The sequence below is a fragment of the Ictalurus punctatus genome, chromosome 19, assembly GCF_001660625.3.
Source record: "Ictalurus punctatus breed USDA103 chromosome 19, Coco_2.0, whole genome shotgun sequence".
NCBI lineage: Eukaryota > Metazoa > Chordata > Actinopteri > Siluriformes > Ictaluridae > Ictalurus > Ictalurus punctatus.
This window is the reverse complement of record NC_030434.2, coordinates 14,054,053-14,109,108: the sequence shown is the minus strand read 5'-3', so window position 1 is coordinate 14,109,108 and position 55,056 is coordinate 14,054,053. Positions and strand designations below refer to the sequence as shown.

The 55,056-nt window shown below is 39.4% G+C and overlaps 3 protein-coding genes across 12 annotated transcripts in view; all 3 read left to right on the top strand.

The window, feature by feature from the left end:
* The first annotated feature begins 9,179 nt into the window (after window positions 1-9,179).
* On the top strand, window positions 9,180-34,552 carry kdm5a (lysine (K)-specific demethylase 5A). Of its 4 annotated transcripts, none has more exons than XM_017494213.3 (27): window positions 9,180-9,750; window positions 13,197-13,274; window positions 15,678-15,800; window positions 17,010-17,180; window positions 18,204-18,404; window positions 20,134-20,212; window positions 20,364-20,455; window positions 20,582-20,740; window positions 20,952-21,071; window positions 21,197-21,355; window positions 21,557-21,738; window positions 22,133-22,295; window positions 22,410-22,529; window positions 22,893-23,087; window positions 24,306-24,487; window positions 24,696-24,820; window positions 24,897-25,047; window positions 25,868-25,982; window positions 27,018-27,373; window positions 27,739-27,877; window positions 28,023-28,202; window positions 28,287-29,009; window positions 29,308-29,436; window positions 29,675-29,819; window positions 30,488-30,705; window positions 31,059-31,496; window positions 33,490-34,552. In XM_017494213.3, the coding sequence occupies exons 1-27, from the start codon at window positions 9,604-9,606 to the stop codon at window positions 33,721-33,723; spliced, it is 5,124 nt and encodes a 1,707-aa protein (XP_017349702.1). In that variant the 5' UTR covers window positions 9,180-9,603; the 3' UTR covers window positions 33,724-34,552. The 4 variants fall into 4 exon arrangements, with proteins under 4 accessions (XP_017349702.1, XP_017349701.1, XP_053544496.1 ...); XM_017494212.3 differs by having other exon boundaries at window positions 25,865-25,982; XM_053688521.1 differs by lacking the exons at window positions 9,180-9,750; window positions 13,197-13,274 and adding an exon at window positions 15,175-15,269 and having other exon boundaries at window positions 25,865-25,982.
* Window positions 34,553-37,166: 2,614 nt separating this feature from the next.
* LOC108279763 (sodium- and chloride-dependent GABA transporter 2) lies at window positions 37,167-49,067 on the top strand. Its single transcript, XM_017494209.3, has 15 exons — window positions 37,167-37,242; window positions 37,551-37,757; window positions 38,390-38,524; window positions 38,681-38,821; window positions 38,936-39,023; window positions 42,145-42,277; window positions 43,153-43,287; window positions 44,534-44,637; window positions 44,782-44,906; window positions 45,334-45,446; window positions 47,029-47,166; window positions 47,735-47,837; window positions 48,113-48,213; window positions 48,499-48,669; window positions 48,813-49,067. The coding sequence occupies exons 1-15, from the start codon at window positions 37,236-37,238 to the stop codon at window positions 48,960-48,962; spliced, it is 1,851 nt and encodes a 616-aa protein (XP_017349698.1). The 5' UTR covers window positions 37,167-37,235; the 3' UTR covers window positions 48,963-49,067.
* Window positions 49,068-50,711: 1,644 nt separating this feature from the next.
* Window positions 50,712-55,056, top strand: part of LOC108279762 (ubiquitin carboxyl-terminal hydrolase 15) — a 27,302-nt gene continuing 22,957 nt past the window's right edge. For 3 of the 7 annotated variants that reach the window (XM_017494207.3, XM_017494206.3, XM_017494205.3), the window contains exons 1-5: window positions 50,714-50,847; window positions 52,146-52,273; window positions 52,523-52,653; window positions 53,986-54,112; window positions 54,666-54,811. In XM_017494207.3, the coding sequence (XP_017349696.1) occupies window positions 50,759-50,847; window positions 52,146-52,273; window positions 52,523-52,653; window positions 53,986-54,112; window positions 54,666-54,811 (621 nt within the window). In that variant the 5' untranslated portion in view covers window positions 50,714-50,758. Of the gene's footprint in view, window positions 50,848-52,145; window positions 52,274-52,522; window positions 52,654-53,288; window positions 53,388-53,985; window positions 54,113-54,665; window positions 54,812-55,056 lie in introns of those variants that run through there. The other 4 variants (XM_053688520.1, XM_053688519.1, XM_017494208.3 and 1 more) reach the window with 3 other exon arrangements.

The window sequence follows — 55,056 nt, the reverse complement described above, 5'->3', positions numbered from 1 at the left end:
AGGACAGAAGAAATAACTGGATTCAAAGCAAATCAACAGAGGCCTTCAACCTTGTAAGCAAATAAGAACTCTTATTCTCACAAAGTACTTTTGTAAGAACAAATTGACTGAGCATCAGGTCAATTCACGGTTGTTCATCCCTTTTTCAGAACGGGAAGAAGGTTCCATTCAGACTATGTTCACGTCTGCTAGGACTGATGGCCTCAACTGTCTCGGTTATTCCGCTGGGAATGTTGCAAATGAGAGTTTCAGCACTGGACAGCAATGCAATTTTTGTGTCCAAAACGCCACCGCAACCACAAATTGATAGTATCATCACTCTGTATGTGCGCTCTCGGTCACTGGAGGGATTGTGTGTTTCTTGAGTCAGGAACTCTGCTTGTGGCAGTTTCTCTAAGAAAGGTCACTCACAGGTTGAGGTGCAGTGTGCAAGGGCAGAATAGCGAAAGGGAGATGGCCCGTCTCGCTTCCAAATGCATACATAAACTTCCTAGAATTGTTAACAGTGTTTCTGCAGTTCATTAGGAACCACCACATTTTGATCAGCTCAGACAACATAACGGCAGAAGCACACATTCTCCTCAGCTTCACAGGCTGGCACGGAAGCTGATTGTGTGGGACATGAAGCATTTTCATTCATTACGGTGGATCTCCTGTCCAGGGGGAGAGTGGACCCTCCACCCTCAGGTAGTGAGCCAGTTGTGGGAGCGGTTCGGCTGAGCTGCCGTAGATCACTTCACCTCGAATAAAAACACTCATTGCCCTCTATCGTTCTCTCTGGCAAGAGAGGGTGCACCTGTGGGTGTAGATGCTCTCATGCAGCCATGGCCAAATGCACTTCTATACACGTTTCCTCCACTGAGTCTGATTGTACCAACACTAAAAAGAGTAAGGGAATGCGGTCACCCAGTCATACTAATCGCCCCGAACTGGCCAGGGAAATAGTGGCTGATGGAGATAATTAAAATCCTGTGCAACCAGCCCTGGCCTCTCCCACTGTGCAGGGTCCTCCTCTCTCAAGCACGCGAGATTCTTCACCCAGCCCCGAACAAAGTGGCTCTTTGGGCCTGGCCCGTGAGAGGTTAAACTTGAGTGTTACGGGTTTGCCCGTGAGGGTAATTGAGACTGTTCAAAACGCGAGAGCGGCTTCAATGCACTCCGCATATGATTGGAAATGGAATGTGTTTGAGCGATGGTGCGCACACAGACACATCATCCCTTTTCTTTGCTCTGTTGTGGATGTTTTCTGCAGGAACTTTTGGATAAGCGCAGAGCCTTTTTGACTGTTAAGATTTATCTTGCCACAATTTCTGTGTGTCACGTGGGGATTGACAGGAATACCATAGGTCAACTCCAGCTTGTATGCTGGTTTATGAGAGGTGCGCAGCGTTTGCACAAGGTTTCAAAGCCACTGATTCCGCCGTGGGATCTATCTGTGGTCCTTAGTGCACTCCCCCATTGAGCCTATAGATAGTATTGCTTTAAAACTCCTTTCACTAAAGGCTGCTTTATTATTGGCTCTTTTGACCATGAAGTGGGTTAGTGAACTTCACTCTTTGTCAGCTCATAATTCTTGTATGCAATTCACTATGGATTACTCATAACTATGTGGTTCGCTATGAATTACTCATAGTTACTCTCAAAACTAATCCAGCATTTGTGCCTAAAGTCCATGCATTGTGTCACTAGGTGGACAGAACGAAGGCACTAAGGAAGAATAATCAGCTATTTGTTTCATGGGCTGAATCTCATAAGGGTAAACCTATTTCATGTCAGCACCTGTCCCAATGGGTAGTGGAAACTATTATATTAGGTTATAATAGCATGGGATTCGGTCCTCCGGAAGGGCTGAGGGCTCATTCTACATGTATAGCTACCTCATGGGCATTTAAGGGCGATTTGGTTCAGGACATATGTGTGGCAGCAAGTTGGGCTTCGCCTCACACATTTTTCTGATTTTATAGACTGGATGTCAGAGACCCATCATGGGTCATTCTGTCCTAAGTATGTAAAAAAAACACCACTCGTTCATGAGGTGTTTTTTGCTTTTTGTGTACATATATTCCTGTTTCTATTCAGAGTATAGTTATGTTAAATGTTTATTATACATTCATCACAGAGTTGGTTGACATGCCTGCTTCGGACAGCATATCTGCAATACGGGAGTTGTCTATATCCCATAGTGTGATACCAAGCGAATGTTTGAAAGAGAAATTAAGGTTATGTACATAACCCCAGCTCTCTAATAACATTAGTGAGGTATCACACCACACTTCCATCCTTGCAGTGGCACGGAGAGGAGATATGATGAGAATGAAGTGGGGACCGCTTGCAACAATATGTATGTCAACTGACAGACGTGGTGTAATTGGTGTGTCCAGGATTGGTCACGCCCAAGGTGTTTCCCATACTGAGATACCGAGTGAATGTTTGAAAGAGAACATGCTATTTCCAGGCCCAGGAAAATGTGCTTATATGTGGGGACCTAAATGCAAGAACAAAATTTACTGACACACAAGGTACTGTACTAAGTGCATTAATAGTAAACTGAACTGTAATATTAGCACACAACCCAGTAAGCTGTATCACATCAGAAAACAATACAGATGGACTAAAAACAGCACCGAGGAGTACCAGAAATCAACAGGCAGCCAAACAATATGAATACTCCTAGATAACTTTCTGGATACCACCTATGCTCATACTAAAGAAGGGGTCAATCTGGCTGTGAAAGAAGTAAATGACCTATTTGAAGAAACAGCAAAACTAAAGATGAAAAATAGACAAAACCACATATCCAACAGCGACAATAATCCGTTCGACCTATATTGCCAAAATATTAGGAAAAAAGTCAGAACATTGTCTAATAAAAAACACAGAGATCCAAATAACACAGAGATTCGCCTCCATTACTGTGAAACACTAAAACAATACAAGCAAACACCAAAAAAGCACAATTGACAAAAATTGAGAAATCAATCAATACAAACCAATGCTGGACAATTGAAACAACCTGAAAAAAAAAAACCTTATTGACAAATATTAATACAGCATGCTCTCCTACTTTAGGTCATGAGTTTATGAGTTCTTCCTCTCTCCTGAAAACACTGTGACCTTTTACTTGTCTCCTTGACAACCCATATCACAGGAATGTGTTTTTCTCTCCTAGTTTCTCTTATCTTGCACCTGGTACGGGATGTACCAATGGCCCACCATTTTACCTTGAACAATGAGCATACTTTTGCTAAGGCACCTGACTGTGATTGATATAAAAATGCTCATCTTTTTTAATAAACTGAGAGACTTTGCTATCTGACCTTGTGTGTGTGTGTGTGTGTGTGTGTGTGTGTGTGTGTGTGTGTGTGTGTGTGTGTGTGTGTGTGTCTTATGGCAACTCTCCCAAGCTCTCAAAACAGGACATAGCTGTGGCAATGTGAAGGCACCTTTTATTCTCATCCTCATCAATTTCCTATTTTATATTTTCTACAACCTCAAAAGATTTTCTAAGATTCATCATGAAGTATTAGAAATCAAAAATAGTGAAATATGGGAAAACCATTTTCAAACTCTGTTTGACAAAGTTGAAACTAGCACAAATTGTAAAAAAAAAAAAAAAAAAAAAAAAAAAACCGACTATCCAACCAACCAACCAAACAAAACTAGAATTAATAATCAAAGACAATCAAAATGATCTAGACTTACCCATTACAGAAAATTAACTCAAAAAACAAATTAAGACCATAAAACCCAAAAAAGCATCTGGACCTGATGGAATATGAAATGAAATGATAAAACATACCAAATCCTAAATTCCAATTGTCCATACTAAAAGTGTTCAATATTGTTCTAAGTGTAGGACACTTCCCTGACATCTGGAATCAAGGGCGGATAACAAATTTGACCAAAATAATGACAGGGGCACTTGTGTGAGCAGCAACCTGGGAGTTATTTTGTAGTAAAATAAATTCTAGACTTCTGGAATTCCTTACAACACAATGTCCTGAGTAGAAGTCAAACTGGATTCTTACCAAATTTTCGCACATCTGACCATAATCGACATCTTACATACTCTAATTTTAAAAATACGTTGTCCAAAACAAAAGGAAATATTTTGCCTGTATTACGGACTTTTAAAAAAGTGTTTGACTCTATCTGGCACCAAGGATTATTTTATGAACTTACTGAATGTGGCATAGAGGGGAAAACCTATGACCTTATTAAATCAAGGTACACTGAAAGTAAATGCAGAATAAACATTAACAATAAATTGACAAAATATCTTCCACAGGAGCGCAGAGTGAGACAGGGCTGCTGCCCAATGTTACTCAACATTGAATACATAAAAGAACTGGTGAGCAGTCTGGAGCGTTCAGCAGCCCCGGTCTCACTCTGTAGGACTCAGAAATCAAATGCATGCTCTACGCAGATGACTTGGTCCTGCTGTCTCCCACTTCAGCAGAATCTGGACCTGCTGGAGCAGTACTGCCAGACCTGGGCCCTGGCAGTAAACCTCAAAAAGACTCAAATCATGACCTTTCAGAAAAGATCCACATCCCAGGGAACACATTCACATTAGGAAATAACCACATAACTTGCTCATCACACTATAACTATCTAGGATTTCCACAGGCAACTTCAACTCTGTAGAGAATGAACTGAGGGATAAAAACCCACAGGGCGTGTTATGCAATCAAAAGACTTTAGAGATTCCTGTTAGAACTTGGCTGAAAATATTAGACATTAAAATATTAGATATTAGAGTAATTGAGCCGATTGAACTCTGTGCAATGAGGTGTGGGATCCTCTATGGGATTCATTTCCCGTCTAATGTGTTGTGGTCACGGATCAAAAAATAATAAGCATGAATCAAACATTTAAAACACGTAAAAAAAAATAATAAAAAAATAAAAATAAAAAAAAATTATAGACATTGCATAAAACTGAAAAATAAATGCAAAGTTATCAGAATAGCAAAAAAACGTGGTCACGGACCGAAAAATACTAAGTGTAAATAAAACAATTTAAAACACATTCACAATTATATTGCACGAAACTGAAACATCAATTCAAAGATTTCTGAATCGCACACAAAATCATGTTTTCATTGGTTTCCTTGCTCATGTTTAGTTTTTTTTTTTTTCTTTCCTTTTGGACGCTTATACTGTTTTCCCTTCGCGATTGTTTCCACATTCTCCACTCGGTTTTCCAAATGTTGCAGTTCGAGTTTCATGTAAATCAGGGTGGGAGTTAGCGTCACCATTGGTCCACTACAGCTCCTCCTCTAGCCAATCAATCGAAGAGGGGAGTTGACGTCACTCCACTGCGACTCATGGTAGTTGTGTTCAGAGACATATATAGACGCATTTTTCTGTTGACTGTTGAATAGTAGGACAACGGTAATAAATTTCAGTTTATAGTATAATCTATACTGCCGTTTTTCTGCAAACCGACTTTTATGACAAGCTCATCGTTTCGACTGAAGTTAGTAGTTAGCTGGCTGGTTAACCTTTCTCACACGGATGGTTTCCCAAAGAGAAACAGTTGAGGCAGAGGGAAGTAGATGTAAGAAGGGAAGGTGTTTCCGCAAGTGAGCACTTCCAAGCCGGAGGACTTTGACAGGATAGGATAGGACAGGACAAGAGATGGAGATAAACCACCTGTCTTCAGTTTCCCCACTCATCTCCAAACAGTAGGTGTATCGATGGGCTATAATGATTTAATAGCTTTTCATCAAATCGTGGCTTCTTGTTGTTGTTATTATTATTATTATTATTATTATTATTATTATTATTATTATTATTATTATCACCACTGTAACTGGAAATGTTTTACCGGATGCATAAAGGATTATCTTATGTAATTGTGTGTTTGAGTATATCTGTTTCCTTTTATTGCTAATAAAATATAGAAAGCAGACTGACTGCCAGTGTCTCACTATTTGATTTGTATTTGCCGATTTTGGTACAGTGATGGTCAATTGTTAGTAATTAAAGATGCACTATTTCGATTTTTTTTCTTCAGTATTTAAAAATGAACGAGCCTTGTTAACAGAATTCTGACCTGGAGCCCAAGAAAAGCTAAAATATTGGGTTGAAGACAGAAAAATCCATTTCCACAATGAAAAAAAAACTTTATGCACATTTCATGTATATTCAATTATATTACATTAGGGACGTCTCAGCATTTATTAACCAAGAAAAATAAGCTAAATCCATGCTTGACAAGCGTGGGTTTTCACAATTCCTTGTGACAAGTAATAATTTTCCAAGTCTAACTATCCAGATTCATAGTTATGGAGACATAACTATTTGAAATATACCATTGAAATCGTTTGAGAAATGTAATCGTAATTTTTTATCCAGAAAAACCGCAGCTCCTCTGTTTACTTCCAGTAGATTATAGGACAGTCTTGCCCGGACCAATATGGCGGCGACGTTGACCTACGATCCAGCAGCTAACGGGGCGTCTATGTATGTCAACTCCCCTCTTCGATTGATTGGCTAGAGGAGGAGCTGTAGTGGACCAATGGTGACGCTAAAGCCCACCCTGATTTACATGAAACTCGAACTGCAACATTTGGAAACAAGCGCGAAGGGGAAAAACACAGCATAATAGTTAAAAAAAAATAAAAATAAATAAAAAACAGAAAGAAAGAAAACGTTTTTGTGTGCGAATTATTTGTGCAATATAATTGTAAATACGTTTTTAAATGCTTATTATTTTTCGATCCGTGACCGCTATACTTTTGACGGAAAATGAATATTATAGGTCCCAAACTGCTGAGATTTACTGTTCACTTAATTCCGCCTCAGTATATAACATTAAAATCCAATCCATGTTTTTTCTCACGGCCAAAAAAAAGAGAAAAGAAACTTGTGCCCCCTCTAGTGTACAAACAGCGAAATTGCAATGTTATGAAGGTCAAATACATGACATCCAATTAAATTATCCTATCTTTCGCGGTCAAAACTGCATCCACTCAGCAGTCCTGCGTCAGTGCGCATCTTACCGCAGGTCATTTATCGCCAGCACACATGTGATGAAGCAAAGTAATAGCTTGTAACATTAAAATGGAGAAATGGCTCCAAGAACACTTCCCACAACCACAACAAGCTTCACTACTTCCAGCGCTACTGATCCACACAGTCCTGTGACAACAGTAGCCCAGCTCCCTCTAACACCACATCTATACCCACTGCTAGTAGCCCAGTTCACACTGATATACACACAGCAGTGTAACCGAAGATGAAATGCCACCTCTTCTTCACCAGCAATTTGCAGAAAAACCTTCAAAGAGGTGCAGACATGATGAGAAATATTTATTTGGGCTTTGTGACAGTGAAGAAAATCCACAGCCATATGTGACAAAGTGCTCTCTTATAACAGCATGAAACCAGCATTTAAACCTCATCAGTTAAACCTCAAGAGTCATCTACAGTGCACCAGGCCTCCTCACCCAACATCACTAATTGCCTGACCTCACTGATGCTCTCTAATTCCATATTAATGCCATGACTTTAAAACAGGACGTTCAAGAAGCACATAGGTGTCATGGTCAGGTGTCCACATACTTGTGGCCATATTGTGAATGACAATTTGTTTGCATTTATTTAAAAGGTGCAACTGTCAATTCCTTACTTGTAGAACATCAAATAAATTAATAATTCATTTAAAAAAAAACTAAACAAACAATGGATTTAAGCCATGACCTTTAAAAAACAAGCGTTTTTAAAGTCGCTGAAAAAACCCGTTTGGAAAACTATTTTGTACCTGTTGGGTACACAAAATGGCACTAAGTCATTGAATTAAACTCTGGGATTTCATAAGCACTGGATGTACTTTTTACAGTAAAACCACAAAACCCCAGGTAAACACTGTCACAGTTCAGCTTGGGTGTGTCACATCCCATAATAATTGGCACTTGTGTCTCCCTTGGCAACGTGAACAACCCGACAACAGGAGTGGAACACATCAGATAGTTATGATGCCGTGTGTGTGTGTGCATGTACGGCAGTTTATTCCTAGACAAACTAGGTTCAGATAAGGTCTAAAAACTCAGTGACAAGCACCCTGAGTACTGCTGAAGTTAGACAAATTAACTGCTGGGACTTGTTGCTCTGAGGCTCGGCTGTGACTGGGAGCAGCTTGTGTAGTCCGAACTGGAGGCGGAGAGGGAACCGCTCTATCATCTGGTTTGCAAATCCCTAATTTATTTGGTTATAAATAAAAACACAATGCCAACCTTTCCAGAGGATTTGTATCCAGGTACAGAGGGGAAAAAAGAAAGAAAAAAAAAGAAAAAATAGCATGATCGATAGCACTCTCGGCCAAAATAAGGACGGTGTCCTGAAACTGAGTTGATTAAATGATATTAAACTGGGGGTATAAAAATGGCTAGACAGATATGTAAAGATGCATGTATGTATGAAAATATGTAACAGTTTAAATATAATATAAAGATGTGACTGCCACATTGGCCATTGGAGCACACACAGGTGCATCGTTTAGTAAAAGGTCCTTGATTGTACGTCTGTAAGAAACATCTGTAAATAACTATTTGTAACGCAACTGGCGTTTCCTGACGCTGTGGGCGGGGATTTCCCGGAAGCCTTTGCAAGCAAGACTTTAGCAACTGTAATCTGTTCAATTATAGAAATAAAAAAAAATTATGGCTAATTTGGCTATTTTCTCTTCCATACGTACTTATGAGTGAATACGGGGCAGTTAAACGTGTGTGATACACATTTCTAGAAATGGAAATGATTGGTGAAATTCACTTCCGGCACCAATGTGACGTAGTCAGTTCTCTGTAGCATCAACAGCGTCAGTTAGCTTACCTGGCTAACCAAACCGCTCAGGACAAAGCGCATTGTGTGTTACGTCACGAAGGCAATAAATAAAAAAATAAACCTGTTTACTATAAAATGTGTTTTCTGTTTGTAAATAAACAGCATTTGGTTGTCCGTGTAAATAACCGTGGTCACTTTCTGCCAACCTTTCGAAGCTTGAGACAAGTGTTTTGCCTCATTTTTTCCAACCCGTACTCCGATACGTCCCGCCTCATACATTAGTATTGGCTATTAGCAGCTGCAGTTATGCGTTGTGATTGGACAGTAGCTTATCCCCAGACACGGTCAACCAATCAGAGGCATTTGATTGTAGGAGGTGGGATTTGCCCTAAAGAGGGTAGGAAAAACTAACTCGGGAGTGGTGTACTGTAGGGTTTGTGTTCAATTCGACCTACTGTTTTTGTAACGGCAAAAGGTTAGACCCTGACTATACTTCATGGAATTTAATCCAAGGGGGTTGTTTTCGGGAAAAACTACGCATTAGTCTGTTGGTATTTCGGATATACTATTCGTATGTGGTACAAAATGGGCGAAACGGGATTGTTTTCACGTCGTTTGTACTTGTACTCGTAGGCCACAATCATGGCGATGAAAACATGAACAGAAGCAGTTCCGGTGTCTCAGTTGTGTCTTTTTAAATTTTGCGACCCGATCATGCATGCAATACTGACGCAATGGACAGTATGTTTACTGTACTTATAAGTGTGTGAAGATCGCGTTGTTGTGAAGTGAGAATCGAAGCTTAACCTGCATCATGGCTGTGTATACGGAGTTCTTGCCTCCTCCTGAGTGCCCGGTGTTTGAGCCGAGCTGGGAGGATTTCTCTGATCCACTCGGCTTCATCAGCAAGATCAGACCTATCGCAGAGAAAAGCGGCATCTGCAAGATCAGACCACCTCAGGTACACCACATCTTCAGCTTTACGCTTTTTGTTTGTACTGTTGTTGATTCATGCAGAGTGAAGGAAGAACCACTGGGAACAGTTTTAAACGTGTGTGCTTTTTAAATGTGTGGAAGACCGTGCTGAGGACATCATGTCCACACGCATAAACACACAAACACAGCTTTTTTTTCACAAACAGAAATATAATTGTCTTGGAACCAAAATCATTTATGTGTACACATAAAAAACTGGTAAAAGGAGAAAGATGATAAACAGTAGAACAGAAACATTTCTACAAATCCTTTGTGATTTAAGACAAAAGACTACGGATGATAGGTTTATTATTAAAACAAATAAATACATCATTAGATATTGCAATCACTCTTTGTTAATTGATCGTATTTGTGCAAGTATTTTTATATTGGAAATCTTACTGGAGTAAAATTGGTTTGACGTTGGACGTTCGATATTCGCGGATATGCGGAAATTAAGGGACCGTCTCTAAAGTTACATACGACATTGTTAAACACGTTTGTAACTTGAATAGCATTTGAAGGGAATAACTTACAGTCACAAAACGAACTGGAAAGTGTTCATCTAGATGTCAGGTATGAGACACACCTTTTAGATTTTTGATATTTATCAAAATAAGCTATTAAATCATATGTAAATTTTATATATATATATATATATATATATATATATATATATATATATATATATATATTGTGACTGTAAGTCATTCCCTTCAAATGCTACTGAGCTTTAAATAATGGTATATTTTGTGTATGGGCCCATTCTGCAGTGAAATTCATGTCTAATTTGCATATGATTTAATATCTTATTTTGATAAATATCAAAAATCTAAAAGGTGTGCATAAATTGGCATATTTATGGCAAAACACAAATCCAGTCTTTGGATGATGTTAGAATTAAAATATTTATATTACTTTGAATACACTCTCGCAAGGGCGTATCCATGGTATGGACATTGGGGGTCGAAGCCCCCCCCCCAACATCCAAAGTTTGATACTGAAAATTCGCATATTTAGAACATAGTTTCAGGATTACAGTTACCGTTTGAATTCACTTGATTTCTGAGTGATAGAAGCTCCCACAGCATGGGGAAATTGTAGGCTGTGGATGTCCTGTGAGCAGATGTATTCTCTGCTCCATAACCTACTATGAAACCTACCACACCAAGTAGAGGCGAGCTAAAATGTGTGTAGGCAAACCACACATGCTAACATTTCAAGACGCAATCACGACTTTTAAACAAACTCAGAAAGGATGGCTACCTATGAAACTAAATTCAACACTATACATGTTGTAAATACAATTTCCCCATTTGCTTCCAAACAATGCTGTGCTGCCTGCTTGTGACGAGGTACCATTATTTTCCCAGAAGAGCAATGACTGACTTATATGATCATTTTAATTTGATGAACTGAATATTCTGTTTGTGTAACTGGTGTCAGGGTACTGAAGTTTTCTTAAATCTAAAGACAAACTGCCATAACTAGTTCTGAATGGATAACTACAATATGGCCACATCTCAGACGTTAGTTCCATATCTCTCATTGCCAAGCTAGCACATCTCAGCATTATGCTGAGCCTTATATTTGTAAAATCACTTAGTTGTCCTTAGGCCACATGTCGTGTAAAGGAATGAAATGCTGTGCAACTTTCCTCACTTTCACTCGCATTTATAACAATCTGTCACAACGTGAGGGTTCACAACGAGCTCGGCGGGAGGATATGCAAGTGAATGTAATGTTAATGGTCAAAAACTGGAACTGACGTTAGCCTGGCCCACTTCGTGGGTGTGCAAATATCAAAAATTAATTGACGTTCTTAAGAACAAACCAAGCCATGATATGATGCCTTCTATGCTAAGCTAAGGTTACCTACTATTTAGGTATCTAGTTACTTACTGTCTGAAAAAAGCTTGTATGTTCTGCTGCACTTTTCTATGCTTTGCTGCTGTCTCCATTTGTTACAGACTGAGCTGCGAAAGTATATCAACGAACTTGTGTTGAGTATGGGCGCAACCAAGTGTACAATTAGAGAGGGGGCACACACCTGTTTTCCTTAACAAATGGAAATATATTAAAAAGGAATAGACATAAATAAATAGAATAGATGAAGAAAAGACAGATCCGTTGACAGGGTTCTTTAAATGGGGACATATAGAAAATATTTTGTACTGTATATTGCGGGGAAAGATTGGTATTTCCTCAACATTGGGGGGGACACGACCCCCCCCCAAAGAATGCGTGGCTATGCCCAAGCACTCTCGAGAAACTTATTCAGCGGTTTATAAAGGAAATTGGCATGTGTATCATAATGACGTGTGAAGATCAGACTTTCATAGATCCCTGTTCTTTAAAGCGCACCTATTATGGTTTTGAAACGTGCCTAATTTTGTTTTAAAGCTCTAATACAATAGATTTACATTCATCCAAGGTCAAGAAACACTTTAACGTGCTCATAATTTAAATTGCAGCATTACCCCCACCCACCCCCCGTGTCACAAATGACTCGTGTGATCCCCTCTAAAGGATTCATTCTAAACTCTTCCTTTCAGAGAACATATTCTGCTCTTATTGGTCAGATGTCCCAGTCTGTTGTGATTGGTCCACCGCTGTCAGTGAGTTTAAAAAAGGAAATGCCCACTACCATAACAAGTTTCAGCTCTGTCTGTGAGCAGCCAGTTGAAGACCAGAGTGTGTTTTTTTTTTTTCTTTTTCTTTTTCTTTTTGTTACAAACCTACATAGGTTAGTACAGGAAGTAAAGTCTGGAATCACTAATGACTCATTGTGCCGAGTGTTTGTAGCTTAAAGTTTCAGATAATGCAGTGGCGAGTTTACAAAAACAGTGAAATAAACATTTTTCTATTGGGTTTTGATAGTTTTGTTAATGCTGGTTAGGAGATGTTGTTATAGATGTTATATAAATATTGACTGGTATTGTTACTGTCTATGCATTAAATCCATATTGGAGATATACTGTACATGCAGCATGATTTCTGATTCGTAGACTATAAGAAAGCATAAAGGTACCATCCATCTACTATGTTAAGCCTTTTCAGCTTGCAAATGCATTGACTTTTAATGATAATCCTGTACATTTCTATGAAAGTATGGTGTAGTTATATCCAAAAACTTTCAATCATGGTCCTATCATCTACTTTGAAGTAGATTTCAAAGCACACAACACTTCAGCGCACTGGAGTGGTTCAGTAAAAAGCGTTTAGAAAAAAAAAATTCTATGAGTCCCAGCTCGTTATTCTTACGGCATATTATACGGTAAGTACTGTGAATTATTCACTAACTGGTGTTAAATGGGATAAACATAAACATTGAGTAAAACTGGACAGAATGCAGGATGTTGTATTCATGGAACGTTCAGTACTCTGTTCATTTTATAGTTAAATTTGTTCATTGTGGTTTTGCTGGTGTAGGACTGGCAGCCTCCTTTTGCTTGTGATGTGCGCAACTTTCGCTTCACACCACGAGTCCAGCGGCTCAACGAGCTTGAGGTAAGGTTTCCCTTCAGCATGTTTAACAACACTGTCATTGTTCTGCTCGGTCTGTCGGTTGTTCGGTGCACAGTGCACGCTTCCCCCAGGCTTGCACGTTGTTTACGGCCCCTGAATGTACAAATTATCTGGCAGGGTGTATAATGGAAGAAGTACAGCTGATTGCAAAATGTTTGCATACACTGAGGAGGAGAAAAAAACGAGAATAAAAACGGAGTGTAATTTATAGCTGCAAGCCATGCGTATTTGGTTTGTTTGCTTCTCACAATTGCAGCACACCGAGCTGCAATTTCACCAGCAAGCGCAAAGCATCAAAGCGACATGTGGCATGTGAGTTGAGTTTTTCTCAACTTTACGCAAATTAGGTATGCTGCTGTAAAATTACAAATCAAAATGATTAGCTCGAACGATTCCTCAAACCAATCTTACGGCACGTGTGCTGCATGTTTTCATTTCCCCTCTCACGACTTTAATTCCTAAGTGAAATTAGTTCCTATTTACTGCTTGACTAAAAAAATAGAAGAAAAGTGGAATATTGGCTGTGATCTCATCATGTCCTGTCATGTACAACCTCCCATTAAATGTGTATAGAGAAATGAAAAATTCAAATAAAGCTTAGAAAGAAGTAGCAGAGGTTGGTGGTGTCTCTGGAGAGTGTTCCTGCCAGTACAGTTAGCTTGTGCTGCTAATCTGCTAATGACTAATGCAAAGCCTGGCATGTAATGTATAAATAACCCATTTGATGCCATAATTTAGATGCAAAGAGTAAAGTGTAGGGTATTCAAAAACATTTGGCAGGCACTGTATGTACAGTCATGTGAAAAAATAAGTGTTGACTTTTTTGACATATTTGGACAAGCAAACATTTGATCATCTTTGACACAGTGCCTATTAATGAGGTTGATACACTTGAACAAAACCACTTGGGAAAATTAGATTTTTCAATCATTTAGTCAACAGAAATATCAATAGATATGATATTCTTCTCTGGAAAAAGTAAGTACACACTTGGCCTCAGAAGCTGGTATTGCCCCCTTTAGCAGAAATAACTATTTGTAGGCGTTCTGCATAACCACCAGTCTCTGACGTCAGTTTGTTGGAACTTTTGTCCACTCTTCCATGCAATATTCTTTCAGGTGCAAGATGCTTGAGGGTTTTCTTGCATGTACTGCTCATTTCAAACCCCCAACCCCCCCCAAAACAGTTAATTGGGATTCAAATCAAATTTCTTCTTTTTGAGCCATTCCTTGGTGTATTTGCTAGTGTGCTTAGGATCATTAACCTGTTGAAAGTTCCACTTTCGGTTCAACTTTGGGACAGATGGCCTCAGATAATCTTCAAGCACTCTTTGGTACGATGCAGAGTTCATAATTGAATCAATGAATGCAGGTTGTCCAGTCCCTGAGGCAGCGAAGCAACCCCAATCCATAACATTTCCACCACCGTGCTTCACAGTTGGTATGAGGTGCTTCTCCTGAAAAGCTGTCTTTGGTCTGTACCAAACATATCTGCTGTTACTGTGGCCAAACAACTCTATCTTTGATTCGTCTGTCCATAGCACATTATTCCAAAAGGCCTGGTCGTTGCCTGTATACTCATTAGCAAACTGTAGTCTTGTAAAGTCTTTTTGCCTGGTATGCATCCCATGCAGGTCAAATCTCTTTCTGATTGTAGATGCAAGCACTTTGATACCAACAGTTGCAAGACTTACTAGCAGATCCTGTGATGGTATTTTGGTGTTCTTGAACTGAATTTGCTGGGAAGGCCAGTCCTGGACTAATTGGTAGTTTTTTGAAATCTGTGCCACTTGTAGATGATTTTCCATACAGTGGAATGATGTATTTCAAATAATTTTGAGATCTTTTTAAACCTCTTACCAGACTCCTAGGCATCCACAACCTTTTTTTTGAAGGCCCTACAGAACTATTTAGATCTCGGCATGATGACACCACACATCTCAGTAGCAGAGGAAACACCAGACACTAGCTATGTGAGGTGTGTAAATAAGACAGGTTCCACCTGCAATCCCTAAGCAGGTTCTGATCACTGGCACCCAATGTTGAACACCTGATGCTAAATTTTTGGATTTGAAGATGTGATAAATATAGGGCTGTACTTACTTTTTCCATGTGCGTGATTTTTTTTGGTAATTTAAATTGTGAAAATTACTACAAAATGTCAATTTTATGTGTCATTTGATAGTGTATCAACTTTATTAATATGCACTGTTTCAAAGAGGAACAAATGTTTGCTTGTCCAGATATGTCTGAGTATTGAAACTAACCTGGCGTGAATTATTTCAAGGATCTGTATAGAAGCATGTTCTATCTTTTAGGCTCAAAGGGTTCTCACTGTGATTGAGGTGCCAATATGTATGTTTTCATCATTTGCCTTTACTTTCAGGCCCTCACCAGAGTAAAACTCAACTTCTTGGATCAAATTGCAAAGTTTTGGGAACTGCAGGGCTCCAAACTACGCTTTCCACATGTGGAGAGAAAAATCCTGGACTTGTATCTTCTCAGCAAGGCAAGGATTTCTCACTGCCATCAATCATTATTGGTTTTCTAACAAATATGAAACGTGTAACAGATAAAGCATGATGGATTGTAGCACGGTCGTACATACCTTGTTTCTTTACAGCTACAAAATGCAAGAGCAGTTTGCAATCATAGTATCCGTTGCCTGAGTATCAATGTTTCACAAAAAGCTGTAATAATTTATTCAACTTGTAGCATGTATGCTTGGTGGTTTGGGAAAGGTGTCAGATGTCACTGTCACTGAATTCTGGCAAACAGACGAAGAAAAAAAAATCCGGTTTTGTCCAAAATTAAATTTTTCTGCCTATAACATACTTTAAGGCCTCAGCTTATGATATTAAACCATAAACATGTTACACTATAATGATTTTGAAAAAAAATTTTATTTAGTTTTAAACCTTGCCTTACTTTCTACAAAGCTCATGAAAGTCTGTTTTATACCTAGCAGATGGTACACAATTTTCAAAATCTCAGAATAGCTCTATCGTCAAAATCCCTTTTTCATACAAAACCAATGCGAAAGCTGTCTTTCATGTCTGTTTGCACTATTTTGTATGGAAACCAGAATGAATGAGATTTGGGCAGTCAAACCCTCCAGGATTTTGAGATTGCAGAAATGAACGTAAAATCAAGGAAACAATGCAATATTCGGAGGAGCATTTTCTGCGGATTTGGACCAAAATGTGCCATGTGACCTTATCAAAACGTGCATTCAGCCAAAGCCCTCTTCAGTTCATGTCCGTCAAACATGAGTACAGCCAAAAGGACTCATTTACTGACGAACATCACTGTGAAAGACCATGCACAACAATTTTGTGCAATTGCAATTTCGTCAATTCAAGTAGTTTTGAAAAAAGCCACAGCAAAATCAAGCATTTATGGCTGCAACAATCACAGAAAAACTCTTGGAAATCCTGTATGGAATGGGCAGTAAGCATTGTCTGTTCTGCAAAGAGAACAGGAGGCATAATTTAGAGAAACGTAGCTGTTTTTATATTGTGCGCTGCCAAGTGTCCTGTCACATTTGTCCTTATTTTTGCTGTTCCTAACAACTAATTAGGGTATGACATACAAAATAAGTTCTTATAGAAGCATAATTATTGTGGTTACATTTTATTTCTGATTCTTGATTGTTTTGATTATTACTTTTACGATTGTCCCTCAGAGCTGTGTTATAAACCTTTTTTCCCCCCTGTAGATCGTGTCTTCTGAGGGAGGTTTTGAAGCCGTCTGTAAGGAGAAGCGCTGGTCCAAGATAGCCACTCGCATGGGTTTCCCAGCCGGGAAGGGCACCGGTTCTCTGCTGCGCTCTCACTACGAGAGAATCCTCTACCCATATGAGCTGTTCCAGTCTGGAGCTTCACTCTCCGTGAGATATACCTGACACGCCGATACGCCTTACTGACAAATTCCCGTGGCAATGCTAATGATGTTTTTTCTAACAGGGATGGTAATAAAATGTATTAATGCCACTGTAACTGTAATGAAAGAACAAAATTTTTTTTTACAAAACACCAAACTTGTCTAAAAAGTGGCAGACATTAACCAACATGAAGGAATAATAACAAATAAATATACACATTTGCATTTTGTGCAGTACTTTTGTTTGTGTTTTGCAGTATATATTGATCTAAATTTTAAAGAAATTGTAGGACAGTAAAGACCTTTTATTTATTACCATTTTGTTATTGTTTTCTTCATTAGGGCATAGACTAAGTAAATACTAATGACAAATTGGTAGCTATACAAAAAGTTATCTATAAAAATCTATGATGATGATGATGATAAATGTTATTTATAAGGCGGCTGTCTAACACCCAAAGCGCGTGATGCAGTTGAAGTTGTTACAAAAAAACAAAGCAAAAGTTGGGTAAGGGGAAAAAAATAGATAATGTTTACATCCTATTTTGAACTTACAGGTATAGAAGACTTTATGCTCAACTAAACAAATGAATGGAAGGAATGATGTAAGACCATCACATGCGGTTCCATATTTGACCTTTTTTTTTCCTCTTATATATATATATATATATATGGCATTCTGAATGAGTCTGGTGGATTCATAGTGTCCTTAGTAACAAACTGTAGCAAACATTCACTGCATATATGCATTTTGGGTGACTGGAAAAGTCTCTGTTGAATGAATGGATCAGCTGTTAATAAATATGCACGTTTCATTTATTGCACAAGAAAACATTATTATGCTTTTTATGAATTTTTAAGTGCTTAAACAGTTAGATTTTGAAAGCATATGAGATTGTAATATACTAGTTCATTATTTCCCTGTTTGTATCTGTTGTTAAGAGACACTAGTAAGCATCTACAGACATGTTATATGCATATTACTAAGAGCTAGTAAGCATTTTGACACATCAGCACTCTTGTGTTTCAGGGCATCCACCGGCTGTGTCAGGAGGGAGACGAAGCTGAAGAGGTGGATGAAGGAATAGAGCGTGGCTGTGAGGAGGATGAGGAGGATGAAGAAGAGAAACCTAAAGAGAAGGAAGGCAAGGAGCGAGACAGTCTGAGTGACAAGTTGCAGAAGAAGGAGCACACTCTTCCTGAGAGACGTTCACGACGTCTGAAGTCTGAGGTTAGTAGGGGAAGAGTCTTGTTTTACAGGGCATGTGATCTTGAGTGATGTTGAGCTGTGGCATGCACACAGCCACCGCCTTATGCTCACTGCTGTAATTTTTGTTTCGCTTGACACGTTGACTTAAATATGATGTAGAATTGTGATGATATGATGTATGGCAAAAATAGTATTGCAATATTTGAAAAGATTTTCATGCTGCACAATGTTTAATGTTGTATAACGGCAAGGCCAATTCAGTTGTCTTGCTGTAGACTGAAGATATTTGGGTTTGAGATCAAAAGATGACTATGAGAAGAGAGTTTAGAATTTCAGCTTTTATTTCCTGCTAATTATATGTAGATGTGTTAAAGAACATAGAACATAGCAAATTCTGTATCAGACCACCCAAATTAATTTTGTTGGGTTACAAAGCTATTTCAAAGGCTGTGGGACTCCAGAGAACCACAGTGAGTGCCATTATCTCTAAATGGAAAAACTCGGCTCAGTGAACCTTCCCAGAAGTCGCCGGCATTCCATAATTCCTCCAAGAGCACAGCAACAGCTTATCTAGGAAGTCACTAAAGAACCGAGGACAACATCAAAGGAACTGAAGGCCTCTCTTGAATCAATAAAGGTCACTGTTCATGACTCCACTATCAGAAAGACACTGGGCAAAAATGGCATCCATGGAAGTGTGGTGAGGTGAAAACCACCACTAACCCAGAAGAACATTAAGGTCCGTCTGAATTTTGCCAAAACACACCTTGATGATCTTCAAACCTTTTGGGAGAATGTTACATTACATTACATTTACAATTATTCATTTAGCAGACGCTTTTATCCAAGCGACTGAGGAAATACAAACAAAGGGGGATGTTCTGTGGACTGATGAGTCGAAAGTGGAACTGTATGGAAGACAGGGGTCCCGTTACATCTGGCGTAAACTAAACACAGAATTCCACAAAAAGAACATCATACCTATGGTGAAGTGTGATGATGTGGGGATGCTTTACTGCTTCAGGGCCTGGGCAACTTTCTATAATTGAGGGAAACATGAATCCTGCTCTCTACCAGAAAATCCCAAAGGAGAATGTCCGGTCTTCAGTCCGTAAGTTGAAACTCAAGCGACTGAATTATGCAGCAAGACAATGATCCAAAGCATAGGAGTAAGTCATAGTCCTAGAAGTAAGTGAAAGACTAATCTCCAGTTATCGGACGTGTCTAATAACAGTTATTGGTGCTAACGGTGGCGTAACCAGATTTGAAGTTTTAAGGGGGCATTTAGTTTTAGGTCTTTTTTTTGTTTGTTTCAATAATAATAATAATAATAATAATAATAATAATAATAAAACATGTAAAGTGTATTTAGTCAGGTTGCCTTTGTTTTATTTTGTATTTCGTTTGAGGATCTAAAACTATTTAAAATGAGATATACACAAACACCGAAGAAATCAGGTCAGAAATCAAGAAACCAGCAAATACTTTTTCACAGCACTGTACAATGTCAATCAAATGACCTCTTCCTCTGAAAAATAGTTCTGGTTCTTTTGTGTCTGTATTGAGTGTCAAAAACAAAAAGGCTCTTTAACAGTAGAAAGAATTATGACTTGTAAGGCAACCATTACCATCCCAGAATTCCCAGCACACAGTGTAGGAGAGCATGCTTGTCATTCTAGCCCAATACTACACTTTGCTGGTTTGTCTGAGCACCAGCTTTCAATCAGACCTTGTCTGCTCTTCATTTCAGAGAGAGAACAAAGAGCCCAAAGGCCTGCAGATCTTTAGCAGCAGTCCTAAGGTGGTGGATTTTGAGATCGTTCCAGCCGGTAAGATTTACACACATTCACATTATTTAGAGACTGAATGAATGTGAGTGAGCTTGTGATTTCTGGAAAATAGAGTTTAGAGTTTCAAACCTTGCACAGAAGCATCCACGGTTTCAGAATTGTGTTTTACGTCTGGGTTTCTGTGATATAGATGATGCTTTCATAAAGAAGCAGAAGCACCTGAAGGCTCAAGCGTTTGCTATTAAGATGCGTCCACGCAGGGAGACACTGGAGGTTAATTTTGTGAGTATGAAGTGTTTGGTTTTGATCGCATTTTAGCTTGAAGCATTTTAATTACTTCCTTTGAGACTTGGTGTTATGTTTAAACTAATAAACTATGTTTATAAATAACATTTTATTATCTTATAGATTGACCTGTACATGTGTATGGCATGTGGGCGGGGTGACGAGGAGGACCGCCTCCTGTTGTGTGATGGCTGTGATGACAGCTACCACACCTTTTGCCTTATCCCACCCCTTCAGGATGTGCCCAAGGGTGACTGGCGTTGTCCCAAGTGTGTGGCAGAGGTACGCAAAGCTTTGATTCTCTTTACAGCTTTATTTTGAGCTGATGTTATGAACTATGATCTTCCTGCATCCACAGGTTTTTTTTAAATTATTTTTTAAAATAAATGTATGCTAGCTTGTCCTAGCTGTTGAGCCTGGTGTCTTATGGTGATTGTGATTAAACCGGTTAACTGAGTGTGTTGGGTGATGGTCCTCATCTCTTATCCCTCAGGAGTGCAGCAAGCCCCGGGAGGCATTTGGGTTTGAGCAGGCCGTGCGTGAATACACACTCCAAAGCTTTGGAGAGATGGCAGACCATTTTAAATCCGACTACTTCAACATGCCAGTTCATGTAAGACCAACACAGTCAGTGCCTAGTCATGACACATTGCTAACACATTAACCACTTTTTATTATTTACATACTTAGATAGTTACTTACCTTACTGTTCACATGTTTGAACTGCAATCTTCACAGATGGTCCCTACAGAGCTGGTGGAGAAAGAGTTCTGGAGGCTGGTAAGCAGCATAGAGGAGAATGTGATAGTTGAGTACGGAGCAGATATCAGCTCCAAAGATGTAGGGAGTGGCTTTCCTGTCCGAGACGGAAAAAGAAGACTGTTGGGGGATGAGGAGGTTAGCTTGAGTTCACGTTTTCATGATGATGATGATGTAAGATCTTGTTATTCCCTACCTACACTGACATGCACAGTGTTACATTTGATGTCTGGTAAGAATTACCAGTAGGTCTATGTCTTTGTAGCTATGCATATGAGCTCATTTTCAGGCAGATATAGTGACGTCACAACATCTCTTCAATGACACTCTCTTCCACAGGATTACACCAACTCAGGCTGGAACCTGAACAACATGCCAGTGCTGGAGCAGTCCGTGCTTGCCCACATTAATGCAGACATCTCGGGGATGAAGGTACCCTGGCTTTACGTAGGCATGTGCTTCTCTTCCTTCTGTTGGCACATCGAGGACCACTGGAGTTACTCCATCAACTATCTGCACTGGTAAGATGGTCAACAAGACAGCATGTAGAGGTAGAAGTTTGCTATAGTATAACAGTGTGGTTTATAACTAGAGATGTGAAAGTGCTGCTTTCTACAGCATTGTTGCATTCTTAAATCTGATTGAAAATATACATAATTTAAAAAAACTGATTATCTATGCATCAGTGAAGAATCATTTCAGAGAGAATTGATTTTCCTTGGATACATCTAGAAGGAACTGAAATCATTGCTAATGCTGAATTGAAAGAAATAATGTTGATGAAACACATTTTATATCTGCATCTGTAAAACGCTCACTCCACTCTGTAGTCAAAGTTTTTTTTTATTGGTGTCATGCTGGTGTCTTGATGAAATGTTGAGAAAAAAAAAAGTTTCTTGGTGTTATGTGGATCAGGGGAGAGCCTAAGACCTGGTACGGAGTCCCGGCTCATGCGGCAGAGCAGCTGGAGGCGGTGATGAAGAAACTAGCACCAGAGCTTTTCGACTCTCAGCCTGATCTACTGCACCAACTGGTCACCATCATGAACCCCAACGTTCTAATAGAGCATGGCGTTCCAGTGGGTCAAAACACTTACTCTACATGCACACCGACAAGTTCAGGATTTTGTTTTGATTTTGGGATAGGTTATTTTTACAGAGACCTTTACAGATTTTTTTTCCCCCCTCCACAGGTGTATCGGACTAATCAGTGCGCTGGAGAGTTTGTGGTGACCTTCCCGAGAGCCTATCACAGCGGCTTCAACCAGGGCTACAACTTTGCTGAAGCTGTCAACTTCTGCACTGCAGACTGGGTAACACTGGATAACCCTCTTATAACTCTCGAACATGGGCTCGAAGAGTACCACAAATCGTACTTAGCCTTTAGCAGTGTGCTTAGTGTTGCTTCAGGTATATTGAAAAACAAATATAAAATGCTATTACACAAATACTATCTTAACCAAACCAAATGGCACCCCTGCATGTATTACTTAGTTCCTTTAACATAACGACACTGAGTCTTCTCATAGACTTTTACACGAGTATGTGTCAGTGTTGTTTCATTCAGTTTAATCATCAGTCGATAGACAACACTGTTGTAGCCAAAAAATTTTCAACGTTAGTTATGTTCATTATTCCTCCATTTTCTTAATGTTGCTTGCCTGTGCACTGTGAAGCTACCCATGGGCCGTCAGTGTGTTGCGCATTACCGGCGACTGCAGCGTCACTGCGTGTTCTCCCACGAGGAGCTGCTGTGTAAGATGGCTGCAGACCCTGAGAGCCTGGACGTGGAGCTGGCAGCAGCCGTGTGCCGAGAACTGACCGAGGTGATAGATGAGGAGAGCAGACTCCGACAGGCTGTGCAGGACATGGTGAGACACCACTTTCAGTGCACGTTTCTACATTTGCATTTACATTTATGGCAGATCCCCTTATCCAGAGTGAATTATATTCATCTCATTTATACAGCTTGAGGGTTAAGGGCCTTGCTCAAGGGCCCAACAGTGGCAGCTTGGTGGTGCTGGGGTTTGACCTGATGACCTTCTGATTACTAGTCCATACATAAGGAATAAAACGTGAAAAATAATCCACACTGGCGTGGTTTGATACAGCCGAATGTAAAACAGTGCTACTATTACCACCCCAAAGTTGATTATTTTCAAATAACATGGCCTGGACTGTTTTATTCCTCTTACACCACAGTACTTTACCAATTATTATCATTTTTAATTATTAATGAACACCACATCATACTTTTAACCAGGTTACAGTTCTGTTTAATGTTGTGGAACATTTGAAAAATAGGTTAGTTCCTTTGATCACCTATATTATAGCAGCTATAAACAGCCTCACCAGCCTCTCTCTTGAAGTTAATAAGATAAAAACACTGGAGACGCTTTCCATATATGATCTATAAATGTCTCCTTATGGAAAGCTTCATTATATCAAGGATTAAAAATTTTGTTAAATAACATGTTTTAATCCTTTTTATTATTAACCTTAGTTTCACCAGTTTATTTATCTTTACTGAAGCAAGACTGATGTATGCTCTGCCTGTTCAGATCTATGATCATATACTATTATTTTGTATTGTTATACTGAAGTGTTATTTTCTTATGAATGTAGATAAACTATTTTATATCAAGATGCAAAAAAAAAAGAAGAAAAACACTGTTAAGACTAAGAAGGGCTCAGAAAAGAGCCAGTTGACCGTATTTAAATAATTTAAATCAGCTGTGGATCAGGTGGCAGAGCAGGTTGTCCACTAATCGTAGGGTAGGCAGTTTGATTCCCGGCCCACATGACTCCACATACCAAAGTGTCCTTGGGCAAGACGCTGAACCCCAAGGTGCTCCTGATGGCAAGCTAGCACCTTGCATGGCAGCTTTGCTACCACTGGTGTGTGTGTGTGTGTGTGTGTGTGTGTGTGTGTGTGTGTGTGTGTGTGTGTGTGAATGAGAACCAGTGTAGAAGCACTTTGTAGAACCACTGGGGTTAAATAAATAAATAAATAAATAAAATAAACACTATATAAGTGCGGACCATTTATTTCGGTAAACTGTATTGTATTTTCCACTCTCTGCTTGCAGGGGTTGCAGTCCTCTGAACAGGAAGTGTTCGAGCTGCTTCCAGATGATGAGCGGCAGTGTTACAGGTGTAAAACCACCTGTTTCTTGTCTGCTCTGACGTGCTCGTGCAGTCCAGATCGCCTTGTCTGTTTGCACCATGTTGCGGAGCTCTGCAACTGTCCTCTTACAAACAAATGCCTCAGGTCAGCAGACACACTATCACGCACACAAGAATCTACAGCTCAGATCATTATGCATGTGTTTTTGTTAAACACATTTTATAGACCTAAATAGCTGGTGTCATGCAGCTATGTGAAGCTGGTGTATCATCTCCACACTAGATAATGAATGGGTCTTAATGCCTATTTATGCAGTGAAAACATATATTGTATAAATTTGTGTGTGTTATAGGTACCGGTACGACGTGGAGGAGTTCCCTGCCATGTTGTATGGGGTAAAGTCACGCGCCCAGTCCTATGACACCTGGGCCAAAAGAGTCAGCGAGGCACTGTCAGCTGATCAAAAGAACAAGAAAGGTCATTATCTCAATTATCACATATACACACACTACATGTGCGCACACTGACACTAACACACTCACCTCTCCTCTAGATCTGATTGAGCTGAAGGTGTTGCTGGAGGACGCAGAGGACAGGAAGTACCCTGAGAACAATCTGTTCCGTAAGCTGAGAGAGATGGTGAAGGAGGCGGAGACCTGCTCTTCTGTAGCCCAGCTTCTGCTCAATCACAAACAGAGACACAAGTAAATTAACTCACTTTTCTTCAGGCTATGAATTCATAGGAGACAAAGGAGGGGTCCTAATAATAACAACAACAGCATACAGTAGTATTAGTAGTTTTAATTATATTATTTGCAATTTTTATATTTTCCAAACTTATTTATTCATTATTTTTATATAATTCTTGTTTTAATTAAATGATTTTTGTTCTATTTTTTATTTATTTATTTTTTTTAAACAGTTAATTAAACTATGTATTACATACATACTGCTGATATAAATTAATGTCATGGACCCATATATAGACAGGTGATTAAATTAAAGGAAAAAGTGGGTTAGTAAAGTGTTGGGTCACCAGAACAGCTCCAGTGAACCTCTCCACAGATATTACAAGTCTCTGTAAGTGTGCTGAAGGGATGAACACCATTCCTCCAAAACATATTCTCGTTTTTTGATGATGATGATGATGGTGGTGCAGAGTGCTTACAAGTTGCTCCAAAAAAGGTGATCATTTGGGTTGGTGACTGTGAAGGTGACAGCATATGATTTACATAATTTTTACATTTTTTTTTTAAAACTATGCAGTGAATCCTCGTGTCTTGTGGATAGGGACGAGGTCATCACAGGCTAAAGGTGATCAGTTAGAAGAACTTTGTATTGATGTGCAGTGTATTGTGCAGGTTGCAGGCGGTGGGGGGGCGAGTGCAACCAAACCATGCCAGCATAATCCAGCATCAAAGAGTCACAGATGTTTCCTTTAATTTGTCACTTTTGTCTGGATGAAAATGTTCTTGAACTGGATTGGTTAACAAACTGATGGATTGGTTTCTGTGGGTTAAGAAGGGAGCGCACCGAGATCAGTCGTACTCGCACCAAGCTGACTGTGGAGGAACTGAAGGCGTTTGTGGAGCAGCTGTTCCGTCTGCCATGTATCATCAGCCAGGCACGGCAGGTCAAAGTAAGACACCAACCTCAGTCTCAGACACTCATCTTCTCGCCTTACAGCCAAAGTATATCTGAATGTGAGTCTATGTAAGTCTAATACAACCTTATCATCTGGAGAAGTCATTGACGCCTGCCCTAGTTTGTCTCTCTCGGCCGTGTAGCACTGCTGCTGGTAGTTATGTTGTTTGTGAGGGATCAGATTTCGATAAGAAATTAAGTCTAGTTTAATAATACATTTCATCGCGTTAATTCTGTTTAAAATGGTTTCTATAGTTTTCTTTAAACAGACTTCCTGCATTCTCTATGAATACTTAACCACTGGACAGTGTACATTCCCAAAGGATATGTTCTGAGACAATCTCTATAAATTCACATATGAACATGCAGGGATTTCCTAGGTGAAGCCATGTTGAAAGGGAGCTGGTAGGAAATAAAAAAGAAGTGAGAGTAGAAAGAGTGTGCATTAAGGACCCTGATCAGAAAATCTTAAATGGATTCGCTTCAGTTGTCATGTCGGAATCAAAGCTCTGAGCCTTGTACTTTGTTCGGAAATAGCTGTTCGTCTACAAATGACTTAACAGGGCAGAGTGTCATTTTTAGAGCGCTCTGATGTCTTCAAGGTGCTTTGCAAGTACTGTGAAGACATAGCAAGTCATTCAGTCTGAAACGACATAGGCCTGGTAAATATAACATATGCTTTTTTTCAGGAAAAGGGGCAGAGCTAGAAAAATGTGAACAGCAGAAAAACAGGAAGACCTAATGAGATCTGTTGCATGGCAATCATCTGAATCGTAATTTCATTAATGTTCAATCTTGAATGATATGAAAGGTAAAAATAGTTTTTGAAACTGAAACAGAAGAATAATGGTTTCACACGCCTCCTTAAGTCTGCTCATGAAGACTCCTTGAATTAACTAAGCAGCAGTGTGGGGACTGCACTTAGACACAGAATCAACCTCATGTTGACTTTTATAAAACAGTTTTATTCTTCAGTCATGATTCAACTTGTCAGTCTTATCCCTCACCGTTTCCTCCTTCTTTCTCTCAGGAGCTGCTGGAGAACGTGGAGGATTTCCACGAGCGCTCTCAGCTGGCCCTGGCAGATGAGACCCCGGACTCAGCTAAGCTTCAGGTTCTGGTGGAGCTGGGCTCGGGGCTTGACGTGGAACTACCAGAGCTGGCACGATTGAAGCAGGAGCTGCAGCAGGCACGCTGGCTAGATGAGGTGCGTCTCACCCTGCACGAGCCACAGCGCGTCACGCTCGAGCTCATGAAGCGCCTCATCGATTCAGGCGTGGGTCTGGCCCCGCACCATGCTGTGGAAAAAGCCATGGCTGAGCTTCAGGAAATCCTCACTGTGTCTGAGCGCTGGGAGGACAAGGCACGTGCATGCCTGCATGCCAGGTAATGACCAAAACAGACCTAAACACTCGTGTTTTTTTTGTTTTTTTGTTTTTTTTTTATAATCTATGTAAAGCTTGTTCTTGAGTTCGAGATTAGGAAGGCTTAAAGCCGGTTCAAAAGTTTTTAAACTTGTTTTTATGCAATAGTGGATAGCGGGTCAAACCTAAACATCTGAATCAGTTCATGTGCCAATTGTTCAGCTGTTTTGTCTTGTTTAAAATGCTTCCTCTGCATACTTTAGCACCTTTCTTACCGTAGCATCTTTTCTTTAATATATTTGTTAAGCATGTCAACTTCTTCATGTTTTGTCATTATAAAAAGTAAAAACTATTTGCGGAAATGAGCTGTGTTAAATCCCGCCGTAGACCTCGCCATAGTATGGTCACCCTCGAAAGCATCGTTGTAGAGGCCAAAAACATCCCTGCCTATCTGCCTAACGTTCTGGCTCTCCGGGAAGCTCTCCACAAAGCCAAAGAGTGGACAGCAAGAGTCGAGGCCATCCAGGTACATTGGAATCTCTAAATACGCTGGACGTTTTACATTCGGTTACTTCATTGGTAGAAAAGTACTTGTTAAATTTGATTAATATATCGAGAAAGATTTGGCTGTGTAGAACTGATGAGCTGTATTTTTCTTTTTATTGCAACAGAATGGCACCAGTTATGCATACCTGGATCAGCTGGAGGCTCTGTTAGCGAGGGGCCGCTCCATTCCTGTGCGTCTGGACGCTCTACCACAAGTGGAGTCCCAGGTGGCTTCAGCACGAGCTTGGAGAGAGAGGACAGCGCGCACCTTTCTTAAGAAAAACTCTACCTACACGCTGCTACAGGTGAGGGACCGCGTTCATCAAAGGCGGAGAAAGTAGAATATTTGGTTTTGTAAACTTGTCTCATTTTGAGGGTTTGCCTCTCAGGTTCTGAGTCCCCGGGCTGACATTGGTGTGTACGGCAGCAGCAGAAGCAAGCGCAGACGAGCGAAAGAGCTGCTAGAGAAAGAGCGTGGTGCGGAGCCAGAGAGCCTGAGTGACCTGGATGAGGCTGCAGATGAGGAACGCTCACCCTCTGCTGTTGTGGCTGCCTTTAAGGCTCAGGAGCAGCAGGAGGCAGAAGCTATGCACTCGCTGCGGGCTGCCAACTTGGCCAAGATGAGCATGGCCGAGCGCATCGATGAGGTCCGCTTCTGCCTGTGCCGCAAGACAGCTGGAGGTGTAATGCTACAGTGTGAGCTGTGCAAAGACTGGTTCCATGGCGCCTGTGTGCCCTTGCCCAAAGCAGGCACGCAGAAGAAGCTAACAACAGGCAGCAGCTGGCAGAGTGCTAGCAAAGAGTCAAAGTTTCTGTGCCCCTTATGCCAGCGTTCAAGGCGACCCCGACTCGAGACCATCCTATCGTTATTAGTCTCCCTGCAGAAGCTTCCTGTGCGGCTGCCTGAGGGCGAGGCGCTGCAGTGTTTGACGGAGCGTGCCATGGGCTGGCAGGACCGGGCGCGGCAAGCCCTGGCCACTGACGAACTCTCCTCTGCTCTGGCCAAGCTGTCTGTGCTCAGCCAGCGCATGGTGGAGCTCGCAGCCCGCGAGAAGACTGAGAAGATCATCAACGCCGAGCTGCAGAAAGCTGCTGCCAATCCAGACCTACAGGCAAGTCTGTGGCCTTAAAACCACTTTATCTAATATTATCATCACTAACATTTAACACATGCCTCTGGATCTATTCTTGGGGTCTTAAAACTTTGCCAATTTTAGGCATAACCTTAACTTTACTACTGTGTGGCATGCAAAAGATGTTCGGTTTACTGCGCTGAACTTTTTTTCAGTTTTTTTCCCTCTCCTGAAGAAAAGAACTTCACTGTACTGTAATGTGTATATGACAAATAAAGGCTTCTTCTTCTTCTTCTTCTTCTTCTTCTTCTTTTTCTTTTTCTTCTCTTCCTCTCAGGGACACATTCAGACGTTCCAGCAGGCTGGATTTAACAGGACCACCTCACCACGGCCATTTGTAGACTACGACGATGAGGAGACAGACTCAGATGAGGACATCCGTGAGACTTATGGCTATGAAATGAAGGTATCTTTAAGAAAGTGCAGAGGATACACAATATTTTCACAGTTTCTGCTATTAAAAAAAAATTCTTATATATTTCAAATGTATATTTATATTTACATGTATGTTTGACCCCTATATGAGAGCATTCATTTTGGGAAAAATCCATTGTTTTGCATAATTACATGTTTTAATGTTTTATCCCTTAAACGCTAAATACAGTGTCGTTCAGTATTATTTTAATATCCGTCTCTGTCTCCAGGACCCGGGTGAGGTAAAGCCCTACTTGTTCTGTGATGAGGAGATCCCTGTGAAGTCAGAAGAGGTAGTCAGTCACATGTGGCCAGCCACACCCTCGTTCTGTGCTGAACATGCCTACTCCTCTGCCTCCAAGTCCTGCCCCCAGAGTAAGTATCCTTACAGGCAGTTTGTATCTGACAAATCTGTAAACTTTTCTAAATGCAATAAACGTTTAGTGTGACACTTGCTTTGTACTAAAATTATACAATACAATTCTAACTATATAATTCTAACTACTCGTGTGTTCGGCACTGATATCTGTATGCAAAGCATGTGTCAAGGAAGAAAACAAAGCCAATTCTGCTTCTCTGTTTTAATCTGGTTTGCTGAAAGGCAAATATGCATTCATACCTCTTTATCCTATACAGTTTCCCTACTGTATGAGTACATATTTCTTCGCTGTCCTCTCACTGTTTAACTACCCATGCTCATTTTCAGCACTGGTCCCAAAGCCAAAACTTATTTCTAGACAAATGTTATTTCTAGATTTGTCCTTGTGGTGTATCTGACCCAAAATTCCATACATACACTTTGCTATGCAAATACAGGTTGCACAGTTCTTGTCCTCTTTGTAGATTATGATTATGGAAAACTGGACATGTGCGATCTGGATGCATCTTTATGGAGTTTATACTCCTCAACATGTAAGAGAAGCACAGCACTATTTACGGACTCGGTCAGTCTAGTTGATGTGGAAACAGTTTCAGAGTAGCCTACACGTATCCTTTGAGTCAGTTTAGCAGAAGATCATCTAGTTCCTGTATCCCTCTCCCAGATCCAACCACTCCACGGAAACAGCCCAGGAAGACGCCCCTGGTGCCACGCAGTTTGGAGCCTCCTGTGCTGGAGCTGTCCCCGGCTGCCAAGGCCCAGCTGGAGATACTGATGATGGAGGGAGACCTGCTGGAAGTCTCTCTGGATGAAACTCAACACATCTGGAGAATCCTGCAGGCCACGCACCCACCCTCAGAGGAGCGCTTCCTGCAGTTGGAGGTGAGTGTCACAGGAAGCTAGCTAATGCACTGGCAAGTTTTAAAAGTTATCCTACATCCTCTAGGTACCTTGAGCTCCTTGAAAAGCATTTGTACCCTGAAAGGTACAGTTTAGAACATTTTGTCTAAAAGTCCTCTTGAGCTGTAGGATCATAGAGTAGATGTGTTGAATCTAATCGAGGTACATGGGTTTAGCTATAGGATTATGGTGGTTGTCCCTCTTTGTTTGCATCTTGTTAAACTCGCATACTTTACTCGTGTACTTTAAGCATATTTTTCTTGTTTTAACTTTTTTCCTCTAAATGTCTTCTCTGTCCCCCACCCCCTTTACTTCATTCATACTTTCTTCCTCAGTCGGAGTACACTCTTCTGGAGAAGCCAATGAAGCTAAAGGTAAAGGAAATGGAGAAGAAGAGAAAGAGGAAACTGGAAAGAGCCGAGCAGCAGTTACTCTTGGCCTCGTCAGGCGTGGAAGGCCGGCCTAAATGCAAAGACATAAAGAGGGTACTCGAGGTTGGTGGCAAGCCCAAAAAGAAGAAGCTCAAGCTCAGCCCGGAGAAGTCACGTGAGCTGAAGCAACTGGCCAAGCGGCTCGCCAAGGAGGAGAAGGAGAGGAAGAGGAAAGAGAAAGCTGCGGCCAAAGCCGAGTTCGCCAAGGAGGGTCTGGAGAAGAAGAAGGAGAAGAAGATCTTGGACATCCCCTCTAAGTATGACTGGTCAGGTGCAGAGGACTCCAACGACGAGAATGCTGTCTGTGCAGCGAAGAACTGCCAGAGACCATGCAAGGATAAGGTTAGTGAGAGATTTCAGGTTCACCTGATAATGATAATAATGAAGGCAGGCGTCAAGCAGTCAGTCATGTAGGAATTGTAATAATAATGAAATTATTGTTTGGGGATTTTGTTCAGAGCTATGTATCTCCTTAGACTCAGAAATGAGTCATTTCAATGGAAATGGACACACAATCTGAACATCTTTAACTGTTGAGAAGATAAATAGATGTAATGTTTAAAAAAAAAAATGTAAAATATCAGTGGGAATATACTTCAAATATGTTTTTCTCTTATGAATTCATAGGGTGCCAATAATTGTTGTACACCTATATTTAACAAAGTTTTTTTGTTTGTTTGTTTTTGTTTTGTTTTTTTTGATAAACCTGTGTTGTGTTTGCAATTGTTTGATATCTATGAGGGCAGAGTATTTTAGTGATTTTTTTTTTTAACAAAAGATCAAACGGTTAAACAATAAAAAACGTTTTTCACAGCCTTCTTTGCTCATATTTACCAAGAGTGCTGATATTAGTGGAGGCCATTGTATACAGTTAAATGACACTGCACTCCTGACTGCCTTTAACTGTCAAGGCTGCTGCCATTTTGTTGTTGTTGTTGTTGTTGTTGTAGTTGTTTTGGTTTATAAAAACAAATTACAAGTCCAAATAAGACAGGAACAGTTTTTAGAATCCAGAGGCACATAAATACTCTACTTCTGGACTCATGTCAATGAGTCACAGCTCATAGCTTCAATAACAGGCTGGCCATTTTTCCTTCCTATAATGCCCCCTGGTGGAAGCTCATGAGTGTTTAGGTCTGTTCAAATTACATGTACACTTTCTTGCTGACATGTATCAGGATACAGACAAGAATAATGTGTAATAAAAAGTGTAATATGAACTGAAACCGCTCAGTTATTTTTTAGATTAAATATTTCAAACTGTACTGTGCTATACTGAAACTATACTTTTAATCTTTTTCAAATGAAAAGCTGTCATAGCAGTAAGCATCAGGTTAATAAAGAGCCCATTTGAAAAACTGCTCAGAAAGCGTGCTGTGGATTATCAAGGACTCTAACAGAAACTAATGAATGAAACACCATGAAGCTGTTAGAGGAAAATAAAAATGATAGGGTGGTGTGATAGGGCTGGATGAAAATAGCATGTCCTGGTGTGTTTTATTCCTCTTAAACCACAGTAGTTTGCCAAGGATTACAGTTTTTCATTAATTAAAGAAAGACACATCATACTTTTAAATTGTTTATTGTTATATATAATGTTGTAGAATGTCTTCAAGACAAGTTAGTTTTTCTTAGCACTTACTTTAAAGCAGCTGTAAACAGTTGTTCTCTCACCAGCCTCAATTTGATCTCTTTCTCCAAGGCAAAAAAAAAAAAATTTTATTCTGTTACAGAGAATCCACAAAGCCCTCCATCATAAACACATGCCTGTTGCAGAAAACGTAGTTACAGCTGTACCTCTGACTGTAACTGGAGACTCCTTCCAAAAATACTGTTGTTGCTATAGAAGCAATAACATATTCTAATAACAGGTGCATTAATATAAATGTGCAGCTGGAACTACTGTCAAAGTTGCCGTTATAGAAAATCATCTTCTGACCAATCTGAATCAAGAATTGAACAGCACTGTGGTACAAGTAAGGAAGAACACACAACAGTTTGTGCTGTTCTAGGAAGATAGGACTTCACCCTATCAATGATGATCTGTTTTTATTTGTTAAATAATGGCACATTATTTTAAAAAAATAAAAAATCTGAATTATTAGCAGTAGATTATATGGAGCATCCCCCCGTAGATGGCTCTGTAAATGAGCTGTTGCTATAGAAACAATAATGTATTACAAAGCTCAATTAATATAAAAATTCTGTAACTGCTGTTAAAGCCGTTTTGTTGTACAAAATTCTTCCACACCTTTTAAAAATTCAGCCGTACTGTGGTATAAAAAGTTAATGTCCCCTATTTTCTAATATTATCATTTCTGTCCTTTCCTCTCAGGTGGACTGGGTTCAGTGTGATGGTGGATGTGATGAGTGGTTCCATCAGGTATGTGTAGGTGTGTCATGCGAGATGGCGGAGAACGAAGACTACATCTGCTCAGCTTGCCAGCGTAAGGCTGGCGGAGTGATTGGAGTCAAAGTGGGCGTAGAGACTGTGGTAATGACGTCAGCCATGTGTACCACACAGACTCTCTCCCCCCTGTACCAAGCAGAGGTTCAGGACGGCAGCTAACACACCACACGCACCACACATACACACACCCCAAGTACACCCTACAACTGCTGTTGCACCTTCTTTGTGTACTTGGAAAGCAGAATGCAGAGTGATGCTCTCTGTATTTTGAGCTGACCATGATTTTGGACAATTCAAAAGTTGCAATCTATAAACGAGAAGGACAAGGATATCACATGAATAAAAGCAACCGGTCTGCTTTTTTTCCCCAGGTGGATCCATTTAAGGATTCTGTGCATGGGCTATACAATAAATGTGGAGATTTTAGAGGGGTATGACCGGATATGGTGTGCTGGACATTTGCATTGTTCCACCAGACATGAGTCTTTACTGGGTTTATTTTTTTTTGGCAGACAATTGGGCTCAGTTCTAAGTTTAAGACTACTGTGTCTCCTCTCATCTCTCTCACATTGGCTCTAGTTTGTCTCAGCTGGACCGGACTGCATTTGCACAGCTCTGTTTTAACCTGCTTAAATCAATTGTCATACAATACAAGAAGTATCCCACAATCCATTGCTGGTTTGCTCGAGACATCCCGTCACAGCCTGTAGGAGGATTATTATGCTATTTGGTTGATACACCTGCCGCATAAACGAGTTACCACGCAAATATGTAGGACTAGTTTAAAATGGATGTATGTAGGTGAAATATTTATGATGTAAATATATTTTAAAGAATTAATGAGTCAATGTGGATGTTTTTGTCGCTCAACTTTATTAAAATGGTTCCTAGTGAAACAAATCCAGGCCATTATTGTTGTTGTTTTTTGTGTGTGCATTTCTTTGTGTAAGCAAACGTTTAAAAATACATGTTTTTAGAGTCTTGTGAATCATTGTATGGGTGTATTTTTGTTTGATTTTTAAGATTTTCTTTTAAAATCAAACGTATTATACCAAAAAGTTTAGTTCAGAGATCAATAATAATAGTAAATATATATATTTTTTAATTGTAATTTCATTGCTCTGTATAACAGTAGTGACTACAATAATAATTATAAACAGTAAAAGTAAAAACAGAGCTAAAGAATCTAACTAGGCAGATAAAAATGCAACAAATAACAGCAGTGACAGAAACAAGAAAATCTATAATGTACAATAATAATAAAATAGCCATTTTTTAAATCAGTGAAAATATACTGTATATTTGTGAAAATTACACAAAATTTCCAGAGAAACACCATGTTCCTGACAGAAGTCCTTCATCAGCTGTATTTGCAATGTCCTCTTTCTCTGAAAACACCTGATTTTTACTACAGCCACTATTATTATGGAATTACACTGCAGTTACTTCCTGGATTCTTATATATACATACAGTAGCAAGAAAAAGTATGTGAACCTTTTGGAATTTCATGGTTTTCTGAATAAATTTGTCATAAAATGTGATCTGATCTTCATCTAAGTCAAGGGTATTGACAAATATAATGTGTTCAAAATAATAACACAAAACAAATTCTGATCCCTCATGTCTTTATTGAGAACAACCAAAAAAACCTCATAGTGCTTGTGGAAAAAGTATGTGAACCCTTGAGTTAATGACCAAAAAAGCTAATTGGAGTCAGGTTTTAGCACACCTGGAGTCTCGTTAAGAAAATGAGTTTGGAGGTGTGGACTACAGCTACTTTGACTGATGATAACCCCTCAAACTTTTGGAGTTTTCGCTGTACAAGAAGCACACGCTTATGTGAGCCATGCCTCGCCAAAAAGAGCTTTCAGAGGATCTACGATCACGAATTGTTGACTTACATAAAGCTGGCAAGGGTTACAAAGTGGTTTCAAAGACTTTAGAAATTCACCAGTCTACATTTAGATAAACATTCTACAAGTGGAGACACTTGGGACTGATGATACTTTACCAAGAATTGGGCGCCCAGTCAAAATGACACCAAGAGCACAACGGAGACTCATCAATCAAGCTCATCAACCCCAAATGACAGCCAAAGATTTGAAGGCATCATTGGAACTGGTTAACATCTCTGTTCATCTCTGTTCTACATTACGTAAAACATTGAACAAGCAGGGTATCTACGGCAGGACACCACGAAGGAAGCCACTGCTTACTAAAAAGAACACTGCTGCACGGTTGAATTTTGCAAAAAAGCAAAAGATTGAACTATTTGGAAAAACCACACAGCACTACATCTGGTGTAGAAAGGGCACAGCATATCATCATGAAAACATCATCCCAACCATAAAGTATGGTGGAGGAAACATCATGACTTGGGCCTGCTTGCAATCATTGAGGGGAAGATGAATTCCCAAGTATATCAGACAATTCTTCAGGATAATCTGAGAATGTCTGTACGTCAGCTGAAACTGTGTAGAAGTTGGGTGATGCAACAGGACAACGACCCAAAACACCGGAGCAAGTCCACAAGAGAATGGCTTCAGAAAAACAAAATCCGCCTTTTGGAATGGCCAGGTCAGAACACGGACCTCAACCCAATAGAGATGCTATGGAATGACTTGAAGAGAGCCATACACATGAGACGTCCAAAGAATATGATAGAGCTAAAGCAGTTCTGCAAAGAAGAAATGGCTAAAATTCCTCCTCAACGATGTGCAGGTCTGATCCACAGCTACAGGAAGCGCCTGGTTGAGGTTCTTGCTGCCAAGGGGGGGTGTCAACCAGTTATTAATTGTAAGGGTTCACTTACTTTTTCCACTGCCATTTTGAATGTTGAATGAGTGTGTTCAATAAAGACATGAGGGATCAGAATTTATTTTGTGTTTTTATTTTAGACACATTATATTTGTCAATATCCTTGATTTAGATGAAGATCAGATCACATTTTATGACATTTATTCAGAAAACCATGAAATTCCAAAAGGTTCACATACTTTTTCTTGCCACTGTACATGCATCATCATTTAGTGTACAGTATGTATTTAGTGTGTGTATGTGTTATATATATATATATATATATATATATATATATATATACACACACACATGTATGTATGTATGTGTGTGTGTATATATATATATATATATATATATAACACATACACACACTAAATATACACACATACATATACATGTATATACATGTAAATGTGCAGGTTGAAAAGGGTTCGAGTAAGGTCATTGATCTTGAATATGTGGACTTGGATCAGAGTGTGCAAATAGTAGTTAACTTATGTTCAGGTCTCATCTGTGAAGCACAGAATGAAAGCTTGTGAGAGCTTGATAATTAATAATAAATCATTTATAATTAATAATAAATTAAAAATGTTATTAAAGCATGTAAATTGTTGGATCTTTTAAATAGCTCACCCCAAATATGTATTTTCCCCCAGTGGCCATTCTGCACACTGTGAACTCTTGCAGTTATTAGTGTAGGGCATTAAAAAACAGTCTGGAGTGTGTGTGAGTAAGGGGGTGGTGTTTTAGTGGGAGGTAGCAGGCCAGATGAGGTTGGATTACACACTCAAACCTTCACCCGCTTTTTCTTTCTATAGTAACAACTGGAGTGTACGCTTGAATTTTCCTTGCTGCAGTGTGCTTTGGTGCAATGAATGGTAAGTAGTGGAGCTGCACAAATCTAAGCTTATATTTGTATAGGAATGTCTGATATTGTGGCTAAATTGTTTGTAAAGCTGTTAAAGTAATCATTCTATCTACAAGCAATCAATGTATGATATGATACTTATGATGAACCATTGACACACGTAATGAGACACATTCTGTGTTACAGTGAACTATTATTGTTAAAGGTACCAGCCAAATTAGAGACCAGAGAAATACAGTTATTTTCATTAATTAATAAAACTCTAATGAATCTCTGCTTTTTGTAATTGCGTTTGTTTTTCATTAACGGGATGTTCAGTAGCACAACTTCACAATTTCAAATGCTTAAAAGATACAGCCAACACAAGCCATGCTAATGGGATCAGTTGCGAAGAAGATGAGCAGAAGATCGAAGAAAGAGGTCAATGGAGCAACAAGCTGGAATTCGTGCTATCTGTAGCTGGTTCCATCATTGGCCTAGGCAACATGTGGCGATTCCCATACTTATGCTACAAGAACGGAGGAGGTGAGGGTTTTTTGTGTTTGTATATTTTCTCAGAAGGCTGAGATTGACTGGTAATCAGTGCAAATAAGATGTTTCCTCTTGGACAATGGTAGGTTCTCTCAGGTTGCCAAAGATTTTTCATTTTGGATGACACTATCAAAAAATCGATAATAGGTTTGAAGGTTGTGTTAGCATAAAAGCCCCTTCTGAGAATTTTGAAGAGATCTTAAAGGTTACAGGTCAAAGTTCAGAGTGGCAGCAGTTGCTTGGATTCCCACCTCCAAGCAGCTGTCAGATGTGACTGTTTTGAGGTCTTTGAAATCTAACCACCCTTTAAAAAGCCGCTTTCCCTATCAATTCAGCTACTAAATATACACTCACCAGCTACCATACAAGATTGATCTTTTCCCAATCTTCAGTTACAAACTAGAACTGGAACCTTATGTGGTCCTCAGCTGTTGTAGCGCATCTGCCTCAAAGTTTTGGGGTACATTCTGAGATGCTTTTCTTCTCACCATGGTTGTAAAGAGTGGTTATTTGAGTTACCATAGCCATCCTATCGGCTCAAACCAATCTGGCAATTCTCCTCCGACCTCTCTCATCAACAAAGCATTTTCACTCAGACTTGCCACTCACTGGATGTTTTTTTGCAGGTGCCTTTCTCATCCCATACCTGATTTTCCTGTTCACATGTGGGATCCCCGTGTTCACCTTGGAAACAGCTTTAGGCCAATACACTAGTGAAGGAGGTGTCACTTGCTGGAGAAAGATCAGCCCTCTCTTTGAGGGTAAAACATTTGTCTATTCTGTTTTACAAATAACAGAGTATCAGACAAAGATTGAAATTATTTCGCCAATATATTTTTCCTTACAGAATCAAATGTCCTTTTCATCTGTTGTCATTATATACTGGGTTATTTCCTCTCTCACAATGTTCTGCACAGGTCTAGGCTACGGCACACAGGTCATTGTATCCTTACTGAATTTCTACTACATCATTGTTCTGGCATGGGCCATCTTTTACTTCTACCACTCGTTTTCCTGGGAGCTGCCATGGTCCTCGTGTCAAAATGTTTGGAATCTAGGTGAGAATTATAAAATGATCATAAAAACAGCTATACCGATTAGTCTTTCTAGTGTAGATAAATACAGTGTATGGCATGCTGGGTAATTGCTTGTTGTGCTTTTTTTTTTGAAAGACTCTTGTGTGGAGTTCCATAAGAGGAATGATTCGGTCAACTTCACAGTGCCTGCTAATGCTACGTCTCCTGTCATTGAATTTTGGGAGTAAGTATAAAAAGTGGACCAGTTGCTTTTGTTTTCTACAAAAACAAAATAGTGTTCTCACTTCAGACTTTAGAAAATAAGTGGAAAATGTTAATTTTACCTTATTGTAACTTTGTGTGAGGCTTGGAACTCAGAATTCGATGGTATAGTTACTTTTACAGTCAACTACAAAACTTTGCATACCATAGTTTCTGAGTGGAAGGAAGAAAATTACTTGTGTTACATTAGGTTATTTATTCATTCATCATTATTAACATCTTTAACCTAGTCAGGGTCACTGGGAGCAAGGCAGGAAACATTCCCCTCCGAAACGGAAAGACCAATTCATTTGTTTGGGTTTGAGGTCAAAAGATACATATGAGATGAGAGTTTAGGACTTCAGCTTTTATTTCCTGGTATTTATATCTAGATGTGTTATACAAAATAAAACATAGAACCTTTTGCAACAGACCACTCAATTTTTAGGTGAGCAAAAGTATAGGAACAGATAAGTTTTGGAGTAAATTAAAGTAAATAACACTTAATATTTGGTTGCATATACCTTGCTTACAATAAGTGCATTAAGCTTGTGACTCACAGACATCACCAAATTGTTGATTTCTTCTTTTGTGATGCTTTTCAAGACTTTCCAGCCTCTTAAAGTTGTGTCTCTTTCAGTTGTGTCAAGCCATGACACAACCTCCACCATGTTTGACTGATGTTTTGATTCATGTGCAGATCCTTTCTTTCTCCACACATTGGCCTTTCTATCACTTTGGTAATGGTTAATCCTGATTCCAGGACTTTTGTGGCTCTCTGTATTTCTTTGCTAATTCCAATCTGGCTTTCTGATTCTTACTGCTCATGATTGGTTTGTATCTTGTGGTATGTCCTATACATTTCTGCGATTGAACTCTTCTACGAAACTGTTGTTTTTGGGTTTTTCTTCACAGCTCTCACAATGTTTCTGTCATCATCTGCTGTTGTTTTTCTTGGCCAACCTGTTCCATGTCTGGTTGTTAGTACTCCAGTGGTTTCTTTCTTTTTCAGAAACTTCCAAATTGTTGTATTGACTATACCCAATGCTTGTGCAATGGCGCTGATATATTTTCCCTCTTTTCCCGGGTTCAAAATAACTTGCTTTTCTCACTTAGACAACTCTCTGGTCTTCATGTTGGTTTATCCTGTTTAACAACAAATGCAGTCTTCACAGGCGAAACCCAGGGCTCAAAGAAGCAAGCAAGAAACACTTATTAGTCACACGTTCCAATATTTTTGATCACTTGAAAAAATGTGTCTGTTCAAAAAAAATGTGCCATGTTCTAAGTTGTTATATCTAACATATCTAGATATAACTATGAGGAAATGAAAGCTGAAATTCTGATAGGTTGTCTCATATTCATCTTTTGATCTCAAACACAAATGTCTTCAATGTATAGCAAAAACAATAGAATTGGCCTTTCAGAGGGGACTGTATACCCTGGATGTTATACCAGTTCATTACAGGGTACCATGTACACACACATTCACACACTCATTCTCATTCATACCCAGGTGCAATTTAGAATAGAGCAGAGTACAAGTATGGTTTTGGGAGGTTGGATGAAACCAGTGAAGCCAAAAGGAACCTGCTGCACACACAGATGCAACACAGGGAAATTCCAGACAGACAGTAACCTGAGTTCAGAATCGAATATATTTTGAAGCTGCGAGGCAGCATCACTTCCAATTCCACCACTGTGCTGCCCCTTCATGTTAAAATTTACCTCTAAATAATGGAATTTCAAGAAGTGTGAAATGAAATGGAGTGTTTCCTGCTGCAAGAAAGGAATACAAAATTAACTGTTGTTCTTGAAGACCTCATCTGAAGAAGGTAGTGTTATAACAGATATGGTAAGAAGTATCTGATAAATTGTTCGAGCAAGTTTGAACTGATTTCATATTGGGTTCAATGTTATGACTGAAGGGATTGAAAAGCTGTTGGGAGAAAAGGAAAGAAGTCACAGGCAGTATACATACTGTAAAAGTTTTCAGAGAATACTCAAATCACATGCATGAAGGGAAATGAAAACTTTTAAGCAGATACTTATATTGTATATAAAGTCATGTGAGAAAATAATTGACTCAATGAATGCAAGCTATCCAGTCCCTGGGCAGTGAAGAAACCGCAAACTTTAACATTTCCACCACCGTGCTTCACAGTTGGTATGAGGTGCTTCTCCTGAAAAGCTGTCTTTGGTCTATACCAAACATGTCTGCTGTTACTGTGGCCAAACAACTCTATCTTTGATTGATCTGTCCAGACCACATTATTCCAAAAGGCCTGCTCTTTGCATATAAGCTCATTAGCAAACTGTAGTCTTGCAAAGTCTTTTTCCTGGTATGCATCCCATGCAGGTCAAATTTGTGCAATCTCTTTCTGATTGTAGAAGCATGTACTTTGACACCAACAGTTGCAAGACTTACTAGCAGATCCTGTGATGACATTTTGGGGTTCTTGGAGACTTTTTTGCAACACACGGTCTGCTCTTGGGCTGAATTTGCTGGGACGGCCAGTCCTGGACTAATTGGCAGTCGTTTGAAATCTGCACAATTAGTAGATTATTTTCCTTTCAGAGGAATGATGTATTTCAAATAATTTGGAGATATTTTTACTTCCCTTGCCAGACTCATAGGCATCCACAACCTTTTTTTCTGAACAGAACTCTTTAGATTTTGGCATGATGGTATAAATAAGACAGGTTCCACCTGCACTCCCTAAGCAGGTTCTGATCACTGGCACCCAGTCTTCAACACCTGAGTCTAATTTTATGGATTTGAAGATGTGATAAATGTAGAGGTGTACTTACATTTTCCATGTGACTGATCTATTTTTTGTTAATTTAAATTTGCTTGTCAAACTTATTTTTTCACATGACTATATATTATATTATATTATATTATATGTTCACCATTAATCCCACCACATATACAACTTGCGATCAAGGAATGTCTGTGAAGCCTAAATTAAATGCCCTGTCAGTATAAAATTGTCTTCTTCATTTTGCAAGGGTTTGCAAACTTTTTGTATTTGACTGTACATCTAGGATGTAACAGGGATACAGCCTAAGTGAAATAATGTCTATTTGGTGCATGGAAACAGGAGAAGGGTGTTGCGACTCTCCTCTGGTATTGACCACATGGGATCCCTAAATTGGGATCTGGCCTTGTGTCTGCTGGTGGCCTGGATCCTCTGCTACTTCTGCATCTGGAAAGGAGTGAAATCTACTGGAAAGGTTGGTGTTTTTTTAGAGGTTGGGTAATGATGGACAAATATTTTCTCTCTAGGTTGTGCCACATTCTGCTTTGAGAGCTCCTTGGTCTTCATGATGCTGTTTGTTAAGGTTTTTTCTCTAACAAACTCTGGCCTTCCAGGAACAAGGTTATTTATACTGAGATCATGTGACACCCTACGATAGCTCAGGCTGCTGTCTGTCTTTGAGTTTCTCTTCTCCCCTTCTCCACGTGGGTATCCTCCAAGTTCTCCGGTTTCCTCCCACCAGCCAAAAACAAGCATGTAGGTGGAGTGACTACACAAGATTACCCATAGATGTAAATGTGTGTATCGTGTCCTGTGATGGACTGGTGTCCCCTACAGGGTGTATTTCTGCCTAGAGCCCAGTGTTCCCAGGACCCTGACCAGGATAATGTAGCTACTGAAAATGAATGATTGATGGCAAATGGTTTCACAGAAACAGGAAAAGTTTAAGGAGGGGGGTACTTTGGCAAACCACAGTATTTAAATTTACTAACAAAGTGCCAGAAAGAACAGATATTTCAGTGATGTCTTTATTTGATATCAACAAAAATTAAAGATTTAACAGAAAATGAGGTAAAAAAATGGATTTCAACATGCACCCAGTTAATTATTACAGAGAGTAACAATAGAGTCAATACTAACCGTACTAATGACATGTGCAGTACTCTCAATAATGTGTAAGGTGCAGGAATTTATTGCTATATGGATACTATATAGTCATATAGCCCAGCCCTAATGTCTGTTTCATGTAAAATACTGCGTTTGAACTAGATCACTTATTCTCCCTAGGATTTGGAGATGTGCCATGGTTTATATGACTTACTAAATATTCATTTGTCTTCTTCCTTGCAGGTAGTATATTTCACTGCTACCTTCCCCTACGTCATGCTCTTGGTGCTTCTCGTTCGGGGTCTCACCTTGCCTGGGGCCAGCAGAGGCATCCAGTTTTATCTGTACCCTGACCTGGGACGTTTAGCTGATCCACAGGTACAACCCAATCATCCCTTTTTCTACATCCACAATATGTCCTTGTAAATTCAGTGATTCTCTCATGGTGCATTAAGGGTCAACAAACAGGTGCCTTAGTTGATGTCGAGACCCTCAGTTGGTGTTCAGAGTGTTTACTGAGGACATCTGGATTCTGAGATGGAGATCACAGAGTGGAGATTACAACAGCATGGTCCCGGACACACAGTCTAAAATGTTTTTGTTTTTGTAATCTAAATCAGCAGTTTGCTTGCTTTCAAAGTTCACAGCAGTCTGGAAACTCTGATCCTTTTGCTTTGTGAGCTAAGTCTGACATGGATTTGATATAAACAATGCTAGATTGTTTAGAGTTGTACCACACATTTTATAGATATTGCATACTGTTATTGGCAGCAGGTTCTTCATGGCTGGCAGCTAAAAATCTTTTATTTTTATTTTTTTTATTAAATCACAGCAATATTGATTCACTTTGATTTGATTGGTCGATGAGTACCTGATTATAGTAGCCTATAGTCCTTAAATTACTAGTTCAAGTATTATTGTTTAAAAAAACAATTAAAGTAATTCAAAAATTATTTACATTGTATATTATTATTATTATTATTATTATTATTATTATTATTATTATTATTATGAACTTAACCTACTTCATTTACACATTTTGTGTCAAAACATCTGATTCCTCCCATTTAATGAGCTAACTTCTCACTGAAGAATCACTGATATATTGCTCAAGAGAATATTTATCTTGGGTGCTTTCACATATGCAGCGTTTATCTCAATTGAACACTGGTGCCTTTTCTCTCTCAGTGCAGTACATTTAGTGAGAACACAGCAGTTGGTCCAGGAATACTTCTTTCAAATATATTAAAAATTAAATATGGCTGTATCATGCAACAAGACAATAACCCAAAACATAAGGCGCCACACCCTTTTTAAAAGATGATATAGTGTGTGGGCATTCAAGGTATTAGAGAATATATACAGTATATCACAGTCAGAAAGACTGATAATTTAACATTTAACAGATTTCAGCTTTTTTTTGTTAATTGCATGTAAACACATCAACCAACAAACAAAACAGGCAAATCAGACTATGCAACAATGAGTCCAAAAACTTGAAACACAAATCCAGAAACACAAGAAACACAAATCCAGAAAAACGCAAATCCAGAAACACAAGAACAAATTCAGAAACAGAACAGCTTTTTTAATGGTCACTATGTTGAAATATATTGATTTCCAGGTATGGATGGATGCAGGAACACAAATTTTTTTCTCATATGCCCTGTGCTTGGGGTGTTTAACGGCACTAGGGAGCTACAACAAGTACAACAACAACTGCTACAGGTATTACATATGATCATCATTATATTCACAGTGTGGTCTGTACTGTATGTATTTGGACAACTGCACTGTGCATTCTATATAGGAATTGCAATTCGCTGTATTTTGAAATGCAGCTTTCATAACATATGTTTCAATCTGTCACAGGGACTGCTTGGCTCTGTGCTTTTTAAATAGCGGGACAAGCTTTGTGGCTGGCTTTGCCATCTTCTCCATCCTTGGTTTCATGTCATATGAGCAGAATGTGCCGATTTCAGAAGTGGCTGAATCCGGTACGTCACTCTGGGGAAATAGCCGAGTTATCAGAAATGATGCGTTTGATAAAGTGTTTCATCAGTTTCAGGCCTTTTGCAGCATCACCTTATAAGATCTAAATTAATATTAAATCATTTGCTTTCCACTAGTGATATAAAATGGTTTAACAATTGTGCATTTGTAAGAGTCAACTAATATGAAATGTTTTCAATGGTTAGGGTCAGAAACAAAATTGGTCGTTGTTCTTTTTCTTTTTTCTTTTTCTTTTTTTTTTTACTTAATATAACATTTCACAGTATATCAAAATGCCAGCAGGTTTTGCATGAGACTTGGTTGAATGTATGTTTTGATTATGATGATGATCTTCAGAACATGTTCTCTGTATTAGATGTACATCTGCATTAATATAACTAAAGCTTTCACTTATACCCTGCTGCATTTTAGGCCCTGGCCTTGCCTTCATTGCATACCCCCGTGCTGTAACATTGATGCCCTTCTCTCCTCTATGGGCCTGCTGTTTCTTTATCATGATTATTTTCCTTGGACTGGACAGCCAGGTTAGTGTTTAGCTGCTTCTATTACCTAAATACCTTTAGATATGCCCCACATCTACCCGGAATTATGCATTGCAGTGCATTTATTTGCATCTATTTGTCTTCTTGTGGTTGCTATGAAGTTGGAAGCACACAAATGTCCAGAATATCTTTGTATGCTGTAGCTTACAGTTTTTAGAACTAAATTACCCAAACCTGTTCCAGCATGACAATGCCTGTTTGCACAAAGTGATCACCATGAACAAACTCATGGTTTGCCAAGATTGGAGTGGAACAACTTGAGTGTTCTGCACAGAGCCTTGACCTCAACCCCACGGAACATCTTTGGATGAACTGGAACACTGACTACGCACCAGGCCTCCTCGCCTGACATCATCAGAGCTTTCCCTCAGTAAAGCTCTAGTGGCTAGCACAAATCCTCACTTCCACATTACAAAATCTAGTGGAAAACCTTCTCAAATGGTGGAGGCTGTTACAGCAGTTATATTAATGCCCATGGTTTTGGAATGGGATATTCAGGGACAGATTGGGGTGTAATGATCAGGTGCCCACATACATTTGGCCATATAGTGTATATTGGTGGATAAGTGTGTCCTCTTTAGTGGTGAATGACTTAGCATTGTGAGAAGATTTAGCTGGGTGTGAGACGGATGGATTGGGTTTGATTGAAGAGAGCAGGGAACATGGAGCAAAGCTGAGCTAATTAGTGTGATAAAACACGATGTGGCTTGCTGTTATGTGAAAATCAGTGTCAGTGTGATGTGATGATAAAGTGATAAAGTTGATTAGTTTCTTATCAGAGCATATTCAGAAGCATTCTATTCCTCTTATACCACAGAAATTTGCCTACCTTTTTAAATTTCATTCATTAAAAAATGGTGTGGCATAGTTATAACCATTTAAAGTTACATTTACTGTTGTGGAATGTCTACAAAATAAGCTAGTTCCTATCCACTTACATTGTAGCAGCTATACACAGTTGTTACTTTCTTTTTTTATTTTCTCTTGAAGTTAATAATACAAAAAACGTGCAGCTTGTTACAGAGAAACTAAGTGAAAAAACACTTTCCCCATGAGAAACTACAAAGGAATCTCCTTTCATAAATGTTATCTAAGCATCTCAATACAGAAAGCTTCATATCAATGGTTGAACGTCTTGGTTTGTTGAATACCTTTTTTTTTTTTTTTTTTTTTAAATCCATTCATTATTAGAGTTAGATTATGTGGAGTTCCATACTCATTAAACTTAAATGAACCTCTTTGACTGTGTCTTACTACTTAACTTGAAGTGCAAGATATCAGTTTTAATTTGTGTGGATTGATTTACATTGGTTGGCAAAGTACAAAGAAGATACATCCTTCCAACAGCACTTACCATTCACCAACACTATGTACTGTTTATTTAGGAGTGTTGATAATACCATTTTTGGTTCTCATAAATAAATTTTTGATCCATCATTTTTTAAACAGTGCGACAAACTGCGTGGTTATTGCATGTACCATGTTATTTATTGTTGTGATTACCTGAACAACCATTGCACAATACTGGGCATCTAAAGCAAATTGTTTTGTTTTCTTTCCATAGTTTGTGTGTGTCGAGAGCCTGGTTACGGCCATAGTAGACATGTATCCCACTGTGTTTCGCCGTAAGAACCGCAGGGAGCTCTTATTGTTAGTGGTGTGCATCCTCTCCTTCCTCGTGGGACTTATCATGCTGATGGAAGTAAGCACTTCACTTCTGCAATGAAAGCACAGAACAGTTAGTTTGTTTAATTGGGTTTATGGTCAGTAACATTCTGATTTGCCAAGCTGTGAATTAAAAGGGAAACAGAAGCAATCAAACAAAAAAAAGTCTCTTTGGTCTTTCCAACTGGCAACTGCATTCTCATGGACTACGTTTCATAGAATGGTAGTACATTCTCAAACATAGGGTACTAAACTGTTTTCATTGTTGCTGGGGTAGTACCCTTATCTTTTGTAACTATATGTATCTTTTACCTAGAACAGTGTATATAGTCTAAACTTTACCCTAAAATATAATTATGTATCTTAAATCTCTTTCAAAGGTATCCACTCTTTCACTGTATCCACATTTCCAGGTGAAAGATATATATCAAATCTTTATTAAATCTGCCCCGTTGAGAGTATATCTTTTACTAGATATGAAAAAAAAAAAAAAAAAAATTGCCTCTTTAAAAAAATGGCTCACCAGAATTCATCTGATTATGACCCATTTGAGTGCTAAGCTATTTGACAAAAATAACCTACATATTTTATTCTGTGTTAAACAGGGTGGGATGTACATCTTCCAGCTCTTTGACTATTATGCAGCCTCTGGCATGTGTCTGCTCTTCATGGCCATATTTGAGACAGTATGCATTGCCTGGATTTATGGTATGCTTTAGCTGGAGATAATACAAGACAAGAGAAAAATAAAAAATATTAAATATTTGCTTCCTTTTGAATTTGCTGATACTGAAACAATTAAAGAATTCTATGAATTTGAAATCTCATAATTATGTATCAGTCACCTCTGCCTGTGCTATCTGACTGGGCAACTTTTTTTGTCTTGCATATCTTTTCTCCAGATTTGGGTGAAATGTAGAAGATTTCTGGTGTTTCTGCTTGTTGATTCTTTCATGATGAGGCCGCCGATCTTGTTTTCTCAGGTGCAGATCGCTTCTATGATAATATGGAGGATATGATTGGCTACCGCCCAGGCCCTATAATTAAGTATTGCTGGATGTTTTTCACCCCAGTCACCTGCATAGTGAGACACACTTTATTACTTTAAGCCAGGGTTAAAAAACTATAATCATCACAGTTGCTGATTATATAATTTGGGAAAAGCTGAGGCTGATACTGATTAACTTTGGTTTACTTTCAGATGACAGATTACAGTGTGAAATTATAATAATTAATAATTAAACTAATAATAATTCCTTTCATGTGCTATTGGACTGTAGTCAGTAGTTTATCCAATTATATAATCCACATTGAAGACCACCCAGAGTACATGCTGCTTTTAACCAAGTGATTATGTGTTCCTGTTTAGGGCACATTTGCATTTTCTCTCATCAAATATACACCTCTTAAATACAATAATGAGTATGCATATCCTTGGTGGGGTTATGCAGTAGGCTGGCTCCTTGCTTTGTCCTCAATGCTCTGTATCCCTGCATGGATGATCTACAAAATTGGCAACACAAAAGGAACTCTAAAAGAGGTATGACACCTCAAAAAATACTATCCTGATATTGTGAGTCTTCATGTATTACAGTAAAACCTAAAAGCAAAGGCTCTCTCTCTCTCTCTCTCTCTCTCTCTCTCTCTCTCTCTCTCTCTCTCTCACTCTCTTTCTGTCTCTAGCGTATACAGATTCTCATCAGGCCGTCTTCTGATTTACCCAGAACCAGAAAGGAACAAGAGAGCTTGCTCGCTGTCTTCTCTTTGGCAGAATCGGCTTCACCTAATAAAGATGGCACTCCTCAAGGGCAACAGATGGACACAAAGTTTTAGAACTTTAAGTGACAGCCAAGAATCTGAGAGTTAACCATGAGCATATTTCACAAGTGCCAGCCGTAAAAGTGAAATAAATAAATAAATAAAGGGTTTATATCAGCAGATTTGCCATTTATGCTGGTTCTCCCCCTTTTTTTACTTAGAAGGACTGAAACAGTCTCTTAGTGAGCAAAGTACTGAGGGTACTCAGCTACTGAGCATTACTACATATCATACAAGTGCTGATACAGACTGTATGTTATTGTGCACATGTCTGTAGAAATGTGGAATGCCCTAAATGGCCACTAGGCTTTTTCTTTTTCTTTTCTTACAGTAGTATTGCAGTAGTAAATACTAAAATGTCTTATTTAGTATTCATTCTTTTTTTTTTCTATCTGTAGGATTGTTTTAGACCTGTATGCACTGTACATTATGTGCATTATGTTGTTCATTTTCTATATGCTTGTACCTTTGGAATCAAAATATAAGGGTGAATTTATAAGGCTGGGAAAAGAAGGCCATTCGTCTTTTCAATGATGCTATATCAGCAGCAGCAGCAACAACAACAACAAGAACAACAACAATAATAGTTTCACATATAAACTTGAAACAAATTTGAAAAACCTTCATTGAGAGACAAGAAAAGGTGATGGTAAGATAAATGCTGATCTACCTTTTGCATATATTGCAATATAGACATTTGCATAATTCAAACTAGTTTTTAAACTAGCACCTGACATCCCATTCACCATTGCTCCAAAAATCATGCAGATACAGATTAAGAGCTTCAGTGAATGTTTACATTAAATATCAGAACGGTGTGTGTGTGTGTGTGTGTGTGTGTGTGTGTGTGTGTGTGTGTGTGTGTGTGTGTGATATCTCAGTGACTTTGACTGTGGTATGGTTGTTGGTGCCAGATGGGCTGAATTCAGTATTTCAGAAACTGTTGATCTCCTGCAATTTTCACCCACACAACAGTTTCTAGTTTTAACACAGAACGGTGCAGAAACAGGGGTTCCTACTAAACTGTATATACACACCAGATATACCATATGCTTATAAGCTAATAGGTAAACACTAGTAATATGTCTGAAACTTGCCCCTGTTCACTATACTTTGAGACCATTGCACAAACATTTTGAGAGCTGTGTCATTTTGAAGTACTGCCTAAAAGCATAAATGACATAAATACCAGTCTGCTTATGAAATCCCACAATGCACTGCAAAGGGGTAATGACCAAATGATGTACACTAGTGGCTATAGAATTCCCGTAATGTGCCTTGATGTTTGTTGAGCATGATGAGTTGGGAAGTCACAGACACATGGAGGAACTTAAAGTGAATCCCAAAGTGCTAATCAAGAGTCGGCCCCAAAGAGAAAGTCTACATAGATTCCGCACAGTGAACCTGGTTAAAAAAATGCGTTGCTAAATAACATTATTGTCCTTTTTAGTGCGCCATGCACTGTACTTTTATTGAACTATTTAATTTTACAAAGCTTTTTTACCTGTCCAAGCGAGAGGTGAAAAATTATTGTGTGGGGACTCTTGGAGTCAACGCTCTCGATTCGCTCCGATTCGAATAGGAGTCGACTCTGGATTAGAACAGCTCTGGTTAAAGCACTGTGCTGTGTTCTATTTAGATTGTGAGTTCTAGCTAGTGCGCCAGTGTACAGAACTGAAGCTCACCAATCAAAAGCGCACTTCTGCTCAGTGGCCCGATGTTGGCTCCGATTGGCTTCTTCGTTCACCTTGACGTAAGACAGTGACGCACCGCCTATCCCATAATGCAGCGGGGCGAGGGTCTAAGGAAAGATGGCGGAGGGAGGAGCAGCTGATCTGGATACTCAGAGAGGAGAGGTCGTAACGCTGCTCAAAACTCAGCTCCGGAAAGGAGACACTTGGTGAGAGTTTAATAACATGCTTCCCTGGGATTGGTGTAGCTTCCGGCAGCCCGAGCCGCGTGATGACAAGCGCGACATTAGCGGATAAATAGGCGGAACGGCCCTTGTTGACAGCTAGCTAACGATGTAGTTAGCTTAGCCGGCCTGAGCGTTCGTTAGCACACATATTGATAGAGGGTTTCCACCCCCGTACATACGGTTTACTTAACCTATATTCACTAAACACAATTAGTGTCGTTATTAATATAAAAAAATACCTACTAAACGTTTTAAATGGTCTGTGTAGAAAATGCGTTAGCGCTTGTAACCAGTTGCTAGCTAGCTCGCTAACGTTAGCCACGTCTGTCATGGCCAGCCAGGGCGGAGACGGGAGACTGGCACCTGTCATCACAATCTCTCCCACAAACCATCTCGTCCTGTCAGTTAACGATAGCTTTACTCGTATGCACGTAGCGTGATTTTAATTCAGTCTGGTTTTAACAAGCAAGACTTCTGCTCTAAAGTTTCCCTGCTCTAACACACCGGACTCATCATCCCTTTAACAAGACGTGCATAAGGTGTTAAAGCAGAGAGACGCATATTCACATGTGTGGTGATGAGCTGCTTCAGGACCAGGACTGCTGGGACAAATGATGGTACTGAATGCACCTGCATGTGTTTCATAAACTGGCAGCTCCACTGTAACTGTAGGATTACAGCAACATATTGCTCGCAACTCGAGGACCATATTGATCTGTCTTACATTGATGGTTTTGATGGTTATTATATTAAGAGCTCATATATCATATCACTGTAACCGGGTTCTCGCTGATCGTAAAAGCCTTCTCAGAAATGTATGTCCTCTTGGATATCATTTTTTTTATTGGAGTGCACCGTGTGATCAGTTTTCACAGTGTTCAGTGTTGATGAGCTGCTTTTTGACCAGGACTGGGACAAGTCATGTATTTACCGAATGCACCTGCATGCACTGACTGATTAAACTGCAATGTAGATTTACAGCAGCAGCTCAGGCCGTTTGGTATTTGGTATACTAAAGTAACCCAGGTAAGCCTAAAACATAGACTACCTTGCTTGTTTTGATAGATATTATATTGTAATGAATTAAGGGATCATATGTCATATGATATCATATCATATATAGGCTATAGGACAGTTCCCGCTGATCCTAAAAGCCTTCACAGTAATGCGACCTCTTAGAACGAAGTGTGTGATCATGATCACGTCCATTTCTTCAGCATGCGGAGATTTAATCTTGCAAATATAAGCTTGTATTTATTTGTTTATTTATTTATTAACAGGTACTTAATAGACAGTCACTGGTTCAAACAGTGGAAGAAATATGTGGGCTTTGACAGTTGGGATAAGTACCAGATGGGAGATCAGAATGTCTACCCGGGACCAGTGGACAACTCAGGGCTCCTTAAAGGTCAGTCAGAGCTTCTGATTTCTTGGAACGGTGCTAAAACCTGTTTCATATTTACATTGAGAAGGTATGATGTCCTGCCTCAGCCGTGAGACTGCTGAGAATTTTTATATGTTAATGATAATAAAATCATGTCTGTTATATGCGTATACTTACATATTAATCTCATGACTCTTATGCAACTAGGTGTTTCATTAAAATGTACGCTCTAACCCACATGATTGACCGATGCTTGTCTCTGTACTGTTTTAGATGGGGATGTTCTTGCTATTAAGGAGCACCTTATCGATGAATTGGATTACATCCTTGTGCCTACTGAGGGCTGGAATAAGTTAGTGAGCTGGTATGGACTGACTGAGGGCCAGGAACCGATCGCCAGAAAGGTGTGTGTATGCGTACATTTGCGTGTCACAACGTTTATATGAAATGCACTGTGTTTTTCTGCCAGCCAATTCAGTTTAGTTCAGAGTTGAGTGGCTTGCTCTGGGTGTGTTAAATGAGGATGTTTGTTCTGAGCGAAGGCTGGCGGGGTTGTGGTGTGGTACTTTTCCATAGTTCTCCACAGAGTCGTTTCGTTCGTCTCAGTCACCACTGTACTTTTCTTTAGAGACTATGAAAAAAATGGAGAAGTTGCTTCAGCGTTACAGGATATCCAGCAATTACTCTGATTTTGCACTTGATTTGTGGCTCTCCTAAGGTATTAGGCGATACATATATCAGTTCCTAAAGTGGTGTGTGTGTGTGTGTGTGTGTGTGTGTGTGTGTGTGTGTGTGTGTGTGTGTGTATATATATATATATATATATTACAGTTGACATTAAGTCATGTAATAATGCATGTAATCAAAGTACTCCTAAAACTTTTCCATCTTTCTATGTTACCTTCGCCATTATCACTGTCTCACTTCCGCTTGAATAGACAGCCATGCTGATTATTAAAATTTACCCAGTCATGGCAGAATGGCTGCTTCTGGAGTTTCTCTTTAGCCCGATTGTTCCTCCCCTTTTTGCCATGTATGTCGCAGGGGTATCGAGTAGCCTGTGCATTTCTATTTTAAGAGGGACTCCGGATGACTGAAACGCTACATGGAGCGATCTGCTAGGCACAACATGCAAGAGGTTCATTCTTTTTCCTCAGTTTCAGGGGCTTCTCGCTTTTCACAGAGGCCGATTGGGATTTTGCCTTTTGCCTGGTGCTTGATGTGGCCTAGAGGCTGATTCTAGTCACCTGCATTTGTGTGTCCTTGTTTGGAAAGAGTAGGAATGCTGGCTGAGGTCAGAAAGAGACAGCGAGTGAGCGAGTGTGTGCTAGAACAAGAGCAGACCTGATTTAGAGTCGAATCGTTTAGCTCAGGCGATAGCTATAGGAGTCACGGTGTTAATTTATACACTTTGGCTGTGTTGAGGATAGTAAGTGCGAACCAAGAACGTGAGGCAGTTTATTCTTATAGTGTGTTGCTTCACTAGTGGAGGAGTGGTGTGAAATAAATAGTAGGGGACCGTTCAGCTGTCTCTGTGCTTGGTTGCTAAATTAAGCGTCACTCATTTACGTGTTTCAGTACAGTACTTGCTGTTATAGAGCAGTGACTTCATACGTACTGCTTTTTTGGTTGGGATTGCATATTTGCAAACATTTTCTACTGTGGGGCATTAATGATTAATAAACAGTACTAAATTTGCTAATTTCCCGCTGGCATCTTGGCTTTGCTCTCTGTAGGTGGTTGAGCAGGGTATGTTTGTGAAGCACTGCAAAGTGGAGGTCTACCTCACAGAGTTAAAGCTATGTGAAGACAGCAACATGGACAATGTCATCACTAGACGCTTTAGTAAAGCGGACACAATAGGTAAGTTTTTGTGGTCTAGAGACTATTTGGTGAATTTAAAGCAATCCAAATCGATAAAGTCACAGTCAAGTCATTGGCACTTTCTTTCATTTTTAATCATCTTTTTTCTTTTGCATGCAAGTGAATGGTGTGGTTTTTTCATCCCATAATTAATTTCATCCAAGATATGAGTGTCATTTATGCCGACCCTTTCTTTCTTTTTTTTTTTTTTTTTGCTCGGATAGCAATGTGCGCTCAGAAAGGAATCAGAAAGGTAGTTGTTATAAGTGTTATTATCATTAATTTGAAAACTCTAAAAGAAGTGTGAATTTTTCTAATATGGTACCCATTTGTGCCCAATTCATCAGTCTTCCAGTGTTCAACCACCTGGATTATTGCAGTTGAAAAGTATTCAAGGCTCACCTTTGCGTAGTTTCACCATAGCGGTATAAGTAGCCTGATCTACAGATTCCAGTGTAAAAAGTTTGCGTTGACCTTTTAGACGACCTGGACTAGACACACTACATAGCATGCCTGAATTGAGCGACCCCTAATATAAGTCTTGTCTCCTTAGACACTATCGAAAAGGAGATGCGCAAACTGTTCAGCATTCCTGATGAGAAGGAGACCAGGTTGTGGAACAAATACATGAGCAACACCTTTGAGCCTTTGAACAAACCAGACAGCACCATTCAGGACGCGGGACTCTACCAGGGGCAGGTAGGAAAATAATAGACAATGTAAAAACAGTGATGCACAAGTAGCACTGCATCTTTTCCTCTCAAGTACAGTGTGGTTTAGTTGCATCGTTTGTGGCATCGATTTTGACTGTGGCTTGCTATCTATGAGTGTGTCCTGTAGTGACTATGAATAACTTCTGTAATGTCGTTAATGTAAAGACATTAAATGAGGTTGGCACTCTTTCAGCTAGGAGTGTGTTGAAGATATATTATCGGGACATTTAA

Coding starts and splice junctions, on each gene's coding strand:
- LOC108279763 (XM_017494209.3), top strand. Junction 37,758..38,389: donor ATGCTACAAGAACGGAGGAG/GTGAGGGTTTTT, acceptor GTTTTTTTGCAG/GTGCCTTTCTCATCCCATAC. Junction 47,838..48,112: donor ATGCATTGCCTGGATTTATG/GTATGCTTTAGC, acceptor TTGTTTTCTCAG/GTGCAGATCGCTTCTATGAT.
- kdm5a (XM_017494212.3), top strand. CDS start 9,604: ATGGCTGTGTATACGGAGTTCTTGCCTCCTCCTGAGTGCCCGGTGTTT. Junction 20,213..20,363: donor TTTTGAGATCGTTCCAGCCG/GTAAGATTTACA, acceptor TCTGTGATATAG/ATGATGCTTTCATAAAGAAG. Junction 31,497..33,489: donor AGAGACCATGCAAGGATAAG/GTTAGTGAGAGA, acceptor CTTTCCTCTCAG/GTGGACTGGGTTCAGTGTGA.